The following is a 72,089-nucleotide window of genomic DNA, read 5'->3' as shown; positions in this document are numbered from 1 at the left end:
AAACGACAGTTTATTAGTCTTCTTCTTCTTCAATCCAGCGACTAATTGTCATGTCTCGGTCACATCGCCGTTGTACTTTCCCTCTAACTCTCCAATCCAAGATAAAAAATTGTTTACGGGAAAAATGGAGGCCTCTTCCACACTAAGTTATTGTAATAAATCAAGTTGTTATTTGGCTGATCTCTTGGAGGACATTGCATTTTATAGGCTCTTTGACAACATGGAACATGATTGAAACTGATAAGGATTCAAGGGTTCATTATTTTGATTTGGAAATTATGGGTACCAAGTTGTATGTTTGTACTGACAACCCCTTGTATTCCATATTGGAATATGATCTTGTTGAGCCGCAAGAGGAATAAAACTTCGGGGGATCATCACTTTGGGCTGACAAGAGCAAGACCATGGTAGTTGAATCGTGAATCGTATCGTGAATCGGAAGACCTATTTTTTTTTACTCGTGAACCTAACCTAAACCCCTAACCCCTAATGAACTTTCAACTCCTAATTTCTATTCTACCCTAGTTCTCCCTATGAAACTTATTTTTTATCTGTCTAATCCTACACTTTCCATTGTGCTGGACCAGTTATAATCATAAATCACTATAAAGAACACGAAAAGAAAACCCAAATGTAAATTTATATGTGAATGCGAACATGTTCAGAAAAGGATCTCAGCTCTACGCAACTTTCATTTTGTCCCACTTTATCCCAAACTCAAATAAGGAAAGTATAAGAATTATAACGCAACTCATGATAGATGAAAATATAATTTTAATGAAGAAATTATCCTTCATAGAAAACATACCACATGGCCAAACTCGTGGAAAAGACCAACCACCTCAGAAAACCGCAATAATCCAGGGCTACTGTCAGCACCCTTTTGACACTGGGATATTAGTAACGCAATTGGTATCTGCACAAACATTTAAAATGGACAAAAATTAAGAAATAGAAAGAGAGCCATAAATTTTATCTGTAAAATAGTCAAGATTCAAAGATTTAAAATAAACAAGTGGTCATGTATGGAGAACATGTTGGTGTCACAGACACAGTAAGGATTGAAAAGTGAAAACCCAAAAACAGAAATCAAAAAAAATGTCTCGTACCAGCCATGCACAAAAGGTCTATCCATGTGATATAAGTAAGTTCTATCACTGAAGTGCCTTCTTAACTCATGATGGCCAAATAGAAATGGACAATAAGGTAGAGACTACAACTCCAAAACCAAGAACTTTATCGAGACAACAGTTCTCATTAAGATTGATTGCCATAAAATTTCCAAAATAATATTTTAGTGTTCTTGTTGAATACTGGATGTGGCCCGTGTTGGAATACAATGGCATGCCAATGACATGCTTCAAAGGTTCGAAAAAGACTAAGAGGTAAAATCTTGGGTGATTTGCAAGTTATGCTGCTCTCTAGGCCTAGCTATGTGTGGGTGTGACTCGACAGAGTGCATGCATTTCAAGGAGATTTATGCGGTTACATACGCAAGGGTTGTGATTACGGCTCTATTCAGTGTTCATTGCATGGCCTTCCTATTTTAAGGAAATGTCTCTATCTATCTAAGATTGGACAGCTTCAAGTCTCCTCTTAAACAAGATAGGAACCGTCATGGAAAATCTACATATTAAAAAAAATACACCAGAATAATGTTGATTACTTGGTAGATAATGGAGGAATATTCTCAAATAATGTTCTAGAACAAGACAAGTGAAACATAATTACTGGAGATGCCAGCAGAGACAAACGGCAGAACTAGCTACACTTTTAGGGTTTCAATATTCAAATTAGCATGAAAATCATGAAAGCGGCACTTCCATAATAAAGAGAAAATAAAGAGAACATGTCATTCCCAGGAGGTGTAGAGAAAATTGTAAATCCAACTACATAGAAAATGGTGCTCACAGTGAAATTTGATAAAATTTAACTTTATTCAGTTAAAAAAATAACCTGTCGTGACCCGCTGATTCTTAATGCACTGTTCTGGAGAGCCACCACACAAGTATGGCCATATTTTCCTTCCCTGTAAAACTTAACAATATGAGCCTACTTTTAACTTTGACTAGCAAGCAGAAACTTAAGGCATTAAATTTTCAAATAGTTATAAAACTCAACCTTGAGAACAAATCAAGGTAGCAATAACCTAAGAGTTCATTAGAACCTAAGTCAAGTACTGAAAAAACACGAACATCACAATGCCAAACATCAGCTCCTGCAATTTCTTCAAACCTTAAACCTGCCCACAAAACAACAAGAATGACTATCAATGTTTGTTCTATTATAGCATACAAATTAAAGACACTGGAAATTACAAAAGGATTTTTTGATAGATATTTCAGTCAGGAACAAGTACATACTCATACGGTTTAATAAAGTCAGTAAATTGTTACTCATTAACAACTTCATGGAACATTGTCAAATGGTTAATTATTCCAAACCAGGAAATATTTGACCATGAACTAATTTTCCAGATTAACAGAATATCTGATGGTCAAAGCATTAAAAGTTAAAACATAAGGACAAATTCAGATATGAAATTACCAAAAAGATCTTGGACAATTTTAAAGATTCCAGATAGAACTAAACTAATTGGCAAATATTGCTTGATCTCGCCAAAGTCCAAATCATAATTCTGCTCTTCAGCCCGTTTTACATAATACAGTAGGTCTTCAGTTCCAAATGGTAACTCCCCTTCTTCTTTCCTCTGAAATCAATAAATTTGTAATAAGGGATTGATAAATTAAAGCATATAGCACATACCAAAAATGTGCAAACCTTCAAATCTTTCAATATATCGAGTTCTTTCATAGCCAACTCAGTTAAACTTGTTGACATGCTTTTCAGAAACTCAAACACCTGAATAAAAATTGGAAAGTTAAAAAAAATATAAAAAGTAATCCACAATTAGAGATTAGATTCACGGAAAAAGTGTAGGAAGAAGCACTAAGGTATTAACTATATTAATCTGTTAAATTGCAATTATTTTATGGCAAGTTAAAGACTGCACCTCCATTTCTCTTTTCATTCTACAATTATAAACCTGCATTTGTTTATTCAGTGCTAAATACTGATCCTTGCTATCCTTCAACATTATCCATTATAAATACGCATGGGCTAAACTTGCCCAAACAACCTAAGTGACTTAATATGCTTTAACCATCAAAAGAATTACTGATAAGGGTTATCTTGATGTTTTGACCGTCCATGATGGTTGTATATTTGTACCAGCCAAATGCAAAAGAAACAGAGAATAAAATATGTTTTGTATATTTGTATTTAAAGTATCAGGCCTGAACCAAAGTAATTCAGATCCTGGGGACTGCCTACAATTGCAGAGAAAAGAAAGAAAATGTAAAGTCTCTAGGCAGTTCAACCGTGCCTAGTGTCTCCCAAGTCCAAATTCCAGCTTACTCACCAAACACACTCCCTCAGATTATACTCTCGCCCTTCAATAGACCCATGTGTCCCTCCACTCACTACAGCCATCTAGGTAATTAGTTAGTCTGTTCTCTCACTCCCAAGTCTAATCTAGTGCAGGGCACCTATTTCCTCTTCTCACATACACTCCAGTGAAATTGGGCCTTGGGGCTGCATCATATAAGCTGAAACCTATTCATCCACGGAAAATACCTTCTAGAAGAGAAAAGGTGAGCATAGAGTAGTAAAAAATAAGCGAGTGCTCTCAGAGGTTTGATGGCATGGTACATTATTGAGTTTTACTTCTTTCTTTTTCTAGACAAATTTATCTACTGAAGTCAACTTTAAAATTAGAATTTGCGACAGAACCCTCTTTCACAGACTAAGCCCAGAAGAGGCGTAATTCATTACATAATCTAACTAATTTTCTAATGCTTCTGATGGAAAATATAACCTTGCATCTCTACGACCATTTTACAAACCTTTGAAGGTGTCTTTGTCATTCTAACATCAACAGCATACTCTGCATAGCATGAATAGCCAAGTAAACGAGCATATTTATGGCGCTGTTGCACCTGCATCATGATAATAGAATATCATCACAACATACTTTAATAGCACTTCGGCAATAAACATGTGTAGAACCAAAAAATCAAGAATCATAGAAAGCTATATGAAACATGCTCAAATCAAATGAACCCCATAAATAATTCAAACTTTTAGTTGAACAACTACCCTACAAGTAACATTTGCCATGATCATATACAAATTGGCAATTGCAATGCAGCCACTCAAATCCAATAAATTCAACTGTCTTAATAATCATTGATCATTGTAAGTTCTTTGAATTAATGAAAATATAAAACCTCAATTAAATTGGGACCAGCTTTTTTAACCAAGCTCTTATTAGGAATTTAAGTACAAGAAGTCAATAACAATAGGTTGCTTGCATGTCAATGACCTGTTACAAGGTCCAATTACAAGATAAATTCTAAATTTACAGTTCAATATCATAAAAGAAATATTCAATCATTGATAGCAAATAAGCATAGTCCTTAATAAATAATTCCATGATGAAAATTACCAGGCTTTCTAAAATAGAACGATTGACTTCTCCACATCGATTACCGTATGCTCCCAATACCATCCGTCTTGTAGTTCCTGCCTTCATTTGCTCAATACAGAATTGCAGACCTTGTTAGTACAGTTTCCCTAAATATAAGAGAATACACAAAGATATGCCAAGACACCGAGGAGAAAAAATTGATGCTTTTCTGAAAAGTAAAGAATAACATGTCTTTATACCTATGGAACAAGAGGTATAATTTAGCAATATGCTCTGTGTCAATAAATGCCTTAGCTACTGTCATTAATTAATTATGCAAACTACACAAAATTAAAAAATAATAATAATACAAATATTTCATTGTAAACAAAAAAATTAAAAAACAAATCCTGACAAAAACTGCAGCTGCTCTTCGTACAATGAATTTTAAGAATAATCATAAAGGGAAGGCATTCCAGCTTCTTGGTCTGTCTTTTCCATGTCAAATACCCATAAAAAGCATGAGTCAAGCAGTCATTTCAAAATTTTAAAAGTGCAAGCCCTTATAAAAACAAGAATATCTTAATTAAAAAGTATACAACTGAAATTCAACTGCTTCTACTATTAGAGTATTAGTTATTGGTGTACAAGTGGTGCACGGTTTTTCTGTTGCAACAGTTAGTTAATATTTCATTCATCGTACCTTGCAAAATTCAAGTACAGCTGTGACATGATGACTTTTCAGGGAGATCTTCAATTGTCCATTTTCTGATTTATCTAAACCCTGTGGAGAAATAATTTATTCCACCAGTATTACAAAAACAAAAAAAAAATGCAGAAGCAGTAATGAGCCCCCAGAGAAAGCGTATGCATGAGGAATTAACTAAATTTAAATTAGGTGCCCATATTACACTTATCTGGAGTAATTATGTAATTAATATGTCTAAGATGCGGAGAGAGAGAACTGGTATATTATGCATTAATTATGCCCCTAGGTTAGTCGCACGGTTAAAAACATTCTTGATCTTATAATCTATAATGATTTTATGTTTTTTCCCACTTTCTGGAGTAGTGGTTCCTTTAAATTCTTCTTTCTTTAGTCATGAGTTCATGAGGGGGTTATATTTGGGATTTCAGATTGGAATGGTAGGGGATGGTTTTCGAAAGAAAGGAGAGTCTTAGAACTTGGGCTAGGTCTAACACTATACCAAAAGCTAGTTCGTAAGGTGAAGATTGCCAAAGGTTTTATAATCTATATGTTCTCTAGTTGACATGGGACCACAACACAAAAAGATTGGGTAAGGGACGTGTGAATGATTTTTAAATTTTATTTCCAACACACCCCCTCACGTAATAGTCTATTGGACTTGAAGCGTGGACAATGCAAAGGTCTACCTAATTTGTACTGTAATTTTCTTTTAATAAAAGAATGGGAGCAACAGGAAATGAAGCCTAAACCACTTGGACATAGAGACTCTGATACCATATCACAAACCAACTGCTTTTGGGTGAAGAGACATGAATAAGTTTATATTATATTTCTAATAGAGAGAAAAGACATTCATTGCATATTCTTGTTTGAATGTAAAAGTAAATTTTAGGTATATACATTATCTTTTTTGTTTAGGGAGACAAATAAATGGGAAGCAACGTAGATCAATTTATGATTTTATATTTTTCTATTGTCAAAAGGGGTAATTTAGAGGAACACAATTTCAATTCTCTGAGAGGAAAGCTGAAGGTAAGTTATACCCGCATCCACTTCTTCAATAGGTATAAGTAATACTAATATGTCTGTCCATTCCATTCCCTTTACTACCACAATTCTGTCCCATGTGCAAACACAGTCAGAGATTCTTGTATTGCTTCAACCAATCATTTAGGAATTCAAAGTTCAATGAGGAGCCAATTATTCAGAGCCCACCCAACAAAAGGAGTATTCTGACTTTAAAATAGGTATTATAATATGTGTCCAACCCAATAATAGAAGACAAATGGTTTAGAATAAAATAATATAAGTCATAAATGTGAAGGTTGAAAGTTTGAAAGCAAGAATTTAATATTTGACTTGGGCCAAGATGCAAAAAGGGTAAGGAGAATTTACAAAAACATGCCTACACTTGCTAAGTGGATTGATGGAAGAAGAATCATATTAAACCTTGAGAAACTCTGGAGGTAATCCGCATAACTCCGCCTCATTGAATAGAAGAAACGCGCTATGATCATTGAGATTTTCAATATATCTAAGGCTTAGCTCATCAATCAGAGCCCTCAGACGCTGCAACTCTTCTCGTTTGCTTGCAGTGAGGTTCAATCCATTTCGCTCAAAGTCTCTCACCTGTCACTGGTTAGGAAAGAATCAACATCTGGATTTCATAGTTTTCATGGATAAGTATAATAGCATATGGTACACTCTGAAATAATCACTTTAGCAACATACAATTATACAAGAAGTAACAAATTACTGCCATTAGTTTTCCAGTTAAATTTCTTCCAAAAAAATTAAGACAAGACAATCATACTGACAACTCTTCAGTTCTTACCAGAATTTGAACAAAGCGTTTGGTTTCAGCATTCATCCAATCACCTCTAGCTGCAAATGCTTTAACAACAAGATAGACATCTTCACGTTTGCTGATACACTTGCATGGAACAATGCAGGATTCAGTTTCATAATCCATGAAATGAAAAGACATGAGATCTTAAAATGACAAACAAACAACATCCATTAAATTATACTGAATTGGTAAGGCATTTCTGACCCGTGACAAGTACATGGGGACAGAAATCACAAATACTTTAAGAAACTATAAATCTTTGGCATCAAACCTGCACATGTGAAGATGAGCATCTATTCTTTGCTCTGCTTCAGTACTTGCTTCGCGCACATCCTCCCTAGGAGATACCATCTTTGGAAACACACAAGAATGGATAAGTGGGAACTGCTCCGCTTGCAGTTCTGCCAGAGGTGATATTACATTTGCATATGTAACCTGCAGTTTTTATCATAAAAAAATAAGAAAATGAGCTTGAGGATACTACTGTACATTGTGTGTGAGAGAGTTAGAGATACACATTAAATAAATGAAAACCAATGGTGGTAAGGGTTGTTAATGGCGTAGTGTAGTGTAGCGGCAAGCCCAAAAAGGCTATTTCAAGCGCTATTGCAGCGCTATAGCGGACAATAAATAGTGGAGTAGCGGTGAAACCCCAGGGCGCTATGCTATAGCGCGCTATTAACAAGCCTCTATGAACACGTTCCTTAATCTGATAGAAAAAAAATTGATGCGGCTTCTTCTAATCTTCTTGTTCCAACAGCAAGATTAGAACATGAATAAATAGGCATAACGAGATTGATGAAAATCGATAATAGCTACCTTATTGAGAGGTATCGATGCAACAGAATTATGGACCTTGATTGACTTGGCGATGATTTGGTCTGCCAAATTAAGAATCTCAGATGGAGATAGATTAACACGCACATCAGAACCTGCAAGATCTATAAATTTCCAGAAACTAGTTTCAATCAACTACGACCAAATTTTCAACGAATTTCTGGTCACTGAAAGAGAAGCGTGCGTATAGAGAGGAATTTGATAGCAGTACCTTTCTGCTTCTTTGCATTGTTATCCAAATGGCGCTTGATAGCAGCGAAAGCGATGTTCGCAGCGACTGCGACCACCGCCGCAGTTCCGGTGAAGACGAGCATTCCTCGACCTTTCTTCTGTTGCTCCATTTTTTTCTTACACTTTCCTTCACTTTCCGTCATTTTCTCGGCTCTTTTTGTCTCTTTTGTTTCTCCTTCGGCCAGCGCCAATGCAAATTTTGTTTTCGGCGGAAAATGAAAATTGAAATGTCACAATTGGAAATTTGACCCGAATTTTGAAATTCCGAGTATTTTGTCAATGTTATTTATGAATAATAATACAATTTTTTTTAAAGTATTATGCAAATTAATTTTAAATTCTACTTACAAGACATTATTAGACAATTAAGCTTGGCGCGTCGTGCTTAATTATACATCCCAGCCATTTGTCGATCTGTCGGGCACTTTACTATTTGCATCAGGGTGGTTCGTCCCTGGATCAAGTCGTGCTATTCGACTGCACGGTGTCTGCTTAAGTGCATAATCTAGTGAGCCAGACACGACGTCGTTGGATCATATGGCTTTTAGAACCGGCCGGAACAAGAGCCCCCTAGCTTGGCGTGTCATTATTGACATGTCAAGCTTCTGACATTTGCTGAGATCCTTTTGGATTGCCCGAGGGCACTTTTTCGGCCATTGTTTGTCGATTGCCCAAGTTGTGGTTAATGTTGCTTTTGTTTGTGCCTATAGCCATTCAGTTGTGTCTATGTTTGAAGGACGATCGCGAGTAAAGCGCTCTGATCAGGAGATGACCATAAGACTGAAGTGTCACCTTCTTCCTCGACCAGTGTGTTTTTTAACAAAACATTTCATGTTTATTAGTCATCTTTGTAAGATCAAGATTTGGTCATGTGGTACAACTCTATGTTTTGATGATAACAAGTATTTATTTGTGGATGAACAATTATGATACTCTAACGTTTGTCTCGAGTGTTTTGACAAACAGGTTCTGATTCTGATACCAGAAGATATACTAATCAGAAGCCAAGTATCCCTTGGTATTCCTTCTGAGGGGGAGTATTTCGTTTTATGCTCTTACTAATTTTTTCCACCTTCATTCTTTTTGCTTATGACAAAAAGGGGGAGAACTAATAGTATCTTGACAACTCCCTTATGTGATCAATTTCTATGCTCTGACGATACATTCTGATTGATGTCATCTCTTTCAATGCTATGGTACATCTTATGACTCAATTAACACTGATCACATACTTCAATATAGCTCAGAATCTAGATACTTCTAACGTGGTTGATAATAAGTATTAGATTCAGGGGGAGCTTAGCTCAGAATCAAGCTTGAGTCTTGGATTCAGAAGGAGCTAGATAAACTATACACATCAGGATAAGTTTTAACTCTGATACCTTATACTCTGAGTGTATTCAGTTTATTTGTGTACCGTTATGGATTTGGATTGGACCGAGTGTGCCTTCAAGTAGGATGAACGTCCCAAGAATGAAGTAAGGAGGCTCGAAAGGAAGACAACCAAGCATGTGGTGTAGTCTAGATTCATCATCCATTTATCCTTAAGACTAGTCAAAGGAGTTAATTATTATTTCCTTGATTTCCTCCCCTATTAATGTAGCATGGTCAACTTAGTAATGTATCTTTGACTAGGGTTTGGGTTCACCAACTATATAATGGGGAGCTAGTGATGTATGATCCATGTTCAACTTTTCACCTGAATAAGGCTCTAAGCGTTTTGCTCATCCATTCTTTACCTTAGTGTTTTTATTCTATAACATTGGCGCCCACCGTGGGGCTCGGTAAAACTCTCCCAACCTCCACAACAACAACAAAAAAACGTAGATCAAAGTCATGAGCGGATTCACCAGATCTATTATCGACTGAGTACAACGATGGAACAAGATAAGTATCTTGCTAATTTTTCCTTTATTTACACATTGTTGATCTCTCTAAAATACTCACAACTTTGTCTATGATAGTTGCTCTTCAAATTGTGCTAGATCTCTTCGTCATCACTCCCTAACCTCTCCAAAGTAGATCACTTTATGATTGCAGAATTGGTGGCCGCAGCTATCCCAGTCCCAATTGCGCGATTCTTACAGTTAACATCCTTCTTGTTTGACTCAGCCTGCTCTAGATCCTGAGTCGGACATTCATGCATTGACATGCCAATTTAAGTTGATCCACTTCTCTGATATATATGCCACCAATCAATCTTATTCCTTCAGTCAAGGGAATAGGGATATCGAATTGGTGAAACACTTTTTCAAAAATATTAATCAATTAGTAATCTTTTAACATTCTACAAACATCTTGCTGATTACTAGTATGTCCGTAAAGTACATTAAATTGCATTAGATACACATTTGAAATGTTTGAATTGTTGGCAGTTTATCGGAAAAATAATTATTACTTGATTGCTGGCAATATTATTGGAAAGTCCTTTCATAGTCATAGTCAATTACATTTTAAACCTTTTATTTTCATTAATATCATTTATTACCATTTATTACTTTTCATTTGTAATTTGATACTCCCTCCGGTCCTATTTATAAGCAACAAAAAAAAAAATTCACATAGTTTAAGAAAGGCTTAAATACTCTGTAGGTCCCTGAAATTGTACCCCGTATCAAAATAAGTCCCTGAAATTTTTTTTTCCGATTCCGGGTCCCTAGAAAAATTTATTTGATCAAAATAAGTCCCTACGCCGGAGAAGACAGTGGTTGCCTCCTCATTGTTTCCACAAACCATGAAATAACATGTTTAAAACACTCCTAGACCTTCATATATCTGATATGGGCGAAGAAATCGCAAGAAACAAAGCTAAAACGAAGAAACCGAGAAGCTCCATAAATTCCGGCGAGAAGAAATCAACTTGCGACTGGCCTTTTCTCTTCAACTGTGACGACCCAGCCCACGAGACCACCACCACTGAGTTCCTGAGGACGAGACGAAGCCGGACCAACACCCTGGTCGTAGCGCCGCCATGACCGCCGTCGTCAACCACCGTCTTCTCCGGCGTAGGGACTTATTCTGATTAAAAAAACAATTCCAGGGATCCGGAATCGGAAAAAAAATTTTCAGGGACTTATTTTGATACGGGGTACAATTTCAGGGACCCCTAGAGTATTTAAGCCTTTAAGAAATGTAGTAAAACTAGATAAAATGCATTAAATTTGTCTTGAATCAAAATAAACTTCCAAAATTACCCTTTGTTATTCGTGTTGGAAAGTGGGAAAGAGAGAGAATAATTAATGAGACACATTCTACAAGTTAGAATTAATAAGGGCATCATTGGAAAAAAATAATTAATATAGCTCAAACTTTCATTTGGTTCTTATAAAAAAGAACAAGATTTTTCTTCTCTTTCATGCTTATAAATAGGACCGGAGGGAGTATCTATCTTGTTGTTACGGACGATCAAATGACTCAGTATTTGGGTGGTATTTAATATTGTTATTTATTACTCCATATCATTGGTTAATTTTGAATTTTCATTCAATTACTTCCCTTATTTCTCCGAAGACAGTTAGCAAAATTTGTTGGCTAATCCCTGCAAGCTTGTTGTTGAAGATCAGCGTCCCAATTATATATATATTGTATCATTTGTTTTGAAAGAGTTTCTATTGTATCATATAAAGAGTCTTAAGTGACGTTTGCGCAAGTTCTCTGATTTTTCAGTAATATACGTCATACGATGACTACTGCAAGCACGCGTTAATTCTCCAACTAGATTTGAAAAGGGATCAGAAAGCCAAGGAAAAAACTACCGACCAAGCTTTGATCAATGAGACAATGACGTCAAGACCACCAAACACTTACCATGCTTTGACGCCAAGTGCGTTTATACCTCCGCCGACTTCGGTTGCGCGTCGAACCTCACCGCCTTGTCCTCGATCAGGTGCGTTAAACCTCCGCCAACTCCGGTTGCGCGTCGAGCCTCACCGCCTTGTCCTCGGCGACCAGGTGCGTTAAACCTCCGCCAACTCCGGTTGCGCGTCGAGCCTCACCGCCTTGTCCTCGACCAGGTGCGTTAAACCTCCGCCAACTCCGGTTGCGCGTCGAGCCTCACCGCCTTGTCCTCTCGACCAGGTGCGTTAAATCTCCGCCAACTCCGGTTGCGCGTCGTGCCTCACCACCTGGTCCTTGACCGGGTGCGTTAAATCTTCGTTAATTCCGGTCGCGCGTTGAGCTTCACCGCATGGTCCTCGACCAGGTGAGCTAAACCTCAGCCAATTCCATTTCTACATCGAGCCTCACCGCATGGTCTTCGACCAGGTGCGTTATACCTCCTCCAACTTGGCCCTCGCGCCAGGTGCGTTAAACCTTCGCCAACTTCGGTTGCGAGCCTAACAACTTGGCCTTCGCGCCAGATGCATTTATAACCTCTGCTCGACCTCGTGTCGCGCGTCGAGTCTTACAACTTTTCCCTGTGCCAAGTGCAATGCATTGCAAATAAGTTGAAAGAGAAGAATTCGCTAAATCCCGCGAGAGCACAAATATGAGGAATTAAAGAAGTTAAGAACTCAAAACCAAGGTTGGCTTAAAGAGATAAAGATGAGATTCAAACCTGGCATCCCAAAGTAAAAGGCCTCGAAACAAACAACTGGCTTAAAGCAGCACATGCCCAGCTTTAAAGGCTTTTGTGCCTAGTTCCTAGCCACAAGCCTTGGGGGAATGTGTACCGTTATGGATTTGGATTGGACCGAGTGTGCCTTCAAGTAGGATGAACGTCCCAAGAATGAAGTAAGGAGGCTCGAAAGGAAGACAACCAAGCATGTGGTGTAGTCTAGATTCATCATCCATTTATCCTCAAGACTAGTCAAAGGAGTTAATTATTATTTCCTTGATTTCCTCCCCTATTAATGTAGCATGGTCAACTTAGTAATGTATCTTTGACTAGAGTTTGGGTTCACCAACTATATAATGGGGAGCTAGTGATGTATAATCCATGTTCAACTTTTCACCTGAATAAGACTCTAAGCGTTTTGCTCATCCATTCTTTACCTTAGTGTTTTTATTCTATAACAATTTGTATAGAGTTGTTCATCAAAATACATGGTTTTGTCATCATCAAAAAGGGGGAGATTGTAAGATCAAGATTTGGTCATGTGGTACAACTCTATGTTTTGATGATAACAAGTATTTATTTGTGGATGAACAATTATGATGCTCTAACGTTTGTCTTGAGTGTTTTGACAAACAAGTTCTGATTCTGATACCAGAAGATATATTCATCAGAAGATCTAAGGATCAGAAGTTCTGAGGATCAGAAGATCTGAAGACCAGAAGCTCTGAAGGACCAGAGGCTCTGAAGGTCCAGAGGCTCTGTAGGTCCAGAAGCTCTGAAGGTCTAGAAGCTAAGAAGTGAAGACTCTGAAGTCCAAGAGTAAGCTGACTCTGAAGACCAAGTACTTTCTACTCTGAGGTCCAGAAGCAGAATTTACGAAGGTCAGAGGATCCAAGCTTCACTCTGACTCTGATCACCAAGCTTCACAAGTTCCAACATGAAGCGTCGTCAGATCAGAAGTCAATGGTTAAAGGCAAATGTCTCTATCAAGTAGTACAAGAACAGTGTACTATTCTGACAAGCCTACCTACCAAGGTTCAGCCACAGCAAGTTCTGGAAGTTCCAGAAATGCCCTCCAACGGTCACATTCTCTCAACAGAAATATCCTTTGCACCTTGGACTATTTAAGGCTGAAGAAAAGAAGAAAGAAAAAAAGAGAGAGAAACCAAGAGCTGCAATACAAGAAAAGATTCAAGCCTCTACTTTCTTCATCTGTTCTTATTTGGTTTACACTTAGCTTATTCAGAAGCAAACCTTTGTAAAAACCAACCTCAAACAATTGTTTGTTTTTCCTTAAGGGATCGGGTAGGTCAGTATCCTTAAGAAGACTAGGATCTGTGTATCTTAGTGGTGATTCCTTAAGGGACCAGTTAGGTCAGTATCCTTGAGAAGACTAAGAGAGTGAATCTTAGTGTTTACTAGTTCATTGTATTGTTAGTCATTAAGCAGGTTGCTAGTGCAGTTGTAACAAACTCTGAATAGTGGATTGCCTTCATTCTAAGAAGGAAGAAATCACCTTAACGGGTGGACTGGATTAGCTTGAGGGATTTACCAAGTGAACCAGGATAAAATACTTGTGTGCTTCTCTCTTCTCTCAATCTTTATCCGCAACACCATCTATCTCAGATAAACCGAAAAGATTTACTTTAAATCTTAAGGGGAAAGTTTTTATATTCAAAACTCTATTCAACCCCCCCCCCCTTCTAGTCGTTTTTCACACCTTCAATCTTTTTTGGTTTATACCCAAGCTCCTACAAAAGCAATTCTTATGTTTACATTAATTAAAGATTCGGCTTTTTGTGGGACCCGTAGATGCCTAAATTGTTCAGCAGCTTACTCCTCTATGGGCACGGTTTTGTGAAGAAAACAAGGAATTGTTTCTTGATGGACAAGTTTGTTTATTACTATAAATAGGCTAGTTGAAGCTCTTGTTAGGCACTTCACCTCACCTCATCACATCTTTTTTTCTTAGTATTTCAGTTATTTCTCCTATGACTTGTTAAACTTTTCTATTAGTTTTAAGGTTTTTAATTTTCATGTGTTTGCATACCTGAGATTCTACTTTTAATAATAAATTTTTTTTTTTCAAAGTTTATTTATGATCTCTACTCATGCTTGAATATGTTTTGTGTTCATGGCGTCTAAATTCGAAGTCTTATAATGTTCTAATTGTGTTCATCTAAGCGAGTGAATAAGTTGAAGTGATTGTGAATTTTGTTCTCAAAGGTATGAAGGTCTCTAACATCGATTGATTGTTAGCTTTGAGGATCCTGTCACTCAAGCATGTTGTTGTACTTTGAGGGGGCGACGACTCTGTCTGGCAATTATTTTTCCCTCTATAATTCACAAAATAAGTTTACTTAGGCACATATTATCATTTAATTAAAAATATACATCTACCCAAATAACTATTTCCTTAAGGAAAATATGTATGCATCACGTATACGTTACAAAAATTTAGGAAATTCTTTTCCCTTCACCAAAAATCCACAATCAACAAAATATATACATTTTATACGCGCACACGGACACACACACACACACATATATATATATATATATATATATATATATATATATCTCGTAATCATAAAATCAAGCAATAATTCCAAATTATATAGTAATGCAATTCAACAAATATTAAAATAATATAATTATAATATATAGAAGTAAGGGTCTTACACTCCTCACTTAATACTACGAATGCAATAAACCTCGTTTCCCCCGGCTCCAATTCACATGTTTATTATCCTAATGACTAGGTATACCTCTTAAAACATTAACTCACCACTAAATTTTTGTTAATTGCCCTAATTAAATGCACTGGTAGTGAGCAATTTGTCATCACCGATGTGATCAATCAAATAGGCTTGAAGAACATAGAGGGTTCCTAGGGAATGTTTCACCATCTAACAAAAGACTAACTAGAAGCATGCAAAAGACTACCCCAAAACCTCATTTGGGATTAGATTATTCACTAGGATTATATTTTAGTTGGCCAAACTAAAACACACATAAAGCAAAGCAAGATAATTTATTCATAAATTAAACAAAGAACTAGAAGAAAACCTGGGTTCACGTCATTCACTACATCATAATCTCAAGGGGATGTTTAGTTATACATAGTCATATAAGAACAAGATTACTTTATGAAAGCTAGAACTAACATCCTATTACAAAGAGATAAATAATTGTGATGATCAATTTCCTCTGCAATATTTCTTCTTTATGGAGAGGGGAAGGGATCCTCTCTTGTCTCTTGGTTCTATTGTTGCACAACTCTCTTCATGGGAAATGGTTATCTTCTCTCCATAATGGCTATGTTGTCCAAAAGTAAAACTTTCTCTTTTGAGTTAAGTTCTAGCTATTAATAAGCCTATGCCGCGCTATAAAGCGCACCATGTTTAGAAAGAATTTCATCTTGGTCGTGCCATCTTCTTGAAGGGTCATGGTGCTAATTTCATCTTGGCGCGTGCTTGGCCTTCAGTTTGGCTCATTTTCCTTGATTTTTCCATCATTTTCTATCTTTCCTCCATTTTACCTGACTTTGACAAATCCACTAGAAAAGCATAAGTTCTAAATAGGAATTGCGCAAATCAAGCATCAAACGACAAGGAAATCATAGGAGAAGTCATGCAAATTATAAGCGTATCACCAGGGATGACTTTGCTCTAGTTATTGATAAGTTAACTCGTGTTTGCCATCCTAGAAGAATAAATTTTGAATAAGGCATGGAGATCATGCTTATCAAAATCAATTATTGCCTCTGTCCAATATATTTTATGCACGAGCTTTGGCTCCCTGAGGAAATTTGTGAGCAGAGGAGATATGATATTTCACAAGTGTATTTTGGTCTAGTGGGGGAGAAATTGCGATTGGAATTCGGTTTCATGAAATAATGTCACTCATTCCAAAGCCAAGGGTGGCTTAAGCTGCAAGAGTGCACAATTTAATATGAGGCTATATTGGGTAAAGCTAGTTGATATACTTCTCTATGAGAAAGATAAATTTTGGGTATAGGAAATTTCCCAAAAATATTTACCCTCTACTTTAGTTCTTGCATCAGAGTATAAGGCTGGAGACTATTATGTTTACAAGGGTATTGTAAAAGCTAAGGAGCCATTGCTAATAGATTTTGTGTCCGCTTGAGAGAGAGTCTTACATTTGTTTGGCATGAGAATTGGCTTGGAACTATTCGTCTTTGTGGTCGAGTTCATTTTTTCATATTGTTGATATTGAGCTTTGTATATCACATCTCTAGGGTGATGGTAGATGGATTTTTTCACAGCTTCACATCATGGTTCCACCACATGTTCAGGATGAGATTGACCGCAAGGAGATGATATGATATTATGGAAGAAGAAACAGGGTGATAGGCACATCACTACTTTAGCATATTCTTGGGTATATGGTGATGGTAGACAATCGTTGAGATTATGGAAATTGCAATGGAATTTTGGTGCACCAGAGAACGTTTGTTTGGCTTCTTGGCAAGAATGCTTTACCCACTTAATTTAAGGAGCTAACATTGTAATCTTGGGCCAACTGCATTGTGGAGCAGGTGCGTTACCCCAACATAGGAAACTGACCACTTCTTTCAATAGTGTCTCCTTTCCAGGTGCATGTGGGATCATTTCCTGGCCTTGCAGATTGTTATTCATATAGTGCCTCATTCCAGGATTTCTTTTTTACTCACCTTCAGCAACAAAATTGTATTTTTGGGATTGCAAAACTTTGGTGGATCCGAAAATAACATAATGATCATATTTTGACACACATGTTTGGCCTATTAATTTATTTTAAAGACATATTTTAATATATCTATTTAAGATTTCGAACATTCAGAAAGAATGTGAGCATTTTTTATGTACAAACTGGGCATGCGAGTCATAGTGAGGTTTGTTTGAATGTGGATGGCAGTTGGATTCTTAGTTTTCATCAAATGGGATGCATAGGCATCCTTCGTGATCAAGACAAGCGATGGGTATCAGACATTATTTACTGTTGCAGTAATGAAGATGTTTTTCATGTTCGATCAATTGCTCGTTGTTGAGGTTATACGACATTTTTTGGACTTAAGATTTATAAAGGTTGATTGTCAATTTGATTACTTAGAGGTTGCCTAAATCCTAACAAATATTGTTGACGTCGGTACTTATTGGTTGAGAGGTCTGATTGACATAGTTAGGAGTATGTTTAGGAGTTAGTCTATTTCTTTTTCTCATATTCCTAGAGATCATAATATTGTTGCAGATGCTTTGAGTGGACAAACTACTAGGGATGTTTCACCTTTACGTGTTCGGAAGTTTCCCCCTTTTCAATGTTAGGTTTTTTCTTTGTCAAGACTTAACTTTGTATTTTTGTCATTAATTTTCTCAAATGTAACAAGAAAAGAATTACGAGGAGCCAAAAGGTCTGCTATGGCAATGAGTCATCTATGATACATTACATAGCAAGAAGAAACAAGCAATTTTGAAGGACGATGAAAAGAAGATATAAAAACAGGTAACTTTTTATTAACATCATTGAGGTTTTTCAACTAAGTTAATTATGAAACAATAATATGGATTTTGTCTTAGCATTTAGGCGAATAGAATATAATGTATAAATTAAAGAAACACATAGGATTGCAATAAATTATGACGACAAACTAACAAAGGTAAAGGTTTCATCTATGTAATTCAAACTTCAAAGAGATGTTTTCAAATAAGGACAACACACATTATATTATTACAATCTTTATTTCAAAGAGCCAGGGGCTTAAATAATAAATAGATACAATCACAAAATTTTCACCCTTTTTGAGTTTTCTTGCGGAGTTCTTTCACCCATTTGAAGCTCAACATGTTCTTCGCAAATTTGCCTTTATTTGATCCATCCTTGCCCTTCTTCTTGTCTTTCTCTGATGTTGGAAGAGGATCGGGGTTGTTGTCCCATTGATCAGCCCAGGACATGGCAGAATCCATGTTTTCCTTTGTTGTTTCTTTTGAATCAGAGAAACTTTTAGATGATAAACTCGAAAAGGAAAGTAAATGACCGTAGTTTATTTATTATGAGTGGTGGAATGCGGATCCTTTTCTTTCATCTCAATCAAAGAATATTTTTGGTAAAAAGTCTGTTAGACTTGATGATCTCATTTGGGACACAACCATATCTAAATTAAACCTGATGATACTTTGAATAGTTTTTTTCTTTAAATTTGGTTACCAATGTACTTGTGGACATATGATTTACCGTGTATCTATTTTTTATGTAACACAACTCTATATAATTATAGAATAATTGATGGTTCAACACCTTTGGAGTTTTACCTACCATATACAAAGGAGGAGAAAGAAACAAATGAAAGATGTGATAGATACTTAGATATAGAAGAAAGATGATACATAAAACTGGAAGGTTTAATATATAATATAGTAGCAAAGTAAGAGAAAAATAGAAATATGTGGATACAAAAGTAAAAAAAGTGTAATGAAAAATAAATTTAATAACTGTGGGCTTATTTGATTAGTTTCATATTTTTAAAATTAATTTTTTTTCATAATAAATTATTTAAACCTTTTTTTTTTAAAAAAAGAAAATAAATTCTTTAGATGAGATCTTTTATAAGGGTGAAATACATGTGACTTGGAAAAGAAAGAAAGAATATCACTATGAAATTTTTAGTAAGAAAATGAGATATCTAATTCCATTCTTTTGCTCTAACTTTAAAGGACTAACAAACTATTATTATCTCAAATATTGTATTTCATAGAGATATAGACTATATCTCATCTACCATTAGCACACTAATTTAGGAAATATAATATTATTCTCCCTAAGAAAATTCATATTAATTGTTGTACCATATGAAGAAAATCAATACAACATAATTATTCTTTCCAAATTGCCACTTTTTGCACCATTGTTTTTCTAACTTGGTACCAGTGCCTCCAGCTCTAACAATGCATTCTTGATCCACGAATCATGGAAGCTTCAAACAATTATGTTCATAAGTCTTCAACCCTCACATTCCTCTCCTATAAAAGTTGAATATGAGCAACTTTGTGTTGTGGAAATCTCTAGTCCTCAATGTAATCAGAGGTAACAAATGAGATGATTATTTTCTAGGTACAACAGTGTGTCCTGAACAATATATCAAAGAGGGATCCAATAAGAAATACAATCTTACCTATGAGGAATGGTTAGCTACTGATCAACAGTTATTGGGCTTTCTCTTTATCTTAATGATAGAAGATGTAGTAACTTAGCTACTACATTGTGAAACCTTAAAAGTGGTTTAAAAATGTAATCAAAACCTTACTGTTGTGCAAACTAAGTCACCAGTGACCTTGCTGGAAACAAATTTTCACAATACTCACAAAAGAGAAATTAAGATGAGTGCTTGAGAGAAGCTTAGTGAGAGACGAGTTTAAGCAATTGATTTAATTATTCGGACTCTTGCTAACTAAAAATTTGATATAATCTTAAACTTATGAAGTGATACGAAATAAGTGATATATCATGACTTGATTTGCAAGCTCAACTTTTGGATTTTTGAAATAAACTCATATAGAAAAACAATTCCTTAAGTGTCGTCATCAATCCTTCAATCAATATGGCTACAAGAACTTACATCGGAGGAAATAGATTCTATAATTGTGGAGGTTGGAGAGGCAATGAATAAAGAGGATCAAGAGGTGGAAGAGATTATGCATTCATAGACAAGCTTGTTTGACAAGTCTGTTGAAAGGCTGGACATGTTGTTGTGCATTGTTTCTACAAGTTTGATAAATATTTAATGGTAAGCTCACTTAGTGAGCACAAAAATAAATCATATACCTTTACATCTTTTCCTAAATCAGTTCGTGACCCCTGAGTGGTATTTTGACAACTGAGCCACCAACCACATCACTCACAGTTCTGATCAATTTCTAGAAACTTCCGGAATTAATAGTAAAAATTCTTTCATTGCAGGAAATTGTGAGAAACTATGAATCATAAGTGTTTTTCATTACAAATTTAAGAATTTGTCAAAGGCCACTTAGTTTACATGATATTTTTTATGTCCCTTAAACCACTAAAATTCTCTTGAGCATTTTAAAATTAATTGTTGACAATGATAATAAAGTTTTGTTTTATTTGTTATTTTTTAGGTTTGGTTCCTTCACATGTATAAGCCTAATTATGCCATCCTTATTAGATTCTCAATTACATGATAGAAGGTGACACACACATATGCAGTGCGGATTTCCCCGTCTTGAAAGATGCAATGCTTGGAAGAGAGTCTGTGTATAATGCTGGATGGGAGCATTAAATTGATTCTTGAAGGACTTAAACGTTGTTCCTATCTCTGCACATAAAATTATGTTTTGATAATTGCCATCACGTATGAAAGAGCGTAGAAGGAACGAGAAGGAGATAGAAAAGTTTCTCCATTGTTAAAGACTAAAGAAGGGTTCCTCAATTTTAATCAAGAACATTCTACAAGAACTTCAAGGATGATCAATCTACATCATGGATAGAAACCATACAAGTTAGTACCCCACCATTGTGTGTGAAAACTATGGACTCTCAAGATCCTTATTCTCCATGCTTTGATATTATTAAATTTACATAAGAAAGAAGGAAAACAAACCTGTGAGGTGTAAGACCCTGAAATAAATAAATGATTTATTTATTTAATTTCCATAACTTATAGCAACACGTGCTATTTTATTAATTATTTGTGATTGAAATATTATTCGTGCCACGATGGCGGGAAATACCTTAAGGAATAACTCTCTTATATTGATTAATTGAGTGTTTATATTTTATTACTTTATAGTATTTTTGTGACTCAAATTTAATTGTGATTCATGGAAATTTATCAAATGATAATTATTTTCAAAATCTTTTTATTTTACATAGTTTTCTTTAAAAATAAGAATACTATTTTAATTATTTTTGTGTGTACTATTTATTAACATACACATACACACACACTTGCCTATGATAGCTGATACGCGTTCTGCAAGTGTACAGAATGCCCGAAGTAATATAAAAGATTGTCGAACCACATAGATTGCAGAAGAGTCAATTTACAAGAGCAATGGTTGCTTAAATCAGAAGAAAAGTAAGAACAATTTATAAAAGTTGGTAGGTTGAGAACTTAGCTTACTGAATGAAGAAGAAACAATGTTTGAAGGCTTAGCATTTGGGTTAGTTTCACCAAAACAAGTTATGCTCTAAAGAATCTAAATGCATATGGAATGAGATGAAGTTCTTTCTATTGTTGATATAGCCTAAGTCTCTAAATGTCGATTCCTCAAGTTGAAAAAGAGCTTTCAAAAGACTTCACCAGTTCATTACCTATGAGCAGTTTAATTGAAGATTAAGTTCATTTTATGTTAATGTCATCAACTACTAGGCGTTGCCCTTATTCCTAAGGCGCAAATGCTCTAATAAACGGACCCCTAGTTCCCCATTTCTAAACCAAACGAAAACTTGTGCAAAGAAAGGTAAGATAACTTGCATGTACTCAAGTTCATATTATCACAGTAGGGTAGGCTCATAGAAAGAAAACTTACTTTATTCCATATGAAGACTCAGAAAGTTAAAGCAAAAACAAGTAGAGGATCCACATCACAAATGTTAAAGGAAACATAGCCAAGCATGGCTAAGGTAAACATGTTTCTAACCTGGGTAAGAAATTTGGAAGAGCTCCTAACTCCTTACACAAGCTTAACTTCAGAAAATCTAAGATAAAAACTACAAACTACAAAGTCCTATTTATAGGCAAAAACTGGTGCACACACGCATGTGCGTGTAGGCATAGTGCACGCACATGCGTGCCTTCATTTAAGGTGTGCCACGCCCCTGACCTTGCACGCATATGCGTGCAGGCATGGTTCACGCACATGCATGCCTCCTCTTCAAGCCCTGCCACCTTCCTGACCCTGCATACATGTGCGTGCAAACATAGTGCACGCACATGCGTGCCCTCTTCGCTGGGGGAATCTTTTGATTTATTCAGCCCATTTCTTCATTAATGGCTTGTAACTCCCATTTCAATGGCTCTTATGGTCTTCAATTCTATATTCAGAAACCTCCTAGCCTTTATGCTTCATCAACCTATGGTTATTCCTCATAAAAATTATTCCTTGGACAAGAGAATCATCACCAAAGGTCACTAATCCAAGGGTTGTACATTGAACACATTAAGCCATTCTTTGTAACTCAAAACCTTCAAGCTAATGCACATAATGCCATGAAAGTTCAGGTTTATAAGTCACAAGATTCTCTTCACAATGTTCCTCATTCCTCTAACCATTTATGCAAAAGAATTTAATGCAAAAAGACTCAATAACTATGGACTAGGATGCAATAAGAGACTCACAAAGGACTACTATGCAAATGACGACTCTTAAATACTAAGAACAATAAATGCAACAGATGACTCTATTAAAAGAACTAAAAAGGCAACAAAAACTAGAAAAGAGATAGGGAACTAATGCTAAAAATATCAAAGAAATTCCTATCATCAATACCTTTTCCTTATCCCTCAAAGATTTTCAATCAATATGAATGAGAGAAAATCCTCCAACCAATTGGGTATTGCCACGTAAGCACCATCTCATCCTTATCCTCACCTCCACCACACATTTCATCCTTATCTCTCCATTTCACTTTCTCTTTCTCCTCACCCACACTTATTCACAACATTTTCTTCTTCTTCTTCTTCACTACAATTTTCTTCTTCCTTTTCTTGTTACAGCAACAACGCACCACCTTGTTTCTTCCATCTTCTTCTTCTCTTCCTTTCATCACCATCACCAACTTCTTCTTCCATGGTGTAACGTCCCGACTTTCGGAGCGTCACTTTAGTAACCAAATAAAATAAAACAGCGGAAAATGAAGGTATTTTTTTTTAAAAGAGTGAGAGAAATAAATATGAAAGACTAGTCCAACGTGGACCTAATGAAACTCCAAACATGCCCAATAAACTAATATATATATATAGCAGATGCAGCCCATGCTGTACCGCAAACGTCACCAGAACCTGACGGTGCTAGAAAGTATGCCAGAAGGCAAGTGTACGCAACAGTGATCAAAGTAATGTAATAGTTACAGTCTTGAAAATGTGAGAGAGTCAGCCCAAAACAGCCTCTTCAGACCTCCTAACGTCCGACTACTCTCTGTGATTCCTATACAGAGAATCACACAAAAAGCAAAAGGTCGGGAACCTACCCTGTCCCAAATGTACAATGACTAACCAAAGCTATTATTGAATATACACCCTAACCCAAGTCATGCAAAGAAGCGGGTCTCCCAAGCCTCTTCCTCCTCCTCGCTCGTGTAGTCGTCCTCCGTGTCTAAGTCCACAGTAAGCACGTCGACATCCACGTCCAGAACCTCCCTCCTAACTGTCTTCTGTGCCACCCTAGTCAAACCAGTCTCCAGATCGACTACGTCAGTAGCGATCTCCTCCTCAACCATGCGAACCAAAGGTTCGACACGGTAACCACGAGAGGGAACAGATGCCCCAAGACGAGTCAGAGTCGTGGCGACAGGCTCCTCCTTCGGCTCAACGAGCCTCGAAGATGACGCAACGTCAGCATGGTCCACAGCAGCAGGCGATGTCGGTCCAGACGGTGTCACAACAACAACATCGATCTCGGAAGGATCCTCCTCATCAGATGACGACGACGACGATGATGATGACATCGTAGGTGGTCATCGTCCAGTACCTGGTCCAAAGTGAACCATCGGCGACAGGTCAAAGGAAACGGTGTACTTCCGCAGAACTCCAGTAGTCATGTCTCCATGGTTGTCAATCACATCCTCCATCACTCTCCCTCGGTACGTCGCTCGGTGGTTGGCGGGGTCCAACGTCCAAGCGACAGGGTCAACTCGATCAATCAACTCGTACCTGATCCCCCCGGACGGGCGAACCAACGTAAACCACTCCCCCAGTGACATCTGGCAGTTTGCCGACCGCCCAAGCGCAAACAATACACACAAGGCAAGGCGCGAGGGTCAACTCACAGAATAGGGTAGATAATAAAGAGATCAAGTAGAGTATGGGGGTAGATATATATATGTTCGATAAATGTTATCATGACATATATATCAATACATCCTCAACTACTAAATCATCATGCATAAATCATCGATTCAGCAAAAATATAACGATGTTTATCAGATCATCAAACTCAAATCATTAGATGAATGGTATGAAATGCAATGTCATGCTAAAATAATGCTCCGGAAAGGAATGGACACGTGTGTACGAGTCGGTCTTTTCACCGGCCTTTGTGTTAACCATAAGACTCAGTGTCTCTTACAACCGGAATATGTAGTCACACTCGGTGATCTACGTGGAAACCCGATCTTTCGATCCCGCTGGCTCCACAGAGGACCGACATCCCATCGCATATCCTCGGACATGAATGAATGATGCAATATGGTTAGTCAAACATCGAATCGTCCTCACACGTAAGAGTCTAGCTAAGAATATTGTCTCTAAAATTCCCTATGGTAATTGTCAAACTATCGACCTCGAATTCCTACAACGATAGAGTGCAAACACTCTTGATGATTACTCGAATCATCTGACTCATCACTCGGATGGTCGAACTGCTCTTAGAGAAAAAGGTGTACATCGTACTTAGAAACTTATTGGTTTCCCAAACTTATCCATTTGGTAGCCCTAATGTTAACTGCCGATTGGCAAAAGGTGCATAAGCACTTAGGGTTTTTCCCTAAACTAGGATCATCGACACTTCTCATATTCCCAAATTCTTACTCAAGCTCTAAGACTTCTTCACTAATTTATCGATACTTTAAAGTGTTTGAATGTTGTTTAGCGTATTATGATTTTCATTTGTAAAATGGTTTATAATTCTATAAGTTTTAAGGTTTTCCCTTAAACCCGTGTAATTCCCCGAGAAGGTCTCGATCTCCTAAAATAGTAAAGGTTCAGACCTTGGTCCGACCTAACGATCATTCTCTTAATGGTTTCAGTCACTAGCATGGCATAAACTCTCTTTATCCACACTCTGACGATATTACAATATACGAATAAATGATTGCACAAACAGTCAGTACAATCCTATAACACATATGCAGACATATCATCATGTTCTACAATTAGCCACTTAGCACATAAGCATGTGATTCAGTCAACATCAATCATAGAACAATTAAAGCTTATAAACATATATGTCGGCTAAAGCCTCAGAAAACATTTCCCAATCAGACCAATCAATCAATATCAACAGCCAAATAAACAAGTCGAAGTTATCGACGCCTAAATCATTATCTAGTAGAGTAAGTTGCCTTCACCGGTGTCTTTTCCAGCTTCACGATCCTCAAACTCCTCAAGCGAATCCTCAACAGCTCCAAATGCTCCCAAATCCAAACCCAAACCTTTGAGTAAAAACCAATTTACTCAGTCAGAATCAATCACAACAGTTCATACAATTCTAACTAACGTTCGACGAAACTTTAGAAGTTTCAGAGTATGAGAATCTAGGACAAAAGACAAGTTTTTACAAAAAATAAAAACTCCCCCAAACCCCCTAGGAGCTCTCGGCCACTCCCCCCCTTAATTGCGTTTCGACTTTTTTCTTCAATCTAACTTGATTAATGGTAATCTAGGGGTATAACTAGGGTAAATCAATGCTCAAAAAAATTTTAGAAATTGCTGAGCTACTAGGTGCTTTTGGGTCCAAACTTTAAGCTCAAAACTCAAAGTTAGAATTTTTGAAAACAAATTTGACAGGGTTGTAGATCGTAGCATTTGAAGGTATGAAAAACGGTAGAAAGGGGGGGTTTGAATAACGTTTTCAGTATAAAACTTCCACCTTAAAGATTTTGACAAATCTTTCGAGAACTTAAGTGCAAAAGATAAGAGATAGAAAAGCACACAAGGATTTTATCCTGGTTCACTTGATAAATCACTCAAGCTACTCTAGTCCACCCGTTAAGGTGATTTCTTCCTTCTTAGAATGAAGGCAATCCACTAATCAGGTAAGAGTTACAACTGCACTTGAAACCTACAAGTGACTAACAATTACACTGACTTAGCTCACACTAAGATTCACTCTCTTAGTCTTCTCTAGGATCCGATCAACCTTGATCTCCTAAAGGAACTAAACAAACTGTTTATCAAAGAATCGTTTACAAGAGATTTGCTTCTAAAAAGCTAATAGTAAACTCAATGAATTTCAGATGAAAGAAAACTTAGAAGATTTTGAATATGTCTTGCGTATGTGAATGCTTCTTGCTTCTAGCCGTTTCTTTCAGTCTTCAGCCTCTTTATATACTCCAAGGATTAGGGTTGAGCGATGCATGGGAAATGCTACCGTTGGAGGGCAGTTCTGGAAAATCCAGCTTCTGCTGTGGCTGAGAACGTTAGGTAGGTCGTCAGGAAGGTACAGTTGCTTTTGTACTTGGATAGCGACGCGACCTTTAAACCTAGGAGACTTCTGATCAGAGGAATGCTTCGTATTGGAACTTGTGAAGCCGGTTGATCAGAGTCAGAGGGAAAGCACAGATCCTCTGACCATTGTATCTTCTGATTCTGAACTCAGAGGGAATAACATGGCCTTCAGAGTTTCTTGCTTCTGGACTTCAGAGTTTCCACTATTCAGCTTCTGGATCTTCAGAGTCTTCTACACCATCAGAACATCTGAACCTTCAGTGTTTCTTGGTTATCAGAACTTCTGGATCTTCAGAGCTTCTAGCGACTGAGTCCACATCAGAGTTTGTATAGCTTCAGAACTTTTGGAGCTTTTCCACTGTTCATACTGAACATGGTGAATGCGAAAGCGTTGCTTGGGTCACTCTTTATACACAGTGCTTCTGATTTGTGTGAGATTGAGTTGAGGTCAGAACCTGCAAATAGCACACTCAGAAAAACACGTTAGAGTACCACAATTGTTCATATCAAAAGGTTAACTTGTAATCATCAAAACATAGAGTTGTACTACTAGATCAAAACTTGATCTTACAATCTCCCCCTTTTTGATGATGACAAAACTAAGATTTTTGATGAACAATTCTTAAACATTAAACTGAATTCACTCAGAGTTTAGAGATATAGAATTATACTTATCCTGATGTGAATAGTTTATCTTGCTCATTCTGAATTCAAGTCACTGCTTGATTCTGAGCTTAGCTCCCCCTGAATCTAATACTTGATGAAAACGTTAGTAAAGTCTAGATTCTGAGCTAAATAATATAAGAGTTCAGAGTGAAAAACTTATGACATAGATGAAAATCGAGTAATCAGAGCGCATAAGTAATCAGAGTCATGGACAAGGTATCAGAGTCTTGGGTATCAGAGTCAACTTATAATCACTTCAGAAGAAGTGAAATGTATTCCTTGTATTTGCCCAGTGACACATCTATGGTCATGAAGGTGGAACTCTTAAAATCTCCAAAAGAAAAATAAATCACACTAACACATCTTACACATCAAAAACTGGGTTTACTCCCCCTTTTTGTCATAAGCAAAAAGCTTGGGGTGTGAAAAACTTAGCTTGAAGTACAAGGTACTCCCCCTTAGAGAAGGTCTAAGTTTAAAGAAAAAGAAAAAGATGCAAGAATCAGAGTTAGGCGAATATAAATGGAAGAGTTAATGCAAGAGAAGAACGTTTACCACCGGTCAAGTGAGTAAAGAGAAGGGTCAGTTACCAAGAACTTAACCTCGAGAAACCGTAGGAGCATTAACTTTCAGAGAGAAAGTGAAGCCTATATAAAGCGTTGGAGAGAAGGGTAAGCTTCACACCTCGAACAATTTTCAGTAAAGAAAAAAAAAATGGCATCATACAGCGTAGCACTAGAAGAGCTGAGGAAGAAGGCCTTCGAGGAGGACTTGTTCCTGAACATCAGGCATCCAGAGGGTACAACGACCATCTCGGAGCTAACACGGACACTACTGGAAGAGGACCTGCGTCCAGAGTTGGAGAGAGACCTGAAAGAATTTCTTGCCTTCGTTGAGGAGGTGCAAGAACTCAGCCGGCTTGAACTCAAGCTGCTGGAAGAAAAAGAAGGTTTGGAAGAGAAGCTCAGGACTTCAGAAGAGATTCTGGAGAGGGATGAGCTAAAGGTCAGACTCAGCAACATCCAGCATGTACTGGAGCGTCTGGAGAAGGATAGGTCTGAGCAGCGCCAGGAGTGCAGAAGAATGAGGAGGGATCCTCCATTCTAGACTTAGGGAAAGAATGTATGATGTAAACATAAAGTTATTATGAATAAAAAGAGTTTTGCAAACATATGGGACACAATTATATATAGATATGCATAGATTCACAAACGAATAAAGTAGCATAAATAAGTAAAAAGAAACAGAGTTTAACAAAAATAAAAAAGTTAACGAAAAAGAAAGAAAAAAAAAGATCCTAAGATTAAGGTTTGTCAGATCGTCGCAGAAGTTCCATCATCATGTGCTTCATCTCAATCAGCATGGATTCATGAATGTCAAGACGCTGTTCCATGATGTCGAGTCTGGATGAGCTTGGCTGAGTTGAACTGGAAGGAACATTCTGAGCAGCTTGAGGATCTGGAATGGAAGCAGAAGCAGCAGGAGTAAACACAACTGGTGCAAGTGCTTGGCATCTAAGAGCTTCAGCCTCAGCTTCAAGTCGCTCTGCCTCAAGTCTGGCTTGTTCAGCTTGAGCTGCTGCTTGACGTGCAGCTTCTTCTGCTTGAGCCTTCTTTCTCTTGGCTTCTTCAATAGCTTTAAGAAGCTTATTTCTCTGTTCTTGTTCATGAAGAGCCACCCTTCGAGCAAACCTTTGCTTGGCAGCCTCAATGCTCTGACTTCCCTCTGCATGCAGGAGCTGCATCATAATTGGAACTTGAGCCACCAGCCAAGTGCCCAGATTGTTCCACTCATCAGCCACATGTTCAGCATTCTCACTGAGGTCAGTCTGACCGTGCACATTGCGGAGCCTCAAAGAGGCTTCATGATAGAAAATATTGATGCACGCAGAGAGAGATGTGGGTTGGAGGTGAGTATAAGGAATTATGGAGAGGTTGGGTTCAAGAGAGGCTGGGTGATTGCTGCTATGGGCTTCAGAGGCACCTTGTGGAGAACCAATGTTAATCAGTTGAGCATTGGGTTCAGAGGTTCCAAGGTGAGGATCTGAAGTTTCAACCAGAGGATGGGGTGATCTAACCGAGGATTGGTTAGACACTGAATGTTCGGGTTCAGGTTCTGGTTGAATAGGCTCTTGTTGGTCAGGGGCAGGGTGAGCTTGTTGAGCCAAAGGGTCTGCCTCTTGTAAAGGATTGGCCAAGATAGGTTCATCTGGGTCAACTAGACGTTCAGGTCTAGGGCCAGGATATCTCCTAGGGCTTGGACATGTAAGGTAATATTCCTCTAAGGTAGACACCTTTTCTTTTCTAACCTCCATGAATTTTCTAATGGATTCAGAGTTATTGGAGGGAGAAGAATCAGCAACATTGGTTGGGAAGGATACAGGTGTAAAGGCTGTTGAAGAATCTGTATCCGTGGTTCTGGCAGCAGGACGTGCTGATGCTCTGGGAACAGAGTGATCAGACGTTCTGGGTTGTGGTTCTGTCTGGTTGGGTTCTGGTTGTTCATGGATGATGGGCTCAGAGGATAATGGGTCGTACGGAATGGTGAGGAGAGAGGTTGGTTCTTCTGACCTAGAGGGTTGATTCTGAAGCAAGTTCCAGAGAGGTGCTTCAGTAGGGGAAGGTTGAAAGAAAGAAGATCTTGGGGAATGTGGTGGAGAGGTGGTTTGTGCGGCTGGTTGGGATTCAGGAATAGGAGTGAGGGGATTTGAGGAGTGTTAGAGCAAGGCAGAAATAGGGAGTGCATCAAATAAATTCAAATCATCATCAGAAGCAAGTGCAGGCTTACTTGAATGTGCTGATGATCGAGTCACTCTGACAGGAGGTTCAGTCCTTCTGACCACTTCAGCAGCTGGTTCCACCCGAGTAGGCTTCACCACGATTCTGACTTTCTTCTTCTTCTTCTTGGGAGGACCATCTTCATGATCACTATCATCACCATCATCAGGCTTTCTCTTCTTCTTTGTGACCAGAGGGACATCAGATTCCTCAGAAGATTCGTCCAGAACCATCTTCCTCTGAGCTTTCCTCTTGGGAGGAGAAGGAAACTTTGGAGCTGGTGGTAGTCTGCTGACGAAATCATCAAGGTCAATTTCGAATCCTTGAGCCCTGAGGTCTTCAACATAGCATTTGATGGCGTCAGGATTGTCTGCCTGTGTCCACAGAGGGTAGTCATTCAGAGGCATCCTTCTACCTCTGATCTCAGAAGATGTGTCTTCATGAGCAGGAGCAATCTTCTTCTGGACCAAACCCATCTTCTTCAGAGAGTTTGCAGTGAAGACATCACTGACTATGGTGCTCAGATCCTCTACACATCCAGCATTGACCAGATCTTGCACCAAGTTGCTTTCAATGAGAAAGTCTGAGAGCAGCCTCCCAAAGGGGATATATTTGATTGCAGACTTGATGGAGGCAGTGGTGCGAGACTTCCGGATGCATTCCTTCAAGTAGGAGAACAGGAAGTAGGGAAGGCAGATCTTCTTCTGATCTTGGATGAAGAACAACATCACCTTCTGGTTGAAGTTGATGTAGTCTGGAGAACTGCCCTTCGGTCTCTGGTTTATGCAGTGAAGCAGGATCTTGTGCCAGATCCTGAGTTTGGGGTGAAGGTCCATCACCTTGTAACTCGTCTTGCCCGGTTTGAAGGTGGTGTACAGGGCCTGGTTGATTGTGTCCTTGGTGCTGGGTTTCAGTTTCGATTCCGTGAGTTGGAAACGATACCCATAAGCAGTGTCTGCACCCAGCAAGTTCACGAAGGACTTCTCCGTGATGATGATCTTTCTGCCAAGAATATGAGATACCACCTGAGTATCATCGCAGTCGGCGTGCTTCCAGAATTCCTCGACCAATCTATCATACACCGGTCCTTGAAGTCTGTTGAAGTAATTTCCCCAACCTTGAGCTTGGACTTCAGGACGAAGATCATACCCATTTGTAGCCAAGTTGTCGAGGTTGAATCTCCATTCTGCCAGGACTTGGAGTTCTTCAGGAGGATATACACAGTGAACGGCACAGCCCCGTTCTGCAATTGGAAGAATCTGCTCTTGAGCTTGACCTTGATCGGGTGTCGGATTCTCAGGGCCCCTTTGACCCGTTGCCAGACCAACTTCCATGTGAGGGAACTGAGGTGCATCTGCAGTAGATCTTCTGGTTTGTCTCACCATTTTTGAAGAGGTTGAAGGTTTGAGGTAGAAGATGAAGGTTGGAAGATGAAGAAAGATCGAGAGAGAAATCGAGAAGAGCGGTTTTGAAAAGCAGAGAGAGCGAGAGCAAAAACCGGAAGTGAAAGAGAACGTGTGTGTATAGTGGGTTTTATCAAATAACCGTTGTTGATTCAAAAAGCACTTTAAGATCAACGGTTGAAAATTAAAGATAGATAGTAACAGTAAAATACACAATCACACACAGGAGAGAAGCACATCTACACGCAATCATAACAGACTGTCACACGGGCACAAGGAACTATGCATCAGAAAAACTGACACACGCGTTGTTGTCTCAGCTTCAGAGTGAGTACCAGTGGGCACACACACTCTGATTGAGTTACCTTCTGGACTAGACATCTTCTGATCAAGAAGTATCATAGTCAGAGGTTCTGATCCATCTTCACTCTGGACAAAAGTCCATGTTTAGATTTTTCAGAATAAAATTAAATCTATCCTCTGCTAAGGGCTTTGTAAAGATATCTGCCCATTGATGGTCAGTATCAACAAACTTCAGAAGAAGTACGCCCTTCTGTACATAATCTCTAATAAAGTGATACTTTACCTCAATGTGCTTTGCCCTTGAATGCAAGATAGGATTCTTACTCAATGAGATTGCAGCAGTGTTATCACAATAGATTGGGATATTGCTCTCAAGGATCTGATAATCCTCCAGCTGATGTTTCATCCAGAGCATCTGAGTGCTGCATATTGCTGCTGAGATATATTCTGCTTCTGCAGTTGATAGTGCAATGGTTGATTGCCTCTTGCTTGCCCATGAGACTAGATTGCTTCCCAGAAATTGACAATTTCCATAAGTACTTTTTCTCTCTGTTCTATCTCCAGCATAATCAGCATCACAATAACCTGAAAGCTTATACTCTGATGTTTTCTTATACATCAAGCCAAGGTTAGTGGTGCCTTTCAGATACCTTAGGATCCTCTTAACAGCAGTTAAGTGGGTTTCCCTTGGATCTGATTGGAAACGAGCACATAAGTGAACACTAAATAATATGTCTGGCCTAGATGCAGTTAAGTATAGAAGTGAACCTATCATGCCACGATAGAGCTTCTGACATACTTTACCACTTTTATCTTCTTTCTCCAGAATGCATGTAGGATGCATTGGAGTCTTGGCCACTGTAGATTCCAGCATATTGAACTTCTTTAGAAGTTCTTTAGTGTACTTACTCTGATGGATATATGTTCCTTCTGGTGTTTGATCAACTTGTATTCCCAGAAAGTACTTTAATTCTCCCATCATACTCATCTCAAATTCAGCCTGCATCACCTCAGAAAATTCTTTGCATAGAGATTGATTAGCAGAACCAAATATAATATCATCAACATAGATTTGCACAATTAAGATATCATCTTTATAAGTCTTGCAAAAAAGAGTTGTATCTACTTTACCCCTTACAAACTCATTCTCTAGAAGGAATGAGCTAAGTCTCTCATACCATGCTCTGGGAGCTTGCTTCAGACCGTAGAGTGATTTCTTCAATTTGAACACATGGTCTGGTTTCTTCTCATCTTCAAAACCTGGGGGTTGATGAACATAGACTTCCTCTGAGATATAACCATTTAGGAAGGCACTCTTTACGTCCATCTGATGTAGAACTATGTTGTGATTTACTGAGAAAGAGATCAACAGTCTGATTGCCTCCAGTCTTGCTACTGGAGCAAATGTTTCAGTGTAGTCTATTCCTTCCTGCTGGCTGTAGCCTTGAGCAACTAGCCTTGCCTTGTTTCTGACTACATCTCCTTTCTCATTCAGCTTGTTTCTGAATACCCACTTCGTTCCAATAACATGGACATTCTCAGGCTTCTTCACTAAGCTCCAAACATCATTCTTGGAAAATTGATTCAGTTCTTCTTCCATGGCCAGAATCCAATCCTTGTCCTGAAGAGCTTCATCTATGGACTTGGGTTCAATTAAGGACACCAATCCTTTCAGACTGAGCAAGGTCTCTTCAGAAGGTCTGAAGGCAGATCTGGTTCTGACTGGTTCGTCTTTGTTGCCCAGAATCAATTCCTTAGGGTGAGCTGCAGTGATTCTGCTCTTCTTCAGAGTTTGTGAGTTAGAGGGACCAGCTTCTTCCTCTGGTTCATCTTCCTCTGGCTCATCTTCCTCTGGAGCTTTGCCTTTGTCAGAAACATTAATGCTTAAATCTGCAAACTTTTCAACTAGCTTTGACTAGTCAGAGTCAAGCTTATCGTCAAATCTAACATGAATAGATTCTTCAATAGTCTTAGCATCAGTATTATAAAATCTAAAACCTTTAGATCTCTCAGAGTAACCGAGTAATAGACACTTAGAAGACTTAGCATCAAATTTATGCAATCTATCCTTCGTATTGAGAACATAACAAACACAGCCAAAAGGATGAAAATAAGAAATGTTGGGTTTTATGTTCTTCCACAATTCATAAGGAGTCTTATTCAGAATTGGTCTCACAGAGATTCTGTTCTGAATGTAACATGCTGTATTTACTGCCTCTGCCCAAAAGTGCTTAGCCATGCCAGTTTCTTGGAGCATGGTTCTAGCCATCTCCTGAAGAGTTCTGTTCTTCCTCTCAACAACACCATTTTGTTGAGGAGTTCTGGGACAAGAGAAATCATGTGCAATTCCATAGGAATCAAACAGACTCTCAAACTTGTCATTCTCAAACTCTCCACCATGGTCACTTCTGACACGCACAATCCTACAAGCCTTCTCGTTTTGCACTTGAGCAATGAAGGTAGAGAACACAGCATGAGACTCATCCTTGCGGGTTAGAAACTTTACCCATGTCCAGCGGCTATAGTCATCAACGATAACCATCCCATATCTCTTGCCACCTATAGACTCAGTTTTCACTGGTCCAAAAAGGTCGATATGCAGAAGTTCCAACGGCCTTGAGGTTGAGACAACATTCTTTGCCTTGAAAGGGACTTTTGTGAATTTGCCTTTCTGACATGCTTCACAAAGAGCGTCTGAAGCGAACTTCAGATTGGGTAAGCCCCTGACAAGGTTTAGCTTGCTCAGCTGAGAAATCTTTCTCATACTGGCATGCCCTAACCGTCTATGCCATACCCACTGCTCTTCATTAACAGACAGAAGGCACTTCACATTCTGAGCCTCCAACTCAGATAATCTGATCTTATAAATGTTGTTCTTCCTCTTGCTGTTAAACAGAACAGAGCCATCGATCTGACTTACAGCCCGGCAGGACTTTTGATTGAATATAACATCATAACCCTTGTCAGCTAATTGACTTATAGACAATAAGTTATGTGTTAAGCCGTCTACCAATAACACATTATCATTGCATGGACTACTATCTACACAAATAGTACCAGTACCAACAATTTTACCCTTTTCATTTCCTCCAAAGCCAACTTCGCCTCCAGGCTTAAGTTTCAGCTCTCGGAACATACGCCTTTCTCCCGTCATGTGACGCGAGCATCCACTGTCCAGATACCATGATTGGTGTTTCAGTGGAGCTATCAAGGATATCTGCAACATAGATAATCTTGTCCTTAGGTACCCACTTTCTGGGTCCTTTCTTGTTAGTTACCCCAGAGGTTCTGATCACCTTGGGTGTCTCAACATGATATTTTAAAGGAATATTTGCATGATATTTAGTCATAGAGAAAGATCCCTTTTTAAGAGGGTTTTTAGCAACTTTAGCAGGTACAGGATCAGGCAATATGGTACCAGAGGGAACAAAGCATTCATACAAGGATTTAGCTTTAGATACAGAGGGCTCATTTCTAATTGGTTTAGAATAGCCAATGCCATGCATTCCATTTCTGCTTACGCCATAGATCATTGAAGCCATTAAGCTTCTATCCACGCTTTTAGCTAGGAATCTTTGAAAAGACTTTTCATACTTAGATTCATTTCTACAATCAGAGGCATCACAGGCAACAATTTCTTCTAACTTAGCAATCTGGTTCTTAAGCACAGAGTTAGAATTGATCAAAGCATGATTATCATTTTTCAAATCAGAAATAATTTTCTCATGTTCGGAAGGAGTTTTGGAAACAGCAGATAAGTTCTTTTTCAGCTTCTTATGCTTAGACAATAAGGAGTTATACTTATCCATGATATCAGACAATGCATGTTTCAGTTCAGAGGTAGAGAAAGAAGCGAATACCTCATTTTCATCGTCTGAGTTAGGATCTCCTTCTGATTCTGAGTCAGAGTCAACAGCTTCCTTTGACTCTGCTTCCTTGTCTTTGACAATCGCCATGAGTCCTTGGACTTCACCATCAGAGTCAACATCCTCTGACTCTGATTCATCAAATGTCACCATCAGACTCTTCTTCGTCTTGAAGTGCTTCTTTGGCTTCTTGTCTTTCTTCAACTTTGGACAATCACTTTTGTAGTGCCCAGATTCTTTGCACTCAAAACATGTGACTTCCTTGATTGAAGACTTCTTCTGGCCTGAGGACTCATACTTTCCTTTTGCCTTTCCAGAGCCTTTGAACTTGCTCTGCCTGTGCTTCCAGATGCGGTTGAGTCTCTTGGAGATCAGAGTCAGCTCATCTTCATCAGAATCTTCTGATGCTTCTTCAGATTCCTCTTCTTCAGCTTGAAGAGCCTTTGACTTCTCAACCTTAGCCTTTTCAGATTTGGATTTCAAGGCTATGGACTTTTTCCTCAGATCTTGCATCTCTGAGCGCTTCAGCTCATGGCATTTCAAAATGCTGATGAGTTCTTCTAAACTCATATTTTCAACGTCTCTCGTGAGCTCTATTGAAGTCACCAAAGGCATCCAACTTTCAGGAAGACACCTGATGACCCTTATGACATGATCTTTTGTTGTGTAGCTCTTGTTGAGATGTCGTATGCCAGCTACAAGCAACTGAAATCTGGAGAACATTTCTTCAATGGACTCATTTGGCTCCATGATGAAGGATTCATACTTTTGGATCAAAGACAATGCCTTTGATTCTTTGACTTTCTTGTTTCCTTCATGAGACATCTTCAGAGATTCGAAAATGCCTTTTGCAAACTCACGATCTGTAATCTTCTGGTACTCTTCATAAGAAATAGCACTTAGAAGAATTGCTCTTGCTTTGTGATGTTGTGAGTACAGCTTCTTTTGATCTGCAGTCATCTCTGACCTTGGGATCTTCTTGCCATCTGCATCAACTGGACGCTCGTAGCCATCCACAATAATATCCCAGAGATCTGCATCGAAACCCAGAAAGAAACTTTCCAGTCTATCTTTCCAATATTCGAACCTTTGACCGTCGAACATAGGAGGCTTTGCATTGTAACCATCTCTTTGAGTTTCACTGGTGGTGGCAGCCATTGTTTTTCACACCGGCCCGGATCACTGAACACTGTTAGGTGTGGTAATCAGAACTTGCGCTCTGATACCAATTGAAGGTATGAAAAACGGTAGAAAGGGGGGGTTTGAATAACGTTTTCAGTATAAAACTTCCACCTTAAAGATTTTGACAAATCTTTCGAGAACTTAAGTGCAAAAGATAAGAGATAGAAAAGCACACAAGGATTTTATCCTGGTTCACTTGATAAATCACTCAAGCTACTCCAGTCCACCCGTTAAGGTGATTTCTTCCTTCTTAGAATGAAGGCAATCCACTAATCAGGTAAGAGTTACAACTGCACTTGAAACCTACAAGTGACTAACAATTACACTGACTTAGCTCACACTAAGATTCACTCTCTTAGTCTTCTCTAGGATCCGATCAACCTTGATCTCCTAAAGGAACTAAACAAACTGTTTATCAAAGAATCGTTTACAAGAGATTTGCTTCTAAAAAGCTAATAGTAAACTCAATGAATTTCAGATGAAAGAAAACTTAGAAGATTTTGAATATGTCTTGCGTATGTGAATGCTTCTTGCTTCTAGCCGTTTCTTTCAGTCTTCAGCCTCTTTATATACTCCAAGGATTAGGGTTGAGCGATGCATGGGAAATGCTACCGTTGGAGGGAAGTTCTGGAAAATCCAGCTTCTGCTGTGGCTGAGAACGTTAGGTAGGTCGTCAGGAAGGTACAGTTGCTTTTGTACTTGGATAGCGACGCGACCTTTAAACCTAGGAGACTTCTGATCAGAGGAATGCTTCGTATTGGAACTTGTGAAGCCGGTTGATCAGAGTCAGAGGGAAAGCACAGATCCTCTGACCATTGTATCTTCTGATTCTGAACTCAGAGGGAAGAACATGGCCTTCAGAGTTTCTTGCTTCTGGACTTCAGAGTTTCCACTATTCAGCTTCTGGATCTTCAGAGTCTTCTACACCATCAGAACATCTGAACCTTCAGTGTTTCTTGGTTATCAGAACTTCTGGATCTTCAGAGCTTCTAGCGACTGAGTCCACATCAGAGTTTGTATAGCTTCAGAACTTCTGGAGCTTTTCCACTGTTCATACTGAACATGGTGAATGCGAAAGCGTTGCTTGGGTCACTCTTTATACACAGTGCTTCTGATTTGTGTGAGATTGAGTTGAGGTCAGAACCTGCAAATAGCACACTCAGAAAAACACGTTAGAGTACCACAATTGTTCATATCAAAAGGTTAACTTGTAATCATCAAAACATAGAGTTGTACTACTAGATCAAAACTTGATCTTACAGCATTTATAACAACTAATCCTAAAAGCACAAGGTTTAGTCGTGAATTTTTGGTTCAAAAAGAGAAACTTTGGTGAATATGGGTATTTCCACAGTTTTTTAGATCTACGACGATTCGATCGAAATCGGCGCGCATCGGCAAAGAATATAGGTTGTTGGGTAGTAGTAGAAGGTAGATCTAAAGAAAAATCGAAGTAAAAAGATAGTTTTGGAAATTACTCCAAACTTTGAGCACATAAAGACATGGTTTATAGCAAGATTACCTCGCTGTTGATCCACAGAAACTGAAATCGGGACGATCGGACAAGAACTCGCGAAGAAATCCTCTCTCTCTTTCTCTCTAGAACTCGCGGCTCTCTCTCTCTAATGGTGGGAAATGAGATAATATAGCGGATGCTCGAAAAGTAAACTTCGAGGTTTTTCGAAACCGATCGTTCCGGTACCTCCGTCTAACGATAATAAGTGAATATCTGGCGACAGAATGCCAGAACTCCAAATGAGGTTCTCAGAATTGAAGAAAACGATATAAACACAGTATTGGCCAAAATATGCCGGAAAACTACTTTTTGCAGTTGACGTCGGATGAAGAAACTTCCTTCTGAAGAAATGTCGCAATCGCTGAAATAATTGTGACAACGCGGATGGAAACTTCATTAGAAGCTTCGAATAGAAAAACGTTTCATTAAGGGTCTTAATTAAAGTCCCCGAGAGATTAAAGCTTAGCTTCGACAGACTTCCAGGAAGCCAAACCTATAGTGTGAACAGTCAGAGTTCCGTAGCGAAACACTGGTCATGGGAAAAATAAAGAGAGATTCTTATTTTTCTAAAGATTTTTAATTTTGCGTAAACAGTGCTTTAAGAGCAAAAATAGCCTTTTTCAGACACTCTCGACATAAGCTGGGTGTTGAAATGGCTCGAACTATAACTTAAACTGTCTATGGCATCATCCTTAGTCAATTACGGAACTTTCTTCTTCATAAAGTCGTCCAAATCGGTAAACACTTGTTCAAGTTCCTTATCGGTTACATCGGAATATTAAGCGTAAATAAGAAAATAATTATTTAACCTATCTTAAAAACTAGGGTCTTACACTTGGAAGCCACCATCACCCACAACATCACCGTTCCACCTTCTTCCTTCCTTGGCATGCCACTGCCACCAAGAGACCATCCACCACCACCATAGACTACCACCATCGCTGGACGCACTACCACCATGGACAGCCATCACCCACACCACCAAGGCCCCTCTTTCTCCCTCATGCAGCCCCATCACCTTTTCCTCCCCATGGTCAAGCACCACCTCCATGACCACGAAGTCCAACGACAACCACCAACAAGTATCCTCTTTCAACGGCAACACCACCACCTCCATAGTCCAGGGCAAGTCACGACATTTATTGTAGTCTATGTACTCTTTTATTTGTTGTAGTTGTTGACTGAGAAAGATTCGTTTAATTGCGTTAGTTAACAGTTTTGTGTAACTGATATAAGTCTATGTACTTATATGGTTTCAACGATTGAAGAATCAATTCTTAAACCATGTTTCTTTTTATATGTGATTGAAAGCTTGATCGAGTTGGAACTTTGATGATGCTTTGGGTTGAGATAGAGAAAATAGATTTTGGATTCTCAAATAAGGATTTGGATTTTGAATGGTTTTAGTTTGGAGGCTTAATTGCAGTTTTGCTCCCTTAACTTTCACCTATGTGTGATTTTGCTCCCTCATGTTTAAAATGAGCGATTTTGGTCCCTAAAATTCTAATTTGTGAAAATTGGCTCCCTTTGTCAATTTGCCGTCTAATTTCAGGCAGAATTTGCTTGTTCCACGACCAAGGATGGCGTAACTTACCTCCCAGAGTGACACATAAGTAGATAAACAAAATAAAAATGACACAAATAAATTAAAAAAACTAAATTAACTCATATTTAATTAGGGATTAATATTTCAGTTTTATTTAATTATTATTTTATTTATTTATTTAGTGAAATGACATCCAAGTGCTCAATTTTGACAGAATCATGTCCTTTAATGAACATCACGTCAGCCAATTCCGTCAATTTTTATTTTTTAAAAAACTCACTAATGGAAGGAGTTAATTTTCACAAATTGAAAGATGAGGGAGTAAATGTGCTCATTTTAAACATGAAGGAGTCAAATCACACATAGGTGAAAGATAAAGGAGCAAAACTGCAATTAAGCCTAGTTTGGATTGATTAAGTTATGATGGAAGCCTTGATGTTGAAAGTGTGATTTAGGATTGAATCTTGAGTTTTGAGAAGTCTATGAGTTGTTATAAGTAATTGATTTTAGAGGGTTAAGATTTGAATCCTTGGAAGTTCGATGACTTGTTATATTAAGTGATTAATCGTGGACTATAATTTAGTTCTTGAAGGTTTAATTTGGAAAGTGGATGTTTGAATCTCCTTCGTTTGAGTTGAAGCCTTAGTGTTGAATATTTGTTGTATGACTTAAGAGAATCTTGGAGTTGTCGTTTAGTGTCTCAAGTGTTGTCTTTGATCATTCATGATAATAGCACATGAGTATGGAAGTTAATGATTATAGAATGGTACATATAGTTGTGAAGTTCTTAATTGGTTGATTCACACGATTATTCCAAGTAAGGATGGACCAAGTCAAGATATTCGATGTTAGAGAATCTTAAGCATTGTTTTGAACGGTGTTAAACCATAAGTTATGTGATTGCGTGCTATTTGTGCAATGGATCTAGACTTCATGAGTTATTACCAAGTAAGACTCTAGATGAATAAGTGATGATCAAACTATGATTTTGGATAAATCGTATTCGACGACGGTTATTGAATTTGATCTATGAGATTCAAGATTGTGGAATTAGAATTGTGTAGTTGTATTACTTCATGAAAGGATGCATGAAAGTTGAGGCATATTAGGTAAGTTTCACTTGTGATTGAGGACATGTTTGTAAGAATGGAACATGAGAATGAATGATTAACTTGAGGATTGGCTTGTAAGAGTTGTATACAAGGATTTATGTTGTTGTAAGTGATTTGATGAGTATCATGAGGATAAAGAGAATTGTGGAAGAGAAAAGGAAAAATATTATTTTGAGATGATGTGTTAATTGCTTTAGTGAAGAGTTTTGTGTGTGTTTTATTGTGAAAATGCCTCAATGAATATCCTAATAGAGACTAAGGACTCTAAGGAAAACGAGAGGGGTAAGTGTTCGTTATGTGCACTTTTCTATATTAGCAAAAATATGTGTTTTGGGTTTAAAGTAGATTGGCTAAATCAAAAGCTTTTCGGAATATCGAATATGGTTGTTGTTGTTGTTGTCATTGTGATGACATGTCTTGATTTTTGAGATTGATCTTAATGGTTTGTAGCCATTAAGGAGATTGAGTTTTAACTTGTGTATGCATGGTAAATCGAGTCGGTTGTTGTGTAGAACTCTTAAAGCATGTCTTAAGTTGTAGCTTCAGACTTTGAGTTAGTGGGTTAACTCAGTTAGTGATTGTGTTAAGTGTACTTGTGAAGGTACAAGGACAGAAGCACTTTGCATCGGAGTTGGACAATGGAAGGAAGCGAGCCGACACATAAAACAAAGATGAAATTGGATCAGAGTCGCAACTTAGGAAGCAAAACACCTAAGGTAAGGGGAACTTTACCACTACTCGCTATATGCTAAACACCTACTTGTCGGTGATTGCTTATGATGATATGAAATGAGGATGAAGTATGTTTGTTGAATTGTTGTTTGCTATTGAAGCATGCTATTGAAATGTGGATTGATATTGATGCATGACTAACTTGATGGTATGCATGTATATTTGTTGTCATAATTGTTTAATCATGCCTGAGAATCGATTGTGATCACAGAGTGATGTTATTAGCGTTAGAAAGTAGGATTTGACGAGAGGTATGAACTACTGCTGTTGTTGTGGATCGAGACTTTCTTGGGAAGATTACCTTAGGATGAAGGGAATCTTTTGAATATGGTAGATTTTGGAAAAAGAAGGAAAGACTTCAAAAATTTGAGAATAAAACTTCATAATGAAGCTAATCCAAGTGATGCCGCTTTTATAATCCAAAGAGAATCTTTTGGGAAGAAGACTTAGAATCCAAGTGATGTCACTTTTATCTACGAGTATGGACGATCGAAAGATCGGACCTCGGTGAAGTTGGGACGATCAAAAGATTGGGCTTCACGAAGGTTGGGACGATATTATATCGGGCCTTCATGGAAGTGTACCAAGAGTTCCAACATAGCAAGCAGAAATGGTTACACCAAGGGGCTAGGATCGACTTGACTATGTCTAGGTACAAAGCGACACTCGAGCGGAAATGTTTGAACACTAAGCCAGTGTTAGGACTGATTGGTTCCTAGCCTATTAAGTGTTAATTCCACTATATTGTCTTGTCTACCGGAGAAGAGATGTTTTATCTGGATTATCTTTTGAGCATTCATTGCACTAGCATACCATGCAACCAACTTAATGCATTGTTGTGCTGATTGTGTCTTTTGGTGCGATAACACGACTTTGATGAATAACATGCTGTAATATATGATGTTGATTATGTTTAATAATGTTATTTATTGTTATAATATGACATGATGCTGTGTATTATACATTATTATGGGAAGTTGACTCTTGCATACCTTGTTTCAATTGTTTGTGTTTGGACGGTATACAAACTGCCAAACGATGACAAGCGACGAAGCGAGCATATGCTACGCTACTGGGAGAATGTTGATGTGCTGATAGACGATGAGAGTTCCTCAAGAGATGGTTAAAATATTTTTAAGGGTCTGATGGAGGATACGTAGAAGACTCGTAAGAGTAGAGTCCGGTGTAAGGTTAGAGCCTTTGGGTAGGGAGCTTACCGGTATTGGTTAAAGCATGCTAGATGATTTTATGAGTTTATATTTGAGGATCTGGGTAGGTTCTGGTGCATTTCTTTCTTGCGATTATCCGGTGTGGAAATCATAGGGAGTATATCAGATATGTGGAGTCATTGCATATTGAATTCCTTTGTCTAATATAATTTTATTTTGTTATGTTTTATATGTAATGGCATCTGTCGTTACCTCCGGGTACTTGCCTTTGTAAAGGTTGGATGTATATTTATTATTTATTTATGAGTGAGAGTATGCTTGACATGTTTTAGAAATTCTTTGAAAAGAAAAAAAATCTGCATTTACGAACTACTTATGAAAACTATTGCATATTTACTCGAGAAAAGGTTACTACTATGACCTCCGAAAATTGGGGCGTTACATGAGGTACCTTTTGCCTGTGTTGTACCACTGTGAGAAAATGAAGATGAAACACTCGTCGTTAGTAATCATATCAATGTGTATGTAGGGGGTTGCTTCATTTTATCAACATTAAATTGGTATCTTTATCTCATTACCAAATTTGAGCTTCCCTGGTGATATATCCTCGTGCGAATTCTCCACAATCTTTATAATGACTTTTAGCCCAAAATCAGGCACTAATAGAGGCTAAATTGAAGATGAATAGTTAGAAAAATAAATAAAAGACATACATCAAAAACACAAAAAAATAAAAAAAGAAAGAAATAACAGTTTCAAATAGGAACCTCTTCGAGTTCGTTGAGGATACAGTCAATGTTTGACAGGTTCCAATAAAGGAGGAGCTCCTGGACAACGACATGATTGTTGTGGGCCTGGGAGAAACCTGCAACAAACTCTAATGATGAAGAACTCACCGCTGGTGAAGAACTTCCACAGGCTCTGCCATCAGCCACTCTATCCTGCAAAACGCAAATTCCCCATATCAAAATCCATGCAAATTAAAACAATCACAACTTTCGAGCGAATATGTGAATTTCAGGTTTCAGGGATAGAAAAATAGAAGTGGAAAGGAAGCAGATACCTGATGGGAAGTGTGACACCCATAAAACTCATGGTTCGACTCCTTTTTTCTCTCTTGTAACCCATCATTTGTAGCACCCGTAATGAAGGTAAGAAAGGAACTAATATTGTCTTACAATATCAAAAAGTTGAAGCAAACAAAAAAGTGGAGGGAATGCAGGTTTAAACATGAGATATTTTTTTAAACATAGGAATATGATGAAAGTTAGAGGAAATGACTCTTGGAATGAAGATTTCAAAATAGGGAGGAGCTAGATGTAAGCCATAATGAAGGAGAAAAAACTCTGGAAGAAACTCCTCCTCGGAGCAGCACTCCAATCTTCCCATTAATTCCCATTATAAATAACATAGCCACACAAAATTTATGATTTAGTGTTTTGCTAAATGTTAACCAATCATATTTACTTCGAATTCGTTTTTGTCTTTCGTACCCGAATCAATTACTCCTTTGAGGATTAGGTTTTCAAAACATAATAGTTAACATATTCATTTAATAATTATTTTATTTTATTAAAAATAGGATTAAATCATAAAAGAATTTGAATCAACAAGCTCTTGAAGATAGGAGTGTCACCTCAACAAACTTTCCTTCTATAATAACTTCAAATATAAAGGATTAAAGGTATATGCACCCCCAATGTAAATTTTATTTACAGTCACCCAGTTGAATTACGTGAAATCAGTAGACATATTTTTGTTTCAATTATAAGTTAAAATGAAATTAATTAAGACCCCGTTTGGAAATACAACTTAATTAAGCGTTTATGGTGACATAAGCACTAATACATAAGCTATTTTAAATTTTTTATTGAAAATAAGCTATATATAAGTATAAACTCTTTTACATAATAAGGTATCCTGAATAACTTATGAAAATAAACTTAAAACAGTTTATGACATAAACTCTCTCAAACACTAATAAGAGCTTATGAATAAATTTATTTGAAGAAATAAAGAGACAGACAAGTCGACCTCAAGTTCAGCCCCTTCCCACCGCAAGCAAAAGCTTTTACTTCACGCTGACACTTGATTGATACACAAACCCTGAATCCCAATTTTACCCAACCAAGTCAAATCCTCTATTCTCTGTTGAACTCGAACAACACAGAGACAGAGAAAGATAAGAACAACAACAACAACAACAGCAACAACATGTATTTATCAGAAAAACCTCGTCCCATTGATTTCTACAAACAGGAAGGGACACGAGACATGATGATAGAGGTGGTATCCAACGCTGAACTTCCACCGCCGCAACACCACCAGCCACCGCCGATGATCCTCGGTGAGAGCAGCGGCGAGGACCCGGAACTGGAGATCAAGGCTCCGAAGAAGCGCGCTGAGACATGGATTCAAGACGAGACGAGAAGCCTTATTGGGCTTCGTCGCGAGATGGATGCGCTTTTCAACACTTCGAAATCGAACAAGCATTTGTGGGAACAGATTTCGGCGAAGATGAGGGAAAAGGGTTTCGATCGGTCACCCACCATGTGTACTGATAAGTGGAGGAACCTGTTGAAGGAGTTCAAGAAGGCTAAGCACCATGATAGAGGTGGGAGTGGCTCTGCTAAGATGTCTTATTACAAAGAGATTGATGAGATCCTGAGAGAGAGGAGCAAGTGTGTGCAGTATAAGAGCCATACTCCTCCTTCCAAAGTTGACTCCTTTATGCAGTTTGCTGATAAAGGTAAATTCATTTCATTTCTTTCTGTTTTCTCTCTTGTGCAATCATATGCTTGTTTGAATTCCCTTAATGTGTCATGCTGCAGAACTTGAAATTGCATATGTTGGAGTTTACTCACTTTAGATGTAATGGTGGTTGTAAGGTTCAAACTTTGTTTGGCACAATGCAATGCATCAAAATTTAATTCTATGCTTATTGTAGAACCATACACTGGTCTTTGTGTAGGGTGTAATCAAATGCCTTGATAGTAATTAGTTACACCCTACACAAAAGACCAGTGTTCTCTCAATGCAATGCATCGAACATGTTCGGTAAACAAAGACCAAACAAAGTTCGGTAAACAAATATCTTGGGAAAATAATTGTTTTGTTTTCAAGTGTTCTATCAAGAAGCTTTTGATTAAAAGCGTTTATTGGCCCCAAAATATGCTAATTCAATCATGTTATTAACAAATTGCGTATGATGAACCTGCATCTAAGTTTGTTAGTAAGTGGGAACACTTGACATCTAATGCAGATGCATAGGCTGTTTGTGTAAAAGAAATTGTTTGTGCATCTTTAGTCAAAACCGAACAGTCTGTCGTTTACCAGCTCTGACAAATTTGTTGTGAAAAGAAGCACTAATTCGCTGTCTTTCTCAATCATTCTTGCTCTGGAATATTTGGCTTTGCTTCTGGTTTTACAGAGCGGATACAATCCGACAAAACATGTAACTGGAAAACCTGATTGTCATAGTTGTTACCGTTAAATGAACTACATATCCCTTATCCCCACAAATTTTGTCTCAAAAAAGTGCATCCTGGTCAAAATTGCTGATTTGACATGCATTAATTGGTTTTTACACATTTCATTTTCACTCTTATTGCCTTGTAAAACAGAAATATGACGGAGTAATTGCCGTGTATAACTTTAGGAAGTTTCCTCGCAAAATACATTTATGTTTTGGTTGATACTCTTCCCTTAAGTTGTGAGCCTCAGTCTATATCGATTGATCTTAGGATTGATTATGATAGATGTGTTATTTATCTCTATCATGGTAGTTAGTATCGCATGTATTTCGCTATACGATGCGGAATCAACCCAGAACGATGCGACTTGTGCTTATGTATCTTTTTGTGTCTGAATCACACACCCTATCGCCTGAATCGTATCTCCTGGGTGTATTGTCCGATTCGAGCAGCTACACAGAGCAGCCAAATTCAGGGTCGGGTCACGCGACCCGGTTTCCATTTTGGCCTTTCTTTTGTTTCTTTTGCAATTTTTCTTTTAAAACCTGTTCAGATACTCGTGCAGTATTTCTAAACCCTTTGGCCCCATTAACCATTATAGAAACCCTAAGGCACTGCCCTGCTCCTATCTTTCATGCGCACGAGAAAATTCTGGTCTCCCACCTCTATTTTTTTCAGTGTTCGGCCACCGCCCTCTCTTGTTCATCGCACCTTGAAGTCCCTTACGCGTGCAACAGTAATTTTTTTCCCTTTCCTATTCTCATTTGGTACGGTTTGGTTATTTGGTTCATCACACCTTGCTTAGCCTCATTTGGTACGGTTTCAACATTCATAATGGGACAGCCAGAGGAAGAAAGTAGAGAGAGCCAAAGACATCACACATTCATAACTGGTTTGATTTATATTATGATTATTTAATATTTACTAGGATCCAAGTATAAGCAAAGTAAATTGCATTTTGTCATTTTATTGATATTTTTTAGAGGTGTTGAACACTTGAACTTTGTGTAACCAGCAACTATTTTTCTTCTTTTGGCTTCGATTTTTAATTATTTTGAAGTATATTTATATGGTATATCAGATTGTTATTCAATTCATGACTTAATTATTTTGTATCTGTATCTTACGATACATTAAACGATACGTTTCACAATTCAAAAATTAGGGTCTTCCAATACACGATACGTATCTCAATTTGATAACAATTATCTCTATGCATTTGATTTTTGAAGCACAATATCTTATCACACTCTTGTGAAGCCACAGTAACTTTTCCTAGGTTATCATTTGCAAATGTCATTTGGATGTCTGCCAGTTATAATATCACTCATTTTGACTTTGGGAACAGTTACTTGACTGGTTATGTTGCTGTGCAGGTATTGATGATACCAGCATTTCTTTTGGGCCAGTTGAAGGTATGTCATTGTAATACAACTTTCAGTTTCCCATTTTCTATTACTGATGTTTTATCTGTTTTAGGGATATATATATCTCTGATTTTAGGGAGAATGGGGATGTTGTTGTTGTTATTGTTAGTAGATTGTGGACAGAGAACATTCTCTGTAGGAGAGACTTTATCTCTAGGACAGCAAGTAAAATTGCTGTATATATGTTATTTCTGTTCTGTTTGATACATATTTCATCAGTTAACTTCTGGTGTTGTATCACATGCATTGCATGCCAAATTAACCCCTACTATGACAGCTTTTAACCATTCAGATATTGCTTTGTCTTGTAATTGTTTCCATATAATGAATGGGTAGAGTGGGATAAATAATGAAATGCTACTTTAAATAGCTGGTTCAAATGAGAATTCAAATGCTGTACTATGTAGGGATTTTCTGCTTATTGTGTTTTACTAGGAATTCACTCTGTTGATGTGCAACCTGGTAGTTATTACTTCATATTGTGGTAAAGTATTTTTGCTTTGTACTGCTGATAGTTTATCAGTTTCTCTAAAATATTGTCTAGTTCATCAAGTGTATGCATGACGAGGTAAGTATTTGTTCATATAGTGGGAGGTAGTATTCATAATCATACTGCTTACTGCTTACAATTGATTAGTTTTCTTAAAATTCAAATGTCTGCATTTTGCAGCAGTTAAATAGCCACAGTCGGTATGTGATACTAGTTATCACTATTTTAGCATTTTGGAAATTGAAAATGAAACTCTGACCAACTCGGGAGAGTGTTCATTGATAAGAATTTTGATATGTCTGATCTCATTTAGATGTTTATATTCCTTCTTTCCAAAGTGGTAGTTGCCACTTCATGGCTCTCATAATTCTCATCTATTTGGCATTTAGCTGCTGGAAGACCAACACTCAATCTTGAGAGAAGTTTAGATCATGATGGACATCCTCTTGCCATTACCGCAGCTGAGGCTGTTGTGGCAAGTGGAGTCCCTCCTTGGAATTGGAGAGAAACAGAAACTCCTGGAAATGGTAAGCTGCTGATGCTTTCTCCCCACTTTTTTCTTATAGCTTAATTGCTTTCTTATTTCTGATACCAATTCTTCCTATTTTTTGCAGGTGGTGAAAGTCAGTCATGTGGAAGGGTTATTTCAGTCAAGTGGTGTGATTATACGAGACGAATAGGTATTGACGGCACCCCAGAAGCCATCAAGGAGGCAATTAGGGCTGCTTTTCGGTTGAGAACTAGACGTGCATTCTGGTTAGAGGATGAGGACCAGATTATCAGAAGTATTGATCGTGACATGCCTATAGGCAATTACACTCTTCACCTTGATGAAGGTATGGCTGTTTATTCTTCTACCTAATTTGTGCAAAATTTTATGGTTTTTTTCTTTTCTTTTACTGTCTAGGAGCTTGTGTAGTTAGGTTCTTGCTGAGCTTGTGGAACCTACATGGTGACTAATTATTAAACATGCTTCCTTCTCTTCCTCTTCCTTTATTGGAAGTGTGGTTAAACAGTAAATTATCATTGCAGGAATGGCTATTAAAGTATGCCTTTACGATGAGCCTGACCATATTGCTGTGCATACTGAAGAGAAGATATTTTACACCGAAGATGATTACCGCGATTTTCTGACGCGTCGTGGCTGGACTTGTCTAAGAGAATTTGACGGCTATAGAAACATTGACAATATGGATGATCTTCGACCTGGTGCCATATATCGTGGGGTGAGTTGAGGGCAGATGCATGGTATGATCTAACTTAGCGATTTGCATCAAGTGTATAGTGGACTAAGGGGGGAGAGAGTTAAATCTTTTGATATATGTGAAGCAGTAACCTGAAACTGTATTTGTGTAGCTTTTTGATAATGCTGTTAATAGTTTATGTCTTGGTGGTAGGAAAATGAACATGTACCTCTGCAGAAATTCCGTTCCTATCATTGGTCTCAACTTTCTGTAAATATGAAGTTGCTGTTAGAACATATTGTTGTCAAGATATTATGTAGGATCATTTTTATCATTTTTTTACTTCTAGGTCTATGAATTTTTCTGACGTGCTTGCCCTAGCAAGGGAGTTTTTCTGTCCTTGTATTCCATTCATACATATACCGAATGAATGGAAGCCAAGGTAGACCAATTTTTTCTGACATGCTTATCCTAGCAAGTAAAAAAAAATTGTCTTCATAATGAGGCTTTTCATTGAAAGTATGACACACGGTCTTGTATTATTATTATCTTTTTTTTTTGAGTGGAGAAAAGTGTTATTTAAAAGCAGCTAATTTTTGTGGGAGCGTAGATACTGGATATTATAGGAGTATTGAAGTCATAACCGTTAACTTTTGTGTGGAATTTATTATGGGGATTGGTTTGTGCACATAGGTCGGGTTGGATGGATTTTGGTCAAAATAAAATCCGAACCGATCAAAATTGACTGGGTTGGGTTGGGTTGGATTTCACGAATTTCTTCTTCGGACCCGATCCGAACTAACTCGACGAAGTTTGGATTGGGTTGGATGGATTTATTGAGTCACTATATTAAAATAATAATATATCTGAAATATTAAAAAATCTTGCAAAAATTATTATAAATTTAGAAAAAGTTATAAAAAGTACTAAATATGTTATAATACTAGCATGAAAAAGACACGAAAAGTTATAGAAATAATACCACATAAATGACATACAGCCAAATATCATGAAAACATAAAACTTCATTTCCAAATGATATGAAATAATCTAATATAAATAGTATCTAAAAAGTGAAAAACAACACTAAATGTCATGCCATGACACTTAGAACTTAGATGTTTCCAACATGCCAAATAACTATATATAAACATGTAACAAATAACTACGAACAAATACTCTAAGTTCAAATATGACAAATAACTACAAATACTTAAGTCTCAAAGTTTCAAAAAATCATCACTCCGACACTTTTTTTTTGTGCTTCGGAAAATCATCACTCCGACACTAGCACTCCAAGTATGAGTAAAATTATAAAAGTTATTATTATATGTATGGATTCTGGGTTGGGTTGGATGGATTTGAACTGAATCCGAAATCCGATCCGAATTTGGTTGGGTTGTAGTAAAATCCATCCGACTAACCCGATTGCCCGATCCAACCCGCATTTTTTCTATTGGATCGGATTGGGTTGGGCGGGTTCATTGGATTTACCCGACCCATGTTCACCCCTAGGTTTTAATGTCTCCCCAATAAGTTTTAATGTCATTCATGTGTTTTCATAAACCCCAAAATACCCTTTATTAAAAAAATCCCTCAACATTCCCCGCGCTTTTAAGTGGAAATTTATGTTTTCATTTTTTCAACCTTTCTACAACTTATTATTAGTGTGAAATTCATAAAATTTTCACGCTAATTAGTGCAAAATTTATGTTTTTATTTTTTCAACCTTTCTCCCACGTATAATGTGAAACTCATGAAATTTCACGCTTATAAGTGTGAAATTTATGTTTTTCACTTTTTCAACCTTTCTATTATGTTTTAATTTTTTGGTGACAAGCAAGGTATGTTTGCTCTAATGCTCACTTGGGAGAGCCTTGTTCTCTTGTTTTTTTTAGTTACAAGAGGAATGCTAAAAGAAAGACGAACTAATGAAGAACATCCTTGCAAAGAGCCTCAACAATGGCATGGGGTGGGGTGGGCCATACACGTCGTGAGGATCTCTCGTGCGAAGCTTGCTTTGCCATGAGGTTCGCAACATTATTTCTACTCCTGGGAATGAGATCGATCATAATTGCCCAACTCCACTTGAGCATGTCCCTTACTCGTTGGATCGTCTCCCTCGCCCAGAACCGACTAACAGTGACCTCAGAACTGAAAACGTCCACCACGTTGGGGCAGTCTGAAAGGCAAACAACCTCCCTTGCTTACACTAGTGTGGAGGGAGAAAAACTCATCAGCTAGCCTTTACCAATTAGTGCGTTGACAAAGGGATTGTCTCACGACTATTGGCTGGATATATTGTGATTAACACCAAAAGAAGTAGTAGGTGTCACCACCGAACGCAAAAGGAACGATATAGCATGAATGAAGAAGCCTTAGTAATTGTATCCACAAGATGCAAATTGTGATGACAAATCGAAGAAAATGCATACCTCAGAATTGCATTGAAAAACATTAAAAAAACGACACCTTTGATCTTTTTTCTTTTTATACTAATCGGGACAAAAAGCCCACGACACCCACAAATCTATACTTAGATCTAACTACATTTACAATCGAGCTTAATGCGCTGCTCCAACTACAAAAATAAGTTTTTTGTTTTTTTTTGTTTTATTTTGTCGAAACTATAAATATAAGCTTAAAAAGTCCCTATTTGCTGTTCTCCTAATCAATAGATGTCAATTGATAGAATTCAACTATCCCTTTGGTGGTTGGCCTCCTGGAGCTTCTCATCAGCATATCAAATGATCCAGCCACCAACTTCGTCAACTTCGGAGAGAGTTCATAATTTCCTTTAATTTTATTTTTTCTTAGTGTCAACTCAGTTGATATATGAGAGACTAATTTCACAACTACCATAATGATTTAAGGATTTGAGAGACTAAATGTAGGCCTACAATGTTTTCTCAAAACACAATGATTTAAGGATCAATCACATGAGTGCTTAAGGAACCACAACATGTTTTCCTTTTATTGTGTTGCCTTTAAGCTAATGTGACAAAAAAAAAAAAGACTAATTTTACAATTTCATCTAAATTTTATCTGCAAGTTAATTCTACAAAAGGTTAAAAAAATCCAGCCTAAGTCCAACAAGAAATCTGAGTACGAAGAGTAGGGAAAATTCTTTCTGCTGCAAGCCAAACATGTACAGAAACAAGGTTTAATAGTACATGGGAGGAATTTATTATACACCTCTAAAAACTTGTGCATGGTTGCACATATGCTTTTTGACGTGCAATAGGAAGTTTAGCAGGTAATTTATATTTTTTAAAAATAAAAATATTTAATATATTATGATATAATTAGGGAAATAGTTATTAAATGATAATAGTTAATGTTCATCATCATCTTCAACCAAATTCCTCTGTTCCTCCTTCTCCACCCCTCCCACCCAGCCACCGTCCATCACCATCACCAGTATGCATGCTAGATCCAGCAGAAGAAAGAAGATGGAGGCGCAGCGACCACAGCGAAACCGCCGCCCCACCACCGCACGCGGTCATGGAGATGCGCTGGACCACCACGAAATCAGCCAATATTCATGCCAGAAACTCCAACCTCCATTCGACCTCCCAACACAAAATCCACTAGAACCACCAATAATCCACCAAAACCACCAGATCTGAGGAGCTCCCAACGCAGTGGAGAGGGGTGCGGGAAGAGGAGAAATCGCGCTGGCGGCGGCTGAAGAAGCGTTTCCGAGAAGCTGATACAGAGAGAGAGAGAGAGAGAGAGAGAGTTGGAAACGAGGTCGTTTGATCCCGATAAACCCAGTCCAACAATCTTCACCTCCACATAACCCCAGATGCAGATGCAGATCCAGAAAGCTGTAAACTTTAGGGTTGCGATTTGGGTTTCTAGTAGTCCAAGGGAGGAAAGGATGGGAAGGGAAGTTCAGATCTTTCTCCTTCTGATTTCCATTCCATGGCGTGAGAGAAAGAAGAAATTGATGCTGGCCGGAGGTTTCAGAAAGAAGAAATCCTATAATCTAGTAGTTGTTTCTTCTCTTTACATAAATTAGGGTTTCCTTTTTCTTCTTTCTTCTGGGTTGGATTGATGCTGGCCGGAGGTTTGCAGAGAGTTGCAAAGGTTAAGAACATTTTGGAGGTGGTGGAGTTTTTTCCAAACCCAGAAGAAAGATCCAAGCTTTTCTCAACCCTTGAAACAAAAGATCCAAATTTTTTATGTCTGCAGTAGATGAAGAAGAGAGGAAAGAGATTATTGGTTGGAGGTGGAGGAAGGAGGGGCGGTGGTTGCCGTGGGGTCATGGAGGTTTCAAAGAGATGGTGGTTGGGTCAAAATTTCAGAATTTTTTTTTAAGAAAAAAATAGTGGAAGATGAAAAGATTAAGGATTAATTTTATGATTAAGATATTTTTTCAGTTTTTATTTTTAATTTTTCAAAAATACTAAAAAATACAAAAAAACCTGATGTACCAGGTCAAAAGCCAAATGTGTAACTCTACACAACCTTTTACATGACCATAATAAATTTTTCCCATTTTATGATCAGTGATCATCACTACAATGTTTTCTCAAAACACAATTATTTAAGGATCAATCACATGAGTGCTTAAGGAACCAAAACAAACATGTTTGTGTTGTTGCCTTTAAACTAATGTGACAAAAAAAAAAGACTAATTTTACAATTTCACCTATCTTCAAGTTGATTCTACAAAAGGTTAAAAAATTCCAGCCTAAGTCCAACAAGAAATCTGAGTAAGAGTAGGGAAAATTCTTTCTGCTGCAAGCCAAACATGTACAGAAACAAGGTTTAATAGTACATTTTATGATCAGTGATCATCACTACAATGTTTTCTCAAAACACAATGATTTAAGGATCAATCACATACTGCTTAAGGAACCAAAACATGTTTGTGTTGTTGCCTTTAAACTAATGTGACAAAAAAAGAGACCAATTTTACAATTTCACCTATCTGCAAGTTGATTCTACAAAAGGTTAAAAAAATCCAGCCTAAGTCCAACAAGAAATCTGAGCAAGAGTAGGGAAAATTCAATCTGCTGCAAGCCAAACATGTACAAAAGCAAGGTTTAATATTACTTTTTATGATCAGTGATCATCACTATACTAGGGATTCAATATTTCATAAATCTGAAATGCAACAAGAATCCTCAAGAGCAGGAAATTTCTAGATCCCCTTTGCATGGGGATATTCTTTCTGCTCAATTCAAACATACAGACAGAGGCGAAGTTTAATGGTATTGACAACCTGATAAAGCAGACATATCTAATAATGTGAATAGAAAATTCACAACTGACACTTAACAAAATAACATTCACTTGAGACCTGAAGAAAAAACACAAGCAAAACAAACAAACAAACAAACAAGAAAAAACACAAACGGGTTCTACTGCTCGTCCCATTCGTCATTCTTGTATGATACAAGTGTGTCAACCTTGTGAATCTGCAAGCCAAAACAACCGATTGGTCATGGCCAAATTAACCAAATCCTGGTAGTAAGATAAACAACCAAACTGTAAATCCAAATTCACCTTAGTATCGAAGGAATGCAATTTCACCATTTGCGGATTTTCAATCAGTTTTGGATCACTCTCAATCCAAGTGAATGGAACTGCCACATCTGTATCAGTGTATGCTAACACATCAAAAACACCTGGAATAAGAAAGCCATGTTTAGAGATAGGAGATAAATCAAGAATAAAACAAAGAAGAAGAAGAAGAAGAAACAAAAACAAGACAGCCATAGTTCTTACAAGATTCATCCAGGCATGGCAAATAGGTGATACTTGAAGCAATCTGCCTCATAATCGCTTGTATCTCTCTCATGATTTCCTTGTCACTCTTTTCCCTCGACACACTGAAAAATTAGAAGAATTAAAATTAAAATCATTATTAATCAAAGGAGAAAATTATGAAGGAAAAATTTACACTGGGATTTTGGTTATGCCAAGTTGACCCACCTCTTCTCAACAACCTCACTATCAGTCTCAATGCTAAAGTTCCACCTTTCAAGGACTTCACCTGTGGCCTTGCTCATTATAACAAGGACAACCCTCTGTAACTTGCCAGATTCAAGCCATTCTTTTCAACATACAAAATTCAGACAGTTCAATCATCAGCAATGGTCAATAATAATATCACAATTTAACTACTAATTAATATCAAGTTGAGAGTAGGTAATCAAAAGCATTAACAGCAAGATAAGGAAATGAACTAAAATCTTAAACATGATTCAAATTCAGCACCATTCTTTCAAAATAAACACTAAGATTCCCAATTACATATACTAGATGGAGGGCCAGGGCCGACGACAGATAATTTGTACTAATTTACTAACAACTAACATTTGCCTATATAAAAAAAAGTTACTCTGAAAGATGAAACCGAGAAACGCGATAGTCGTAACAAATTAGGGGACTTAAAATTACCAGAGAGTTGAGCAGTTAGATTGGAGATAAAAGACTTGACACCCTCATCTTCAGTAAGCAACATGGGGAGGCCATATTTCTTCACCTTCACAAAGCTCTCTTCTGGATAAACTCCACGGTTGTAAAGGATGCTGAACAAATTTCCAAGTCACATGTTAGTATTATCACAACAACAAAGTTTCAAGCCACAAAATCAGAACAATGATGAACTCAGAGGATCAAATCAAATCAAACCTGTTGGCTGCATATCCTGATTGAAAAACAAAATCAAAATTGAAAATCAGACTTCCGAATTGTGGAAAAATCAAAGAAATTGGAGAAAAGAGGGATGTGAGGAGAAGTGTGTACCGAAGAACTCGCTGACGATTGATGCGGAACCACGAAGGGTGATAATGTCTTTGGTAACTGTTCTTGCGGCCATGGAATCGAACGTTGAGAGCTTTTGATTTCTGTGATGGGAGGGAACGATTGGTTTTCAGTTGTGAGAAATGATTCGAAAAGAGGAATAATAATGGATTAGGGATTCTTATTCTTATTGAAAGGGAAAGCACTGTAAGTAACGGCTAGTTCCCCTTTTTATTTTTATTTTTTTTAAATGGTTTTTCTATTGGGCCTTTATTGGTCTCGATCTACACGGCAATGAAAACATGAAAACATTATTTAAAATTTCCTCAGTTAACGGTCATGTGGAGCTTTGAATAGGGATGTGAACCCGCAAAAAATATCCACAATGGGTATGGGTAAATATGGGATTGGGTACAGATAAATATCCGTAAAAATTAGTGGGTATGAATGCGGGTATGAGTACTATATTACCCAACCCGCCACATACCCGCACTGCCGCACACACATAATTGGTAGTATATTAATAAATTTAAAGGATAACATTTTAACTTCTTTCAAAAAATAAGTAAATAAGTAAATGAAGTCTCAATATTATATATGATTGCTAATTATTCTCACTTATTTTAAAGTTAGTTAGTAACTACAACCTTAGAAGTTTATTAACAAATCTAAACTTATAAATTTATAGCTTAACTTTTTCCCTTATTTAAAAAAAAACTTATTTGAATGATTTTACTTGTTGAATATATGGATGACTTGTGTATTTTTAATTAATGTTTGTTATTTCATACTCCCTCCGTTTCCTATTATAAGTCACTTTTTTTTTTTGAAATAGCTATTATATTTTGGTTTTCTATTGAAAAGAAAGTTAAAGTTAAATTTTGGTTAGCTAAATTGCGGGTAATGGGCACGAGTACGGGTATGTAGATACCCAGAGGGTACGGGGATGGACATTCATGTTGCTACCCACGCGGGTATGGGGCCGGGTACGAGTACTTTTTAAAAAAGCGGGTATGGGGATGGGTACTATAGTACCCCTACCCATACCCTACCCATTGCCATCCCTAGCTTTGAACAAAAAATAATAGGCTTAACAGTACTTTTGGTCCCCACGTTACATTTATGTGTAATAGGAGTCCCTAAATTAAAAAAATCGCATTCTAGTATCCCGACGTTACTCTCCGTCAACAATTTTAGTTCCCAAGCTTTTTTCCGTAAAAAAGTAACGTTTTCTGGATTTTCCAGAAGAGCTCATCCACTTCTTCAAAAAAAAAAATTGCAGAAAAATATGAGCATAAGCTTCTTCATAAAATAATAATTTTGGACCTTAAAGATTAGGGAGACAAAAGTTATAACACGTTGGTTAATTAAAAGGCTTAATCCTCAAATTGGTCCCTGTCTTTGTGTCGCCGTCTGATCAAGGTCTCAGCAATGTGAAGAAGAAAAATATGAAGATGGATCTGTGTTTGGGCAAATGGAGAGGAGGAGAGGAAGACAATGAGCCCCTGGGTGCACCAATTTCATTAAGGGACACGACCCAACTAGGAAGAAGAAGAAGAATATGGAAGGATTTTCTGATTAGGGATTTCAGAATACGGAAGTGGTGGGAGGGGGGCGTGTTGGGATGAAGGAGAAGATTGGGATTATTTTTTTTTTTGCTTATTTTAGGGTTAGTTTGTTAATTGTTTGTTGCAAAAAAAAAGTTTGTTAATTGTTTTTATTAAATAAATTAAATTTCTGATTATTTATTTATTTCTTTTAAAAATCGACATAAACAACATTAATCTACTCAGCATGTCATTTGTCCCCGAGGGTTAGCTCAAGTGGTAAGAGCTAGGGGACATAAGGGTGGGGAGGGGAATGTCCAGGGTTCGAATCCTGGAAGGGAACTTTGAAGGGAATTTATAACTTACTAACAACTAACCACTAACATTTGCCTATTAAAAAAAACTCAGCATGTCATTTGCTCCGGCGAGGACTTGCTCCAAACGATTTACAAAGAAGATGAGCTTTAACAAAAAAAAAAATCCGACAAGGGACCTATTTTCGATGGTGTAACACCCCACTTTTCGTTATTAGGTTATTTATTATTTTATTTTAATTATTATTATGATATATGGTAATTAAGTAATTTTATTAGATAATTAAGTGATTAAATTAAATAAGGTTTTTGAGTTTTAGTGTGAGTAGTTGGGAGTGGAGCCCACTAGTACTACTAGTTTAGGGTTATGAGTGAAATAAATAAAAAGAAAGAAAGAAAATAAGGATTAGTAGAGGAGCAGACAGAATAACACGTGAGACAGAGAAGGAGAGGAGAAAAGTGGAGAAAACCTAGAGTTGATCTACAAGGGGTAAGGGCTTGAATTCATATTTTCTGGATGAGTATATTAGTTGGTAGTGAAAGCATGATTTAAGAACCCTATGATGCATAATTTTCTAAACTGAAAGTAGACAGTTTGAATTTAGGGCTATGGATTGGGGGAGGAAGATAGGCGCGCATGGCGTGTGCATGGCGCACGCATGATGGAGAGAGAGGCGCGGTGGGCGCGCATGAGGGTGAGGGAGGCGCGCGGTGGGCGGGCAGGAGGGAGGGGGTGGCGCGCGGCGGCGCGCAGCCCATGAAGGTTGTAACACCTGTATTCGATTAATTAATAATCGGGTAAATTATTAATTTTGGTCGGGAGAAATTAATATTAGAATAATATTAATTTTAGTAGTATGTAATTAATTAAGAGAGTTTAGTTTTGTGATGGTAATAGTATTAATGGAATTATAATATATAGAAAATGGAGTTAAGGTGGAAAAAGGGTAGACATGAGATTTAAAAAGAAAAAAATAGAAGGGTTTGGGAAAAAAGGAGAAAACCATGCGTGAAGTAGCAGGAAGAGAAGGAGAGAAAGAGTAGTGTGTGCGTGAAACTTCAGGAAGCGAGGGAGAACGGTTCCGTTTCAGAGATTTCGATCAGGGAACTCGGAGCTGCACTCAATCCAAAGGTAAGGGTGGGGTTTTGAGTTTCTAATGGGATTATGGTGAATGATATGTGGGATCTGGGGATGTATAATTGTTGCTGTTAATGATGTTCTGGAAATCTGAAATTGAATCCAATGATTTTGGGGATTCTGGGTGATTGAGAGGGGAAGGGGTTTCCATGGTTCTGGTGCGAGGTCACGGGTTCCATGGTTCGAGATTGGGGTTCACGGATTCTGGATTGAAATCCTGGACTGAATTTCTGGTTTTAATTTCTGGTTTGCCATGATTTTCTGCTTTGAATTTACAATAACTGTACACTTCGAGACCTGTTTGCACCCAGTTAGAGTGCTCAAATGAAGATGTGATCAACTAAGAAATTGTAGGATTTTAAGTTAGCTTTCTAATCATATAAAATACATGATTTTTGGTTCAGTAACGAATTCAGGAGACCGCTTTTAGTGGCTGGTGTCCCTGCTGTTTGCCAGATTACGAAAATTCTAATTGCTTTGAAAATATAATTGGATTTAGCTTACATGTTGTATGAAAGTTAATGTCTTTATGTGCCATGTATTAGTGTTGAAAGATTTTTTACCACTCTACGTTGAATCTCTCAAGACTCAATTGTAGTATAGTAAAGGGTTTTGTCGTATCCACAGGGAGGTGTAATACTTATGCCGTTCAATAGCTAACAGACTTAAATGATGGTTTACAAATATATTGGGTGTTTGTTTAAAAACATAAAAACATAAATAAAGAAGATAAAAGAGTTGGATTCACCAAGGTAGATAGTTTTGCTGAGATTAGAGTTTCGTTGTCTGACCTCTATGTATTCTATTGATTCACATACAAATATAGTTCTATGAAATTGATTCCTCCCACCATTTCTTATCTTACTACCCAGTCCCCCGGCGTAGAAAATTATCAACTCAGCTATATTAACCCTCAATCCCTTGATCGATTAACAATAGTGAGTAGCATTAAGCATGGATGTTCCCTAGACCTTAGAATCATTAGATGATTTTACCTATTTCAGGTTTAAATAGCTAGTTCCCACCATCCTATTAAACCTAAATTCATGTTCTAGGTGATCAATCCAAAACAAGCATAATGCACAAGGTAAAATCATTGAATCATGGCAAAGATACATATGATTAACTCTAGTTCAGACTCAAGAACGTGTGAGTTCCCTACACAAGTTTGAATCAATCAAAATACCCAAGGGGATCAACCTAAGATATAGCATGAAGCAAAAGAGAAAACCATTGATTCTTTAACATAGAAACATCAAATTTGCATGAAAGGAAATCAAATAGATTACATGAGCATCAAAACAACTAGTTCCAATCCCAACAAATGAGAAATTAGCTATCCATTTCCATGGATAGCTTTACAATCATAAAAGAGAAGAAGAACGATGAAAAACCGAATACGTGACGGTTCCCCGGCGATGAAATCGGCTCTAAAGCCTTCTCCCAAGTCTCCTATACCTCCCTTGATGCTCTCCTTCGAGTTCTATCTTTCCCAAAGTTGTGGGTTTCAGTTCTGGTCCAAAGAGTTCTCCCCTGTTATGATTTAAATTTTCCTTTTAAATTGCAAATCTGGCACGACCGCTCAGCCCCTTTTCTGGCCGCTCAGCGCCCTGTTACTTTAGGGATGGGTTTTCTTTAACCGCCTTGAAGACGCTCAGCCCCTTTCTTGGCCGCTCAGCCCTTTTCTGACAGGATAAAAGGAGCTCAGCTGGTTTTAAAAGGGCTCAGCTGGTTTTTAAAGGGCTCAGCTGATTTTTCCCAAACCTTGCAAAACTCTTTATCTTTTCACCAAATCTTCATCTCTTCACTAGATTCATGTCCCTACAACAACAATTGAGATTGGATCTCCATTTAAACACATTCTAATCAAAAGAGAGTCAATTTGCAAGATAATTTCCATAAATCACATAGACAAGTGCCTTAATAACAATGGAAAACTACGTAAAATTGGCACTTATCAATTAGCTAAGAGGATGGTGCATGTGGCTGAACACCTTTAGCATGAAATCCATGATTTCTTTACCATATGTGATAGCTTCTTCCATGATTGCATGCTGAAGTGAGTTGTTTCATTGATTTGGTGCCAAAATTGCCTAAGCTGTCATGGTAATTGTTTAGTGGATAAAAATGCATGTGTGCTGAATTGTGTTGTTTTAAACGATGTTAGCGATGTAGTGATATAGGCGCAATGTCTCATGTTGAAGTGATGATTATGAGATGTATCCGTCCTTTTGAGTCGCATAACATCTACATACTCTGTGATGGCCTGTATTGGCGATTTGTGATGAAGGCTTATGCCTTGTGCCTCTAATAATTGGCAATTAGTGATGAGGGCTGAAGCCCTGTTGGTACCTCATACATATGCATAGCTATTGTTGTGTTCGAATTGCAACCGAGTTGATGATGTTATTTGTGACTGTTTTTAGTAACTGAGCTATGTAAATGTAAAAGGAAATGGTGTGGCCTTAATCTAGCATATTAATCTTCATCCTCCTATTTATGTTACTCGATAGCTCACCCCCTTCTGTTTGAATGTTACCCTTGTCGGTAACGTGCAGGTAACCAGGAGGAGTAGTCTATAGCTTTAGTTCGAGTTGGAGTCCTTGCTCTGATACGTAGCACTCGGGGGGGGGGGGAATGGACGCTTGTTTCCTTTCTGTTATAATTTGAATTAAGTTGTTATTTGAGAAGTTGTTTCTGTTTTAAGTTGTGGGCAAGATACTATGTTTTCTTTAAGTTTTAAAGACATTGGATTCGCTGCATAACTATTTGTCAAAGTGAATTAGTTCAAAGACTAATTAGCCGTCACAAGAGTATTTATGTTTATCTATGAGTTCATCTCAAAGTTTATGTGGTATGTATCCGTTACAGGAGCATTATGATAATGTTTTAAGTGATTATGTAATGCCTCATGAGTGTTAGAAATTTTATCACTCTGATAATTGCAATACATATACCGTTTAAAATTGGGGTGTTACATTAGTGGTATTAGAGCAGGTCGGTCCGTCCGGCCAAGTTAGCGAGTCGTAGTTGTCTAACAATCGAGTATTGTTATTTCATTTTAACTGATGTTTGTATTGTAGTGATAAGATGGCTGGAAGGAATGATGCTGCGATTGCTGCTGCTTTGCAAGCGATGGCTCAGGCTATGCAGAATCAGCCGAATGCTGACGAGAATGCTGGATCTCGCAGTTTTGCGACCTTCCGAAGAGAGAATCCACCGGTGTTCAAGGGTAAACATGATCCGGATATAGCATTGGAGTGGTTGAAGGAGAATGAGAGAATTTTCCGTGTGATGGATTGCACTTCAGCTCAAAAGGTTCGGTATGGCACTCATATGCTAGCAGTCGAAGCTGATGACTGGTGGCTGGAAATGCGCGACAAGCTGCAGGCGAGGGAATTACTTGGGATGTGTTTCGTAGGGAATTCCTGAGGAAGTACTATCCTGAAGATGTTCGGAGTAAGAAAGAGATTGAGTTCCTTGAGCTGAAACAAGGGAATCGGTCAGTGACAGAATATGCTGCGAAGTTCGTTGAGTTGGCTAAGTTCTACCCACATTTTAATGGAGAGGGTGCTGAATTTTCTAAGTGCATCAAGTTTAAGAATGGATTGCGCTCTGACATCAAGAAGGCTGTTGGATATCAGAAGATTCGTGTCTTCTCTGATTTGGTTGATAGTTGCAGAATCTTTGAAGAAGATAGCAATGCTCATCACAAAGTTGTTACCGATAAGAGAGGCAAGAGTCAACAGAACCGTGGCAAGCCTTATGATGCAGGAAAGGGTAAACAGAGAATTTCTCCAGGTCAGAGGACTAGTGGCGGAGACGCTCCTGCTAAGATTGTGTGTTTCAAATGTGGACAACCTGGTCATAGGAGCAATGCGTGCACTACTGCTGAGGTGAAGAGGTGTTTCCGTTGTGGTAAGGCAGGACATGCAGTTTATGAGTGCAGGCATAAGGAAGCTGTCTGTTTCAATTGTGGTGAAGAAGGACATATCAGTACTCAGTGTCAGAAACCAAAGAAAGCGCTTGGTAGCAAGGTGTTCGCTTTGGCTAGGACTCAGACACCTAGTGAGGACCGACTTATCAGAAGTACATGTTTCATTAATAGTACGCCATTAATCACTATTATTGATACCGGTGCTACTCATTGTTTTATTGTCGCTGCTTGTGTTGAAAGATTGGGTCTGGGGTTGTCTTCTATGAAAGGGGAAATGGTCGTCGAGGTTCCAGCTAAGGGATCGGTGACTACTTCTCGTGTGTGTTTGAGTTGTCCCTTGTCGATCTTCGACAGAGACTTTGTTGTTGATTTGATCTGTTTATCGTTAAGCGGTCTAGATGTGATCTTGGGTATGAATTGGTTAGAGTATAACTACGTTCATATCAATTGTTATAACAAATCCTTGAGGTTTTCTACTACGGAAGAGGAAGAAGATGGCTTGATGACTGGTAAACAACTAAGGCAATTGATGCAAGACGAAGCGCATATGTTCTCGTTGTTGGCGTCGTTATCTATTGAGAATCAAGCTATAATTGATGAGTTGCAGGTGGTGCGAGAATTTCCTGAGGTATTTCCTGATGAAGTTCCTGATATACCGCCAGAAAGAGAAGTTGAATTTACAATTGATCTTGTACCTGGTACCAGACCTGTATCCATGGCACCGTACAGGATGTCTGCATCTGAATTGTCCGAACTGAAGAAGAAATTAGAGAAGTTGCTTGAGAAAAAGTTTATAAGACCAAGTGTATCACCGTGGGGAGCTCTAGTGTTGTTAGTAAAGAAGAAAGACGGAAGTATGAGACTTTGTGTTGATTACAGACAACTGAATAAAGTGACGATTAAGAACAAGTATCCGCTTCCGAGAATTGATGACTTGATGGATCAATTAGTGGGTGCAAGAGTGTTTTCTAAGATTGATTTGAGGTCAGGATATCATCAGATTAGAGTGAAAGGAGATGATATTCAGAAGACCGCGTTCAGAACTCGGTATGGGCATTACGAGTATTCGGTGATGCCTTTTGGTGTTACTAATGCGCCGGGAGTATTCATGGAGTACATGAACCGTATTTTTCATACTTATTTGGATCGGTTTGTGGTAGTATTCATTGATGACATTCTGATTTACTCTAAATTGGAAAAAGAACATGAAGACCACCTAAGGGTTGTGTTGCAAGTTTTGAAAGATAGGAAGTTGTATGCGAAGTTGTCCAAGTGTGAATTCTAGTTGCAAGAGGTTAGTTTTCTTGGTCATGTCATTTCTGGTAGTGGCATTGCCGTAGATCCTTCTAAGGTAGATGCTGTGTTGCAATGGGAGGCTCCAAAGTCAGCTACTGAGATTAGAAGCTTCTTGGGATTAGCCGGTTATTATAGGTGGTTTATCGAAGGTTTTTCTAAGTTGGCACTTCCGTTGACTAGGCTTACTTGTAAGGGTAAGGCTTTTGTGTGGGATGTTCGATGTGAGGAAAGTTTCACTGAATTGAAGAAGAGGTTGACGTCGGCTCCGGTGTTGACTTTGCCTAATCCAGGAGAGCCTTTTGTGGTATATTGTGATGCTTGTTTAATGAGTTTAGGTGGTGTACTCATGCAAAATGGTAAAGTGGTTGCTTATGCGTCGAGGCAGTTGAAAACTCATGAGAAGAATTATCCCTCACATGATTTAGAATTGGCAGCAGTTGTTTTTGTGCTGAAAATTTGGAGACACTACCTTTATGGTTCCATATTTGAAGTGTTTAGTGACCATAAGAGTTTGAAGTATCTCTTTGATCAGAAGGAGTTGAACATGAGACAGCGAAGGTGGTTGGAATTACTGAAAGATTTTGATTTCGGTTTGAATTATCATCCAGGCAAAGCTAATGTTGTGGCCGATGCTTTAAGCCGAAAGACCTTGCATATGTCGGCAATGATGGTTAAAGAGTTGGAATTGATTGAGAAGTTCCGAGACTTGAGTTTGGTTTGCGAAGTGACACCGCAAAGTGTTATGTTGGGAATGTTAAAAGTTAATTATGATTTCTCGACAATATCAGGGAGGCTCAGAAACTGGATGTGAAGTTGGTAGATAGGATGATGGGAGTTAATCAGTCGGAGAATGATGAATTCAAGTTAGATACGCAAGGCGTGTTGAGATTCCGAGGTCGGATTTGCGTTCCTGAGGATGAAGAAATTAAGAAAATGATTCTTGAAGAAAGTCATAGAAGTCGTTTGAGCATACATCCGGGAGCTACTAAGATGTATCAGGACTTGAAAGGTTTGTTTTGGTGGCCTGGTATGAAACGTGATGTGGTACAGTTTGTCTATGCTTGTTTGACTTGCCAGAAGTCGAAGATTGAGCATCAGAAACCTGCAGGGTTGATGCAACCGTTAGAAGTCCCAAAATGAAAATGGGATAGCTTTTCGATGGACTTTGTGACGGGATTACCGAATACCTCGAGAGGACATGATTCGATTTGGGTGATTGTTGATAGGCTTACAAAGTCGGCACACTTTATTCCTATTAACATCACATATCCAATTCCCAAGTTGGCGGAAATCTATACTAAGGTAATTGTGAAATTACATGGTGTTCCTTTGTGTATTGTGTCGGATAGAGATCCGAGGTTTACTTCTGATTTTTGGAAGAGTTTGCAAGAAGCGTTGGGATCTAAGTTGAGGTTGAGTTCGGCGTATCATCCGCAGACAGATGGTCAGACCGAGAGGACGATCCAGTCTTTGGAGGATTTGTTAAGAGCATGTGTTCTTGAGCAGGGAGGTTCGTGGGATACTTATCTTCCGTTGATTGAGTTTACTTATAACAACAGTTACCATTCTAGTATCGGGATGGCCCCTTTTGAGGCGTTGTATGGTCGGAGGTGTAGGACTCCGTTGTGTTGGCATGAATCAGGTGAAAGTTTAGTACTTGGACCTGAGATTGTTCGAGAGACTACTGAGAAGGTAAGGTTAGTTCAAGAAAAGATGAAAGCTGCTCAAAGTCGACAGAAAAATTACCATGACAAGAGGAGGAAAGATTTGGAATTCCAAGCCGGTGACCATGTGTTTCTGAGAGTCACACCTGTGACAGGTGTTGGCCGAGCTCTGAAGTCTAAGAAGCTCACTCCTCGTTTTATTGGTCCGTATCAGATATCAGATATAGTTGGAAAAGTTGCTTACCGAGTGGCGTTACCGCCAAATCTTGCTAACTTGCACGATGTGTTTCATGTATCACAACTCCGGATATATATACCCGATCCATCACATGTGATTCAGATGGATGATGTGCAAGTGCGGGACAATCTCACAGTGGAGACGATGCCTGTACGTATTTCAGATCGTGAATTGAAGAATCTGCGTAAGGGAAATTGCATTGGTGAAAGTCATCTGGTTAGGAGCTGCTGGAGAAAGCATGACCTGGGAGTTAGAGAGTAAGATACGAGACTCCTATCCCGAGTTGTTTGCACCAGGTAAACTTTTATTTTCGAGGACGAAAATACTCTGAGTGGGGGAGAGTTGTAACACCTGTATTCGATTAATTAATAATCGGGTAAATTATTAATTTTGGTCGGGAGAAATTAATATTAGAATAGTATTAATTTTAGTAGTATGCAATTAATTAAGAGAGTTTAGTTTTGTGATGGTAATAGTATTAATGGAATTATAATATATTGAAAATGGAGTTAAGGTGGAAAAAGGGTAGACATGAGATTTAAAAAGAAAAAAAAGAAGGGTTTGGGAAAAAAGGAGAAAACCGTGCGTGAAGTAGTGCGTGCGTGAAACTTCAGGAAGCGAGGGAGAACAGTTCCATTTCAGAGATTTCGATCAGGGAACTCGGAGATGCACTCAATCCAAAGGTAAGGGTGGGGTTTTGAGTTTCTAATGGGATTATGGTGAATGATATGTGGGATCTGGGGATGTATAATTGTTGTTGTTAATGATGTTCTGGAAATCTGAAATTGAATCCAATGATTTTGGGGATTCTGGGTGATTGAGAGGGGCAGGGGTTTCCATGGTTCTGGTGCGAGGTCACGGGTTCCATGGTTCGAGATTGGGGTTCACGGATTCAGGATTGAAATCCTGGACTGAATTTCTGGTTTTAATTTTTGGTTTGCCATGATTTTCTGCTTTGGATTTACAATTACTGTACACTTCGAGACCTGTTTTCACCCAGTTAGAGTGCTCAAATGAAGATGTGATCAACTAAGAAATTGTAGGATTTTAAGTTAGCTTTCTAGGCATATAAAATACATGATTTTTGGTTCAGTAACGAATTCAGGAGACCGCTTTTAGTGGCTGGTGTCCCTGCTGTTTGCCAGATTACGGAAATTCTAATTGCTTTGAAAATATAATTGGATTTAGCTTACATGTTGTATGAAAGTTAATGTCTTTATGTGCCATATATTAGCTAAGAGGATGGTGCATGTGGCTGAACACCTTTAGCATGAAATCCATGATTTCTTTACCATATGTGATAGCTTCTTCCATGATTGCATGCTGAAGTGAGTTGTTTCATTGATTTGGTGCCAAAATTGCCTAAGCTGTCATGGTAATTGTTTAGTGGATAAAAATGCATGTGTGCTGAATTGTGTTGTTTTAAGCGATGTAGTGATATAGGCGCAATGTCTCATGTTGAAGTGATGATTATGAGATGTATACGTCCTTTTGAGTCGCATAGCATCTGCATACTCTGTGATGGCCTGTATTGGCGATTTGTGATGAAGGCTTATGCCTTGTGCCTCTAATAATTGGCAATTAGTGATGAGGGCTGAAGCCCTGTTGGTACCTCATACATATGCATAGCCATTGTTGTGTTCGAATTGCAACCGAGTTGATGATGTTATTTGTGACTGTTTTTAGTAACTGAGCTATGTAAATGTAAAAGGAAATGGTGTGGCCTTAATCTAGCATATTAATCTTCATCCTCCTATTTATGTTACTCGATATCTCACCCCCTTCTGTTTGAATGTTACCCTTGTCGGTAACGTGCAGGTAACCAGGAGGAGTAGTCTATAGCTTTAGTTCGAGTTGGAGTCCTTGCTCTGATACGTAGCACTCGGGGGGGGGGGGGGAATGGACGCTTGTTTCCTTTCTGTTATAATTTGAATTAAGTTGTTATTTGAGAAGTTGTTTCTGTTTTAAGTTGTGGGCAAGATACTATGTTTTCTTTAAGTTTTAAAGACATTGGATTCGCTGCATAACTATTTGTCAAAGTGAATTAGTTCAAAGACTAATTAGCCGTCACAAGAGTATTTATGTTTATCTATGAGTTCATCTCAAAGTTTATGTGCTATGTATCCGTTACAGGAGCATTATGATAATGTTTTAAGTGATTATGTAATGCCTCATGAGTGTTAGAAATTTTATCACTCTGATAATTGCAATACATATGCCGTTTAAAATTGGGGTGTTACAAAGGTAGTCGCGCGCGCATGGCGCACGACGCAGGGAGATGGTGCGCGCGGGTGGCACGCGACGCAGGTGGGCGTCGTGCATGCGAAATGCAGCAGGTTTTTGGGAAAATTGGGAGAAAATCCAGTTTTTTAAAAATAGTTGTAGAAGTTGGTTGCCTATGATTTATGCCTAATTTACATCTATTTTTAATATTCATTATATAATGTTGTTTCTGAATTGATGTTATGTGTTAGGTTGCTAAGTTACTGTGATTGCGAGTTGGATAATTGAAAATATGTAAGTTATGTTTTGTGAAATTGGGAGATGAATATGGTAGTATAATCAGGACTTGGAGTGGTCTGAATATGCATATGTTAGTTGAGTTTTGCACAATACACTGCATAGTTGTCAAGAGGCAACATTTGCTAGTTCTCGTGGAGGCTAGTGACTTGTCCCAAAACTGGAGATGATTTTGAAAGCCTAGAAAACGGGCTTTATTGGAGGTTATCAGTCTGGAGTGGACGTGGTGATACCGCTAATGATAACTCTTTGGTACCAAATGCATTTGCACTGGGTCTCACTTGAGTCATATGTGTTATTGTAAAATTGTTACATTAGGCCTTAGGGAGCTGTTGATGCTAATAAATGATAATTGTGATATTTTTGGAGGAGTTTGATGTTGTGGTAATTGGAGACAATTATATTTGCTATATTTGAGCTATAAATTATGGAGTTTTGTCATAACTGTGAAATTGATTGATTAAATTAAATTACATAAATTATTTCCTTAGTTAAGTGTGAAGAATTTATGTGTAATATATGCAAGCTTTTACAATTACTTATTATTATGCTTAGTCATATGATATATGTTCTCACCCTTCTGTTGGAATGATCTTCTATGCGACATCGCGTAGGTACCAAGGATAGTGGAGCTTCTCGCAAGGGTTAGTCGGAGGAGCTAGTCTTTTATTTATATTTTAGTTATAGGAGTCATGCTCTATTATGTAACACGGTGAAACGTTTAGTATTGTACCTGGATGTTAAGAGATATTTCGTGTACTCTCTTTATTTATTTTTGGATTATGTTTAATTTTGGAGTTGAAATAAATCCGCTGTGCTATGCAAATGATGTTGAGACATCAAAGTTGAAAATTTATATATAATTTATGAGCATGACAGATGTTTTGATTTATGTTTCTGGATAATAAATGTGATACCCTCTGTGTTATGCATTTTACTCTAATTTATGTTATAATAATTACGCGGGGTAATAGAGGGTGTTACAGACGGCGACACAAAGACAGGGACTAATTTGAGGATTAAGCCTAATTAAGAAGGAGTTTGAAGTTCGAAGCTTGCAACTTGTAATTTTCATCAAAATTTCACTATGTATTGAATTTGACCCAAATCCCATATCGCCTGCCCATAAATTTTCATCAAATGTTGAAGACTCTTGAATTTTTGTCAAGTTGGGTAACCCAATTCCCATATCGTCCACCGCACACTCATTTTCATCTCCATCACTCCCAACACAGACACACACCCACATTCAGTGATGGGTTTCTTGATTCGATCTATGCCTCCGCTGAGGCAAAGCTCTAGTTTTTTGAACCTAGAAAATAGCCTCCTCACACGAACACACCAAGCTTCCCTTCACCACACCCAAAAACTCTACCCCACCCCAACCCTAACAAGCCAACCGACATAAGACAAAGATGAAGGTGCAATTGACTCGATCTGGTTAGATTTAGGTTCACCTTGGTTAGTTAGTGGTGGGGATGGCTCGATTTGACTAGATCTATTAGCTCTCAATCTTGCTCAATTTGGGTTCGAACTCGCGATGATGACGTTGGCTTATGCGGGTCTTGCTTCGGTTTGGGCTAGGGTGGTGGTTTATGCAGTTTGATGGTTTCCTGACTTGGCTTCAAGAGGTTGTTTGGGTGGTTTTTGTTCTTTCTATCACCTTCCTTTTCTGGTTATGGCGATGGAGGAAATTTGGGTTCTATTGGTTCAAGTATTTGTAGATATGTGGAAGGGTTGCGACAAGGTTTGATGGAGGCAAAGGGAGTGAGGGTAGAGGTGATAGAAGAGTTGAATCAATAGGAAGCAGAAATTCATAGGTTGACCGTTCAATGACTTTAGTTGTGCTTTAGTGTGTAATTTGCATCACATGATGAGTGTTCAAATTCAGGTGATTATTTGTTCAGTTTTGGGTATACACTGTGCAGGAAATTTTTAGATTGATCAAACTTGTTCTAATTTCCAGTGCTTATTTTCAAATATATGAATAAATTTGGTCACTGGGGTTGGACAAAATTTTATTTTCTAGAAAAGAATTTGAAGAACATGAAGAACACGATGGAGATGATGAAAGGGGGTTTGAAGAAGTGGATGAGTTCTTTTGGAAAATCCAGAAAACGTTACTTTTTGGACGGAAAAAGGCTCGGGGACCAAAACTTTTGATGGAAGGTAACGTCGGGGGTACTAGAATGCGATTTTTTAGTTTAGGGACTCCTTTTGCACATAAATGTAATGTGGGGACCAAAAGTGCTATTAAGCCAAAATGATATTCTCTGAACTCATGTTTCTCTTACATATTATTTTCATTTATTTTTCACCTATCCCCCTCATTTATTCTATCACATGACTTATCATATCACTCATATCTCTCTATTTTTATAGAGGTGGAAAGGTGAAGAGATGTGGAAGCCCCATTTTCCAAAAATTAATGGTTAGAGGAGAATCGTTTTTTCGATTCCAATTCCCATTCATTATATTCTATTCATGGGTTCTTTATTATTTGGGGAATATTTAAAAGCTTACAAATTTTTAATCACTATGCACCAAACATTTATATTAAAATAATACTTTCATGCCGTCTGAATTATATTGAATTCTACACATATTAATTAATTTTTGATAATATTGCACTTATTTAATCACACTAATTATAATCTCTCTTGTTTACATCTCTAATTGTTAACCTGCATTTATTTGTTCAACAACAAAAACTTGCATTTACTGTAAGACCAAAAGTTGGTTCTGTTTACATCTCTAGGTTTTGATAATAACATGTA

At 37.9% G+C, this 72,089-nt stretch overlaps 3 protein-coding genes across 5 annotated transcripts in view; 1 reads left to right on the top strand and 2 right to left on the bottom strand.

Annotated features, from left to right (window-relative positions):
- LOC130724453 (probable thimet oligopeptidase) overlaps window positions 1-8,275 on the bottom strand; it is a 13,099-nt gene extending 4,824 nt beyond the window's left edge. The window contains exons 1-13 of one of the 3 annotated variants that reach the window (XM_057575678.1): window positions 8,075-8,275; window positions 7,846-7,967; window positions 7,298-7,461; window positions 7,012-7,102; window positions 6,627-6,806; window positions 5,172-5,252; window positions 4,508-4,588; window positions 3,906-3,998; window positions 2,782-2,862; window positions 2,548-2,710; window positions 2,122-2,242; window positions 1,957-2,029; window positions 809-916 (exon numbers count right to left, since the gene is read on the bottom strand). In XM_057575678.1, the coding sequence (XP_057431661.1) occupies window positions 809-916; window positions 1,957-2,029; window positions 2,122-2,242; window positions 2,548-2,710; window positions 2,782-2,862; window positions 3,906-3,998; window positions 4,508-4,588; window positions 5,172-5,252; window positions 6,627-6,806; window positions 7,012-7,102; window positions 7,298-7,461; window positions 7,846-7,967; window positions 8,075-8,237 (1,521 nt within the window). In that variant the 5' untranslated portion in view covers window positions 8,238-8,275. Of the gene's footprint in view, window positions 1-808; window positions 917-1,956; window positions 2,030-2,121; window positions 2,243-2,547; window positions 2,711-2,781; window positions 2,863-3,905; window positions 3,999-4,507; window positions 4,589-5,171; window positions 5,253-6,626; window positions 6,807-7,011; window positions 7,103-7,297; window positions 7,462-7,543; window positions 7,814-7,845; window positions 7,968-8,074 lie in introns of those variants that run through there. The other 2 variants (XM_057575680.1, XM_057575681.1) reach the window with 2 other exon arrangements.
- A 37,081-nt stretch (window positions 8,276-45,356) lies between these two features.
- Window positions 45,357-50,266, top strand: LOC130723540 (trihelix transcription factor GT-1-like). The gene is made up of 5 exons (XM_057574616.1): window positions 45,357-46,074; window positions 48,175-48,213; window positions 49,105-49,242; window positions 49,330-49,551; window positions 49,748-50,266. The coding sequence occupies exons 1-5, from the start codon at window positions 45,540-45,542 to the stop codon at window positions 49,948-49,950; spliced, it is 1,137 nt and encodes a 378-aa protein (XP_057430599.1). The 5' UTR covers window positions 45,357-45,539; the 3' UTR covers window positions 49,951-50,266.
- Window positions 50,267-54,937: 4,671 nt separating this feature from the next.
- Window positions 54,938-56,826, bottom strand: LOC130723400 (mitotic spindle checkpoint protein MAD2). The gene is made up of 7 exons (XM_057574438.1): window positions 56,662-56,826; window positions 56,548-56,563; window positions 56,314-56,444; window positions 55,846-55,966; window positions 55,639-55,742; window positions 55,417-55,538; window positions 54,938-55,328 (listed from the first exon to the last, which is right to left on the bottom strand). Exons 1-7 carry the CDS (start codon window positions 56,732-56,734, stop codon window positions 55,272-55,274), a joined length of 624 nt encoding a protein of 207 aa, XP_057430421.1. The 5' UTR covers window positions 56,735-56,826; the 3' UTR covers window positions 54,938-55,271.
- Window positions 56,827-72,089: the final 15,263 nt, after the last annotated feature.

Source organism: Lotus japonicus, chromosome 6, assembly GCF_012489685.1.
Source record: "Lotus japonicus ecotype B-129 chromosome 6, LjGifu_v1.2".
In the NCBI taxonomy this organism is placed as follows: domain Eukaryota; kingdom Viridiplantae; phylum Streptophyta; class Magnoliopsida; order Fabales; family Fabaceae; genus Lotus; species Lotus japonicus.
This window is presented reverse-complemented; position numbering and strand designations above follow the sequence as displayed.

What these genes read in the sequence shown, in the direction of transcription:
- LOC130723540 (XM_057574616.1), top strand. Translation starts at nt 45,540, where the DNA reads ATGTATTTATCAGAAAAACCTCGTCCCATTGATTTCTACAAACAGGAA. An exon ending in TATGCAGTTTGCTGATAAAG is followed by an intron (nt 46,075 to 48,174) that starts GTAAATTCATTT and finishes GTTGCTGTGCAG; the next exon opens with GTATTGATGATACCAGCATT. An exon ending in AACAGAAACTCCTGGAAATG is followed by an intron (nt 49,243 to 49,329) that starts GTAAGCTGCTGA and finishes TATTTTTTGCAG; the next exon opens with GTGGTGAAAGTCAGTCATGT.
- LOC130723400 (XM_057574438.1), bottom strand. Translation starts at nt 56,734, where the DNA reads ATGGCCGCAAGAACAGTTACCAAAGACATTATCACCCTTCGTGGTTCC. An exon ending in TCTAACTGCTCAACTCTCTG is followed by an intron (nt 55,967 to 56,313) that starts GTAATTTTAAGT and finishes TATGTTGAAAAG; the next exon opens with AATGGCTTGAATCTGGCAAG. An exon ending in AGTGAGGTTGTTGAGAAGAG is followed by an intron (nt 55,743 to 55,845) that starts GTGGGTCAACTT and finishes CTAATTTTTCAG; the next exon opens with TGTGTCGAGGGAAAAGAGTG.